Source organism: Myodes glareolus, chromosome 11 (assembly GCF_982192425.1).
Source record: "Myodes glareolus chromosome 11, mMyoGla1.1, whole genome shotgun sequence".
In the NCBI taxonomy this organism is placed as follows: domain Eukaryota; kingdom Metazoa; phylum Chordata; class Mammalia; order Rodentia; family Cricetidae; genus Myodes; species Myodes glareolus.
The window spans coordinates 3,194,685-3,266,773 of record NC_142036.1 but is presented as its reverse complement, the minus strand read 5'-3'; the positions used below and the strand labels follow the sequence as shown (position 1 = coordinate 3,266,773).

At 41.9% G+C, this 72,089-nt stretch overlaps 1 long non-coding RNA gene across 2 annotated transcripts; it reads left to right on the top strand.

Moving 5' to 3' along the window:
• The first annotated feature begins 21,337 nt into the window (after positions 1-21,337).
• Positions 21,338-53,532, top strand: LOC146892532 (uncharacterized). Of its 2 annotated transcripts, none has more exons than XR_015004629.2 (3): positions 21,338-21,476; positions 29,035-29,177; positions 52,728-53,532. It is a non-coding gene; the product is annotated as an uncharacterized LOC146892532 (long non-coding RNA). The 2 variants fall into 2 exon arrangements; XR_015004628.2 differs by lacking the exon at positions 52,728-53,532 and adding an exon at positions 39,617-41,884.
• The last annotated feature ends 18,557 nt before the right edge of the window (positions 53,533-72,089 follow it).

The window sequence follows — 72,089 nt, the reverse complement described above, 5'->3', positions numbered from 1 at the left end:
AGTTCTTATTAGCCACTTAAGACTCTAGACCATCTCTCTCCTTGCAAAGTAGACTGAATTTCTGATTGGAAGGAGAAAGCAAGACAACTTCTTCCTTTTTTTTTTCTTTTTTAGTTTTTTAAAACAGGGCTTCTCTCTTTGAGCCTGTCCTGGAACTAGCTCTTGTAGACCAGGCTGGCCTCGAACTCACAGAGATCCGCCTGCTTCTGCCTCCCCAGTGCTGGAATTAAAGGAGTGTGCCACCACCGCCTGGCTAAGACAACTTCTTAAAAATGAGCCCTAACCTCTTGGGCACAAATTATGTCTGAATATGTTCTAAGAAGGCTGGAAGGGAAAGAACATTAATCCTTAACAAAGGGTTCCGAAGATAGAAGCTCATGTGTACTGTTGTTAAAACCCATGACTCATACATGAGTGTTTTCCTTAGGAGACACACTGGTGCTTGTGTTCATGCGTGGCAGTGGGCAGAGAACGGTCATTATTTGTTGAATGCGAATATTGGACCAAAATGACACAGAGCCAACATTGTAAGGATGGTTAGTATTTGGGGGCTTCCTACACGCCATTGGCTATATCATCTGTAGCCTTCAATGGATTGAAACAATAGTTTATTATCTGTTTCCACAGGTAAGAAAGCATAGGTGGCTGAGTCTGAGGAAGTTGAGCTGTGTGCTGATCTTACCACACTACCGCTGTAAACAAGGTAAGCTCGGGTGAGCAGACGGCGGTTCAGTCTGTCCCCCACTGTGGGTACCTGGCCCTCCTGACATCACAGTATCAGAATCATTTACAAGAGTCTCAGCTTCGTCTCCAGACTTTGGACATTCCTACGAGGCTGCTAGACACAAAGGGGCTTATGGCCACAAGTCAGTACGTCTGTGGAGATCCGTGTGATCCATGCCACAGCTGCTGGGGTAGAGTAGACACAGACTGCAGAGTAGAGTTGGGACACTGTAAGTAACCAGCAGCAACGTGGAAATTTGTCTAAGACAAGTTCACAAGTCTGCAGATTCTGAGCATAAGACAATCAGATGCCCAGTGACCCCATCAAGGGCCTACCTGCTTCCTCTGTCTCCTTGTCATGTATTTCAGATTCCGATGTCCTAAATGGTGACAGACTGGGGAAAATGCGACCTAGTGTTTCCTTAGCATCATGAAGCGGAAGGGCAGGGCAGACATATCCTGAAATATAATGGGATATTCTTTCAGTTCAACGAGTTTTAATTTAACCATGGTTTCACTGTTAGGGATGGGGGAGTGTCTAATTCTGACAAATGAAGTGAGATCTGCTAGGAGTCTGAAGGGGACGGGCTCTGGGGAAGTAACACTGACGTGCACTGCTGACAAAAGCAGCTCAAACAGCGTAGCTGTGGTAGATAGCGACAGTGACATTGGCTGGCAGAGTGACCATGACCTTGGGGCTGACCCCTCCTTCCAAAAGAGGAAAATAAATAAGGAAAGAAGCAAATCAGCTTTTAGAAAGAAACCATAGTATGTTTTAATCCTTTTTTGACAAAGTTTTTAAGCATAGGATGATGTTAGAAGTTTACATACTAGCTTCTGTGCAAATACCCACACATTCCGAGAGATGGTTCCGATAACTCGCAGGAATGATTTGTCTGTGCTTCTGGTCTCTAAGAACAGCCATTTAGCAACCTTAAATATGCTCACTGGGAGACAATGCAAAGTTACAGCCTGTGATACCCGGAGAGAGAATCCCTTTGTCCTACCACAGAACCCTGAAGTCTTCCCAGGAAGTCCCTCAACTCTCCCGTGGCTCAGTTTCCTCTTCTACAGACGCAGCAGGATGACAAGAAGGGCTGTGAGAAGCAGATGAGTTAATGGGAAGGGTTAGCACGGCACTGATCCTGCCTTTCGTGTGTTTGAGAGATAGCTTTCTCCAGGCGGCAACAGGAGGCTCTAGCCACCACTCCATCCCAGTGCACTGACCTTTACACCTTCCTCCACTGCCTCCTTGCTCTCAGGGTCTTTTCCGGGTGATATGCAGGGAGGTCTTGAAGACCTGGACTTTGTTCTCTCCAAATGCGTGGCTTAAAGCCACAGCCCACAGGTTGCTAGCCTGTGACTTCAGAGCTTGGCCTTTCAGATTTCACAGAAAACAAAATGGAAGGCCAGCATGGCCAGCTGTCCAGTGCTTGGTGGGGAACATTCCCTCCTTCCCCACCATTTTCCATAGTTCACCTATCCTCGTATGCAATTGCACGCCTCTCTGGCACACACTACTTGCCAACTCTATCTGCGGTAATTATTCTGCTCTAGTCCACCGCAGCATACCTGCCAACAGTCTGAGTGGCGCAGGTGGTGGACCGTTGTCTGCCCCTGTTTGAGGCACCCTGTGGTGGCTACCTAAAGTGAAGCTCTGACACCATCTACAAAGAGGACAAAGACAGGGCCCAGCACTGCTCAATTTCCCTTCTCTGTCCTCCTTCGTGTATTTGTTTATTGTTTATTCTTTCTCTTTTAAACAGCCCCATCCCCCTTTATCCCCCCAGGGAGGTGAGATAAGGCAGCACTATGAGAGGAGACACTGGAATTGAGGTGCTCTCAGTCCAGCAAGGCACAGGTCTCTCTGCCCAGCACAACCCACCGGCGGCTCCTTCCGACTCAGAAGGAGTACTTTTTCTCCTGACTTTTGTCAACAGAGATATCTTTCAAAAATGTATTCTGAATTCCTTTAGGGAATGTGGCAGATAACAGATAAAAACGATGGTTTTTGCTCTAACATACCATTTTTGCTCATCGATTCCCTTTTCTTTATTTTTCTGAAGAAAAAAAGAAAGAAATACTTTGGGATGGAATTTTCTAAGATTGGACTGAATTTAACCATTATCTAAAAGAAAAAAAAACTTCATTATTTTAAAATTGGTGAGCTACATTCTTTCAATTATTTTTGAATTATGGAAAAAACACAGTTTTCCCACTAGGACAATGGACTCCAGCCATTTGCTGGTCTGACTCAAACACAGCGATCAGCGCCAATCTGAGCACCGTGGTGTTCTGTGGACAGTGAAAAGGGATCCCAATTTGAAGTGGTGGGTCCACAGCTCTCCACATCACGCTTCTGAAATTGCAAGGCTGAGAGGGCAACTATTACATCTTCGTCGCAATGATCTCTAGAGTTCTTCTGCTAAAACTCTCACTTTCAAGCAGACCAATCAAGCCTCAGTGGTCGAAAGGCCAGAGGCTTTCGCGGTCGCTCTGAGTGAAGTGCAGTACCAGGCCCTGGGGGTGCTGTGGGTTTCCAGAGTGTTGTGTGATCACGATCCTTCCTCAAATGTCTCCAGTCTTCTTTATGCACTGTCTTTCTTCCCAAATGTGAGTCTTCTTGTTTTTCCTTCTCTTATTATTAATTTTTTGAAAGCAAAACTTGAAGTTAGGTGGCCTTGGTCATCCTGGTCAGTTGAAGGGCAGGGTCCATGTCTGAGTTCCCTTTCTGCTCCATATGCCTTCTGTCTTACTAAAGGTACTCAGCTATTTATTAGATACTCAGCATTCAAAATGACTGCCACAAAGCCGTGGGGTGTCTTCCTTTATTCTTCCTTTATGGGACTCCTGTAGGAATTGCTTATTTTATGATCTAAAAGTCTTAACTATCCTATGTGCAAAAGCCAAACAATACACAGTTAGGAAATACAGAGATTGGTTGAGAAATTTCTCTGTTTTGCAAATGAAACTGGGACCAAAGAAAAGAAGAGATGACTGATTCATTCATATGTAGTCAACGTGTTTTATGGAATACTGATTATGTACGGTTTATACACAAATCTCTGGAGATGCAGAGCTGAGCACAGCCCTTCTCAAGTGGACTTGTTAGAGACACTCAGACAAATCGTAGTATCCCTCATGGTACACACAACCGAAGCACAGTGAGTCCGAGAAATCAAGAGACCAGGAAGGCAGTCTTAGAAACCACTCTTCACCGTAGCACAGTGTGGACTTTGGAAGGGAAAGCTGTGCGTGTGTGTGTATGTGTGTGTGTGGTGGCAGAAAAACATCTAGAATCCAGCTTTTCACGACCCATGCTTTGAGACAGACCCTTCTCCGTCTTCCTTGGAAGCCTGATAAGAAAACCTTGATTTTAGCTGCTCCATTGTTTGAGTTCGGACATGCTTCCATCTGGCTTCCACTTGAACTTGGGAGTCACTTCCAGATCAGCCCTGTACCAAACTGGATGAACCCCTGCGTGCTTGTGCTGCCGAACCAGCAACACCACCAGCTCTGTGCTGTACTTTGTTTGAAAGATGACTGCTCTTACTACAGTAGTCTAAAACAAAGAAAGTAAATAAAAATACAGTTCTCCTTAGGACATAATACACATTGGAAAGTATTTTTAGTTTATTTGGTTTATTTATTTTTAGTCAGATTAGTTTCTAAAATGATTTGATATGAAATGTAAATATTTACATAAGGCAGTAAGATTAATCAGATACTGCAGTCATCACAAAGTGGGGAAATAGAGGATTACAAACTCCAAGAGTATGATATTGAAAGTGTATGGTCCTCATAGCAATCAAGGCAAAGAAAAGAAGTTTATAAACTGGGGCTATAGATCAGTTAAAGTGCTTGCGTCCCTGGGTTTAACCCCTACCCTCACCCCCCACTGCATACCACCTAAACTGAGTGTGTTGGCTGACACCTGTAATCCCAGCACCAGGTAGGTGACAGCATGTGTGTGTGTGTGTGTGTGTGTGTGTGTGTGTGGGTGTGGGTGTGCGTGCACGTATGTGAGTGTACACGTGTGCTGTGGTGGGGGGTGCACAAAAGGAGAAATTCGAAGTCCTCCTTAGCTACTTAGGGGGTTGAAGGTGAGCGGGGAGTCTAGAGGCCTTGTCCCAGAAAGCGGGGAAGAAGTTTGCAGTGGGAGTTTATCTTCTGTGATTCAATTGATACTTGAAATTTCCCATAGATACTGTGTCTCCAACAGCAATATTATGTTTTTGTAGTCACACAGCTGTAAAATGAGCTCTTTTACTTACTTTAGCTGGTTTATGTGTTAGTCGGAGGCAGCAGAGAAATGAAATATGCCACTCCTACAGCATTGCCTGTGACTTAAATGCAAGCATGGAAGTCTGAGGCTTACAGATCTTGCTACCGTTATCTCAGCCTGCACCCCTCACTGAATGACGCATTCATCAGTTCAGTAAACTTCCAGGGGAAGTGTCCTTCATGCTAGGTGTGTTGCTGGGTGCCAGTGAGCGGTGAAAAGAGAAAGAGGGTTTGATTTTGGACAGCGGTGAAGCCCAGCGTGAGTTCAACTCTGTGTGACAGGGAACTCTCACCTTTCGTGGTTGGCAAATCAAGAGAGAGTAGATCTGGATGAGGATGCTGTAGCAGTTCAGGTAAAGCACGGAGGCGTTGCAATGAGATGGACGATCAAGCATCTGCGGGGGTGATGCAGTCAGGAAGGAAAGGAGCTTTAGTAACTGGCTGACCAAGAAGCAGCAGTGGATGGTGGTGCATGGGTTCCCAGTCCAGCTCCTGGCAGAGGCTGCGAAGCAGCCAGACGTGACTACAGGGAACAGGCGTTGGAGGATTAGCTAGGTAAGAAGATACAAGGCTTGATGATGAATTGACTTCTATGATGGCAATCAAGAAGACTTGAGGTGAGAAGATGCTATGAGGAGGTTAAGGGTGAGCAGTTTGAAGAGGCACGGAATGACAGACAAGGCCTATTCTTTCTGGGGCAAGTAATGCTCGGACTGAAGCAGCACTAGAATGAGAAAGAAAATAAGAAGAAGTGAAGTGGAATCAGGATACAATGCAACCATGTCTGCTGTTTGAGCTCGCATGTATGATGATGTCCCCATCAGGCAAAGCAGGTACCTTCTGTTCCCTCACCCTTCCCCTCCCAACAATGAAAGAAGCTTTGCTTCCTTAATAAACCCACTCTTCTTTATCCTCACCAGTTTGCGGCCGTACTTCATTTCTTTGCTTCGAGTCACTACGAAAACCAATTTTTATTTGTTTACTTCAAGGATGAAAATACCCCTTTGTTTAGGCTGACTGTTAAAATACCACCATTGTTACCTAGCCAGTAGTCAGCAATACAGAGAAGAGAAAAGGGAAACCCAAGCATCCTTCAGCTTGTTGGTGCTTCCAAATATGTGGGTGCCATCCTAAGTGGAAAGTTTCCCTTACAAACTGCTCCATGCCCTGGTTTGGTTTCTGTTCCTGTGAGCTTGGTATGAGGTCTCCCCAAAGGAGCTCTTTGTATTAGCCTACAACCAGGCTATGGGTGTGTGCTTTTGAATGGATTATTTGGAACCCATGGTTGGGTCCAAGACCAAAGTAAAGACAGGGATCAATATCCTGTTACTCGTAGTGTCCTCTAAGGTCTGGAAAGACCACATGCTACTGGAATGTAAGAAGATGTCTCCAAGCTATATAATTCTAGGGTTAAGGAGTTGCAGGGTCATGGGAAGGTTGATCAAGTAGTAAATCGGGAAAGCATTAAGAATTCTCTGACAATCAATGGAAAGTCTCTGGCGCTTTCAATCAAGAGGACCTTAAGGAAGCTACAGTATGCTCCCAACCTATCTAAGGCTCTTCAGAGTTAGGCCCATGGTTACCTAGTGCCATTGTTTCCCTGTGTTACATGTATGTTCTGGTGGAATATAGCCAGGCCTCTCACCTAGGTCAGATTGTGTCAGGGGAGACAGAATGTAAGGTGAGAGAGGAAGGGCCGAGACAGCATGACAAAGGTTGCCTGGCAGGAATGGCTTCTTCTGGCCAGGGCGCCTATGAATCCAGGGAAGTTGTCTATGGGTGGACTTGAACTGTTAGTAGGCTCAGATGCTCATCCCAGGTTTTGGCACCATATATTAGATTGTTTAAAAGGCAGTTGTAGGAAGATGAATGTGGAAGGAGGAAGAGGCTCATTCTGCCTTTAAACAGGACCATGTTTGTTCATGTGAGGGACCACTTTTGTCCCCACCTTTACGGATGGCCAAAATGTCTGCAGAGGAAATTGGGACATGGCCCAATAGGGTCTACTCAAGATTACTACTTCTGTAATCTGCAAGGGGAGCTTGGAAATGTAGTCTTTCATCAGGAAACCATCATAAAGTAGTGTGGTAAAAATATAGATAGTCAGAGTGGGCTACAATGACTTTTACCATTAGTAAAAGTTTATAAAAGTAAAACTTTATAAAAGTCAAAGGGAAACAAAACAAATAGAGAAAAGAAAAAGAAAAAGGAAGGAGGAGGGGGAAGAGAGGAGAAGTAAGGAAAGGAAAACAGAATTAGTAAAGGCCTGGTGAATAGCAAGGAAACTATAGGAGTCCAAAGAGCAGAGGCTTTTGTTACAGTCTTGGGAATGTTTACAAATCTTTCATCTGTAGTTATATGAAAGCCAGAAAAATTATTCATTTTCATGGGCATGACAAAAGGAATTTCCAAGGAAGATGTAGCTAGATCCTACTAGCCTCAACTCTCTATACAAAAAGAGAAGAAAGTATTGAAGTATCCAGGGTATTGTTACATTTTTAAGCAGAGTGCAGGAAACACCTTGATCTCAGGAAAATCTGTAGAGACAGTAAGAAATTGTCCATGAAAGAAGTGGCCTTGGGGCAAAAACTGAACTATGGGTTCTCTGTAGGTAAAGGTGAAGATAAGGATAAGACTATAGAAATTTTAAGAAAAATCAGACTTGAAACTTTTGTCTGGATAGAATGTTTGTAATGGTATTATTGATGTGCCTTCAAAGCTACTTTTATCAAAAGTATAATGACTTTCTGATACTCTTAAGGACCATTGTACCACAGTAGCCTTTCAGGTAACTGATGTTATAAAAAGGTTCACCTTGAAGGGTTCTGTGGAGTGGAATGTAATTCAATAACGAATTATATCACAAGGTCTTTAAGGAGATGATATCAGCATGGCCTGGCACAATCTTGTGGAGTGAGTCTGTGCACTCCGCTAGTGAGAGGTGTGGAGGGACCTGAACCTACATGGACAGCTGTCCAGACAGCTTGGACAAGAAGGCAAATATGTGAGCGGTGCCCTTTGGGGAGCCTCCAGACCAGACTGGTCACTAAGTCAGCATCATTGGGTGACTCTAGTTGTACTCCATGAGACAGCAGTCATTCATCCACTAACTGGCTTCTCTATATTAACATAGATAACTATCCCCCAAAATTGACTTACCAGAACAATCAGCAACAATGCATTACCTTTTCATGCTCTTAGGCTTACAGTGCTTTCTCCCCTAAAACATCCCAACATCTCATTATGAGAGTAAGGCCAAGTTAAATCTGTATGATGTACTTATTTTGGGATTTTTTTCTTTCACATTAGTTAGTTTACAACTAGGGCTGGATGAACACAGACCTCAGCTGATAGTGAGCTTGGCTCGCATGCACAAAGCCCTAGCTTCCGTCCCCAGCACCACATAAGCTGGACATGGTGATGAAAGCCTAAAGTCCCAGAACTTGGGAGGTAGAAGCAGGAGAATCAGAAACATCAAGTCATCTTTGACACACAGTGAGCTTGGGGCCCGTCTGGGCTAGAAATCCTGACAAAAACAAGAAAGAAAAAGAGAAGTCTACACCTCAGGTAATGTACACTGCTTGTTTTTGTTATTCCATGACAAGTTCTCCTCAGCATAGTTAGGAATTGGTCATGACAATGAGAGCCTGCTCTTGATGACCCCATTCTTCAAGTCCCTGAGCTGGGCCATACTAAGGTCTGTCCTCTGTTCTCTGCTTCACTGTTGTCCCTTGACTCTGTGGTTTTTGCTTTTCATGTCCCCTTGAACTCTGGGTCATGCTATACCTTTTGCCTGGGAACATAGTCTGTGGCTCTTTTAGCTTGTTTCTCCTCACCATCTTCACAGAGGTATAGTCTTCCTCTCTGCCAGGAGGCTTTGCTTCAACCTTTTCTCTGCATGCCTACATCTCATGTTCAGAATTATATGAGTTTTTTGAGAGTGACAGAGCTTTTCTCAACTTGGAGAACTGGGGTAGAGAGTGGTTATGGTCACCAAAGCCATAAGTCACCGGTTTCTGAATTCATTGTTTAAAACCAAAGAAAAATAAGGAAACATGGAGGGAACAGTGGAAATAGATTTATTAAGAAAATGAGACAGTGTTGTAGGATATTTGTTTAATGATGCAAAGATATGTTGCATTTTTTCATGTTGCATTTACTTATTCTGTGAAGCTGTGTTACTGTGCCTGCCTAAAACACCTGATTGGTCTAATAAAGAGTTTAATGACCAATAGCTAGGCAAGAGAAGGGATAGGCGGGGCTAGTAGGCAAAGAGAATAAATAGGAAGAGAGAAGAAGGGGAAGACCAAGAATGCCAGGGGCCAGCCACCCAGCCACACAACCAGTCACAATGTAAGAAGGAAAGAAAGATATGTAGAATAGAGAAAGGCAAAAGATGGGATAATTTAAGAAAAGCTGGCTAGAAATAAGACAAGCTAAGGCTGGGCATTCACAAATAAAAATAAGTCTCCATGTACTTATTTGGGAATTGGGTAGCAGGCCAACAAAGACAAAAGAGAAAAAACCAAAAGCAACAACTACAGGAAAGTATGGGAGGAGCTTCAAGGAGAAATACCTCAGTGTAATTGGAGCCTGTGCTTTCATTTTCCAGCCTCCCAGACCCAAATCATTGGCTGACCAATGTTGTAATTAACATAGTTTCTGTGAGATTATTTGGGTCTGGGCAGCTGGGGAAAAAGCGGAGTTTCTGTTTACATTTTGGCACCCAACTTTTGACAATGTACATCCACATAAAGCCTAAGAAAACTTAAAAAAGGGGCTCTAGACTGACAAAAAATTGAAGTCAATTGAAGTTTCTTGGTCGCCGCATATTTTCAGATAAGCTCTGTTTGCTGGAGATGAGCAGAGGGGTGGCTCTTTTAAGAGAAGACTTCCTGATTCAGTGTTAGCAGGAAAACTTGCAGGAGACAGCTTCCTGGCTCATGCTGGTGGCACAAATGGATCTGGGTCTTTCAGGAGGTCCTGCTGTGGAGCACTTGAATGGGGTTTGTGGGCAGTGGGCAGCAAGTTGTTTGGTGGCAGCATGGGCCATCTATTTCCCAAAGCTGGGTTGGTAAACATGGCTCCTAGAACTGGAGGTAAACAGACTTCTGCTATGTTAGAAAGTTGAGCAGTGCGGAACCAACAGCAAGGGGCAACCAGGTCCTCTATGGCTCCCAGGTGGGTGAAAGGTGGCAGATGAGAGACCTTGGCAGTCATTGGCAGGCAGCGGTATTGCAGTGTGATGGGTGAGAAACAGAAGATGGATAGGCGCACCATTCCAAGAGAAGGTTTGGATATAGTTTATTCAGTTGGTTATGGGAGGAAAGGGACGAGGGGGGGAGGGGAGAGAGAGAGAGAGAGAGAGAGAGAGAGAGAGAGAGAGATACAGAGGGAGGGAGAGAAGAGAAGAAGAGCCACAGCAGCAGCCACCTTTTCCAAAGAGAGATAGGGCAGAGAGAGTGCAGGCTGGAAGTTGAAGGAAGATCAAAGGGGGAGTGGGCGGGGCTTGTCTCTTAAGGGGACAGGACAGACCATTACACCATATGCAGCTCTCTGGCATGTGCTGGTGGCTAAAATGTCACAAGCAAGCAGGTTTTTTGTTAATTTGTTGGGTGCCGATTTTAGCACAAATAATAAAATCCCAGAGGCAGATATTGGGGTTCAACCTGAAGATCAGAAAAGCAAAGCAGCCAAGCCACTAGAGAACTCTAACCTCTATGGAATCTTCATACTGAAAGAGAGAGAGTTTCTGTCTTTTCTGGCCTTGTATTCCTTCTTACTGCTGGGACTGAAGTGCTGCCAGGCCTCTATGGCTAGCTAGCGTGGCTGCTGGGGTTAAAGTTTGTGCCACCAGTGCCTGGCCTGTATGTCTGAGTAGTACAGCTGTTTTGCATTCTAATCTTCAGGCAAGCTTTATTTATTAAAATACAAATGAAATATCACTACAAGTTGACATAAAACTATCCAGGAGAATTTGTTTATATTTAAGTACTTTTCTTCAGAAACCATGCGAAGAGGGAAGACAAACAGCCCACACATGGCAGACCTGAGGCTCAGAACCACCCTAACATAACTAGGGATGTTCTCAGGAAATCCTATGCACAGGGCTGAACATCTCACTTGTCCTGCCTGCGACGAAGTGGACAGTCTTGTCTATCTATACAGCTCAAATTTTTTTCCAATCCAGCTTTTGTTGAAAGGCTGCATTCTCTTTTAAAGTAATAGCTTTTGAAGTGAAAGATTGTATAATAATGGGTTAAAAAGTAACCCCTGTATTTTCCACAGTTATAGTTATGTGGTCAGCTTAATGAAATAACTTTGAAAGGAGTGGGTTACAACTCCTCCCACAGAAATTTCCCCATCCCAAAGACAGGAAAAGGCACAGCCAGGCCTTTAAGGACTGTGAGTTCACCAACTACTACCAGCTTGAAGTTACAGTAATGACCTTGTTCTCTTTAGGATGACACAGGCTTACTTTGTCTTGTGTCACATAAAGAGGAGCATCTCTTAAGTGGAGTCAAAGGACAGTTTGGTAGTTAACTTCTACTTTTTCATGCTAATGATTTTAAATATTTCCAATTAAAGAAATTCATCTCAGAACAAGACTAGCCTATAAGGAAGTTCACTGGATAGGTGCTATTTAAAAAACTTTAAAACGAAAATTTGCCTCACCATGGTGTGTCTTCCCTTTAATTTAAATCCCATAAAACTAAACCCAAATAAAACAATGGAGCTTTGTGAAAGAGAAAAAAAAACCCTACCTCTCCTTTTGTGGTCAATGTGGAGGAGTATCCACGTTATTTCTTCTCTCCAGTTAAGTTACAGTTGCTTAGAAAAGGATTGTGGTTTTAGTTTAAGCATGATTTCCAGGGAACTCAGAATGTGTGGTTGGTTTTACAAAGATTATTTTCTTTGCTTCATCACTCCAAAGTTTCCAACAGTAGTCATTAGAGTTTGGTCTCCAGACCACCACGTGCTCTGTGCGTCAGTACAGCTGTGACAAAATACCTGGTACCAACAACTGTTTTGGAGCCATAGTTTCAGGGGTTCAGTCCATGGTTGTTTTGCTCTACTCTTGGGTAGTACATCCGAGAGGGCTAAGTGTGTGATGGGGCTTTCATGGTGGCAGGAAGCAGAGAGAAGAGGTACTGGGAGAGCCAAAATTACATTTTAAGTTTTCATTGCTATGCCTTCGAGACCCATGAAACAGAAATGCCTCTGATCTACAGGCCCCTTGCCCAAGAACAGACAGTTCCTGACTGTTCCTCCTGGAGGTTGTTATCTGTAGGAGATAACAAGTCACGTGTTTTCACCTCCTTAAACAAGGTTTTTTTGATCCCTCTGCACGGGATGTGCTTGATCACATGTGTGCGGGAGGTTCATAGGCAGGAAATATGTCGGGCTGTATACTTGCCACTGATTGGATGTAGCCTGGAGATACATCAAGATGTATTCTTGCCCATAATTGGAGCTGATATGAAATGGGGTTTTCCTTCTTAAGCCACTGAAAACTGTGATTCTGGGCTATTTCTTGGGAACCTGGGTATGGCCCTGGCCATAGCCCACCCACTTGGCTAGTATTTAATTAAAACTTGCTTTAAATTTGGCTTTAAACTATGGTATTGGTCTTATCCTCTATCAGTGGCACAAAGCATTCTCCTTTTTTATTCTATCTGGTGCTGGGTCTGCATGATGATGCCACCCACACTCAAATGGAATGAATGCCCTCAAAGATATACTCAGAGGTGTGTCTCAGTATCCTCAGTGAGTCTCAATTGAGAAAGACTGACAATAAAAATGAGCCATCCTACATTGTTTCAAAAGAGTTGTGTACTTTCTGAAGGGAGTGGAAGCAGTAAACTTCCTCACACTGGTGGAAGATACCTCTAGAGGATGCAATTTGACTTTTCCTGAAAAGCCTGGCTTTCTAGGACTTCACTGAGACATTTCTCACTACCTGCTATTTCCCTGTGGCTGTACTCACAGGTGAAACTGTGATAGTGTTACAACTGCTTCATTTCCACACACATGTCACAGTTTTTTTTCTAATATGGGCTTGCTCAAAGGTTGAGTTTTCATTTTCTCATATTTTTTTTCCTTCCTATCCTAACATGAAGTTTCTAAGCTTGGCACCATTTCATTTTGAATGTGAAGTGAATCCACTTGGCAACTTCTAATGAACATGAATAAACAGAAATTGTTTATTTCCACACCATCCTTCTTGGTTTTCCTTGCTGTCTTATACACCCTGAATTCTTGTATGACAAAGAGTACAAATCACATGGAGGAATATTCAGGTTCAAAGCGAAAACAGTTGCAGAATGGTTCATATGCCAAAGCATCCTGTGTAAATCCTATCCCAGACTCCAGTGATCTTCAACCATTCATGATACAACACCTGGCATGTATGAGATATTAACAACCTCTAATTGTAACCATACATTTCTCTTCTACCTGCCAGTTTCCAGATAACCACACAGTGTTTTAGTATTACTTATGAATGATTGGCCAGTAACTCGAGCTTATTACTAACAAGCTCTTACACTTAAATTAGCCCATAAATCTTATCTATGTTTGGCCACATGGTTTGGTGCCTTTCCTCAGCATAGCATTTTCATCTTACTTCTCTGCATTTGCTGGCAGCTCTTAGACTCTGCTCTTCCTGTTCCCAGAATTCTACTAGTCTGGCTCTCACATTCATTCTCTTCCTGTCCTGTTACGGGCCAATCAGCTTTTTATCAGCAAATAAGGGTAACACATGTTTATAGTATAGAAAAAGATTCCACAGCAACGTATTGATGTGGCGGTACGATGTGGACATTCATCTTGAGTGAGTGTCCTGTATCTCTGTCTTCATGGAGCGCCTTTGGCTGGCTTCATACAGCCACCAAGGCACAGCTCTGAGCTGAGAAATAAGCAGGTAAAGCCTGTGGAGTGACGGGCAGAGCTGCTGTCCTCTTGCCAGTTGTGCTTTCCTAGCCCACTTTGATGAAGGAACACTGTGCAGAACAGAAGTTTCTGTTGTCCCCATTCACCCCAGTACCACTTCAACTGAAAAATCAAAGAAGATTGACATTGCCAAGTCAAGTTTGTACTCAGTGTTTGGAAAGGACATGGTTATAAAATGCTGTGGGATTAATGCACTAGAGAGAGTGGCAAACGACTCTCTTGGGAGGGAGCTACTGCCTCATTTAAGCAGCAGTCCTCCAGTCTGTGGGGATGGGATGCTAATGGATCTCCTCCCAAATCCTCAGATTCCTAAAGTGCATTATCAAACCAGTTCTACCTTTACTCAAGGTAATGTTACCATGTTACAACCAAACTGGATTCCTTAGTTCTAAGGACATGGGTGTTAGGAACATTCTAAAATATTTATCCAGGAATTATAAGGCTCTAGACACACATTCCTTTATACTAAGACACCACTACTTTTTTTAATTATTATAGCTGAACACATATTTGTGGTTTTCCTCTTGCAACTGACAGATTACTTGAACAAAAGACCATTTGGTTAAATGATTGTTTTTAAGTGGAACATATTGTCTTAGAGTGCTAGTGCCCTACATATTCTTCATGGTATTCAGTGGCTCTCCTATAGCTTGATATTGGCATTTTGAGGATTTTTTAAAATTTTAAAACATTGTTGTGAATCAGGCAGTAGAGAAAAAGCATATATACAGAAATATCATATAGAAAAGAGCTCATACAAAGTAATAGAACTGGGGCTGGAGAGATGGCTCCCTGGTTAAGAGCACTGACTGTTCTTCCAGAGGTCCTGAGTTCAATTCCCAGCTCATGGTGGCTCATAACCATCTATAATGGGATCTGGTGCCCTCTTCTGACCAGCAAGCATACAAACAGACAGAATACTGTATACATAATAAACAAATAAATCTTTAAAAGAAAAAACAAAACAAAACAAAGTAATAGAACCAATTTCCAGTCGTGTAAAACCCAAAATGAACAAAAAAATGTACATATATTAAATCTTATTAATATTTGAGTAAATGAAAATTAAAATGGTAAGTTTTACCTGTTAAGCAATATTCCATTGTGGAGAAGTCTTGCTAAATCTATGACTTTTGTTCTTTACTATGTGGCCTTGCCACTGAAATAGGCCATTAGCTAAATTCAGTTGCCCAAGATCATCTCTGTTAGCAACCATGTGAACCGGGCTTACCCCTGAGGACTTGACAAAGTCCTACCTGCACCTACCTGCAGATACCGTGTCCCTTTAAAAGGGGAAACTACACATACCTCTCTCTCTTCTTTCTCTTCCTGTCTCTGCATCCCCACAAGTTTCTTCCTCCCCTCCCCTTCCCTCCCCTCCCCTCCCCTCCCCTCCTCTCTTCTCCTCTCCTCTCCTGCTGCTTCTGTCCCTGGAGGCCCATCTCTTCCCTCCCCTATCCCCTTCTCTCAATAAACTCTCCACTTAAATTTCTCTACATGGCTTGTCTGTCCCTCACCTGCTGTGGGCTCTCACCGGCTGTGGTTTGGACCCACCCACCATCAAAGTCTCTCTCGAGCAGAATCATATCAACTTCTTGCCTTTAAGTTAATAATGTTGACTACCAGGTGAGAGGAGTCAAATTAGGTTGAATATTTTAAAGCATAATTTAAAGTAATCATATCAAATCACTGCCTACTTCATACTTCTATTGAAATAACCGTCCAGAGAAACGAAAGCATTATATTCCTGAAAGACCACAGTATTTCAACTCTTTGCTTGCTAATTACAACATGTTCCTTTTATTATTTATGTAACAAGTATTTATTGAGTACTATGTACTCAACATTGCTCCAGTTTCCCGAGATGCAGGTGGGAAAGCCGAAAACATGCCTGTTCTCATGAAGCACTATGCAATTATGTCCGAACTCCTCTACGTAGGAAAAAAAAAATCTCTATTTCATACATACAGTTCAGACAGTATTTCAAAGGTTGATACTATTTGCTCTATAATTATTATCTTTTTAAAATGTGCCTATTTAAGCCAGGCATGATAGAGCATGCCAGTATTCCCAACACTTGGGAAGTAGAGTCAGGAAGCTCAGGAGTTCCGGTCACCTTCCCTCAGTTACATGATGAATTTGAGTCTAGCCTAAGCTACATTTTCCTTTAAAATTCAAAATAAAAAAATTAAAAATTAATTAAACATTGATATTTAACCCTGAATTCCAACTCCTTATTTCTGTAAGCTTAGAAAAGAAAACCAAACAAACTATTCTTTCATCAGTGGCTCATTTGTGTCTAGTACATCAAGTTTCCTGACTTATCAGTTCTAGTTAGTGTGGACACTAAGGTTCTTTACTGTGTGGAAGGAGAGACTTGACTTCTGACTTGTCTTTTGATGCCCACACTCAGACAGACAGGCAGGCAGGTGGGCGGGCGGGCGGGCACGTGTGCACGTACACACACACACACACACACACACACACATACACACACACACGCAGACACACTAAATAAATAAACATAAAAATTAATAGAATAGGATAAAAGGCAAGACTCTAAACACACCTGTGAGGGATTACCCAGATCACATTGGCCTTCCTACCTGGAAAGGAGTTATTTGGTCAGGCTAACTGTGATGGGAAGACTTACCCTAAATTCTGACAACTATTCCTTGGGTTTGGGTCCAGGACTGCATAAAAAGGCAAAAGTCAGTTGAGCAACAGCATCCGCCTCACTCTGCCTGCTGACTGCAGGTGCCCTGTGAACACCTGCTTCATCCTCCTGTCCTTGGGACTTCTGGTTGTCTATTCAGAACTGTGAGCAAAACTAACCCCTTCCTTCCCAAAGCTGATTTGCCTCATACTTTGTTCCAGGAATGTGTAAAGTAATGTATTTAGGTGTATTTACTTATTTATCCTAACATTTGCTTCCTTACGTGTCTGTCTATGGTGTTTGCATGCCATGTTACCACAATGAGTGTGAAGATCAGAGCACTGTTCTAAGTAGTCACTTTTCTCTTTTCCGTTATGTGTTTTTGTGATTGAACTCAGGACATCGGGCTGGGTGATAAAACATCTTTGCCTGCTAAGTCACCTCCCTGGCTTTAGACAAATTGATTTTTAATAGAAAAATATGCCCCATACATGACCTAAGCATACCAATTGTTTAAGGGGAAGGAACCACTACAACCCTTCTTGTCCTCACCTTGCCAATTGCTGCACCCATTTATGATAAAAGCTCGTTTTCTGTTGCTTCTGTTCTCTCCCCTTCTTCCCTCATCTGCTGCTACTGTTACTCCAGTGCTGTGGTCTGAGTCACCCCACACCCACCACCACAGCTACTGTAACTGCAGTCTTCTGCCAGCAGCCTCACTGCCCGCCAAAATGGTTTCCAAAAAACTAATTCCTATTCTTTGTGACGTTGGCGGCCCTATGTAGATGTTGACTAGACAGCCAACAAGCCATATTCGGGATGGAGGCACTGTCTTGTCTGTGAGGAAGAGAAGTTTAATTCTCACATCCATGAACTTTCTGCAACACAGGGACTTCCTATGTATTCAGTCTGTTTAGCACAGACTCAGAGAGTAGTCTCCCAACTCCACTCCTGCCCTGGCTTTCCTTGCGTTTGCTCTAGTTTGCAGTGCTGAGGATGAGTGTGTGGGCCTTTTATACATTATGTAAGTGTTCTGTCAGCTCACTCCCTATCCCTTTAATGTACCGTAGGTTGCATACGACTATTAATCACTTGGTAATCATTTAGTAGAGATGGAAGCCACACTCACCTTTTATAATTGTATATTGTCACAACTGTCCTATTTTATCAATGATTTTTGCATGCAGATTCAGAAATGAAGCTTTACTATAGTTACATATTTGGTAAAGCCCTCAGCATCTATAGGATGTGGTACGACTGCAGTTTTGGGCAAACACTGGGGATTCGGCATGGATTTCCCACGGATGAAACAGCTCCGCATTTGCTAACCTGAAAAGACAACGTGGACTCCAGAAATTCCCATACGGAGAAACAGTCTGGACCAACTCATAAAGTAGAAGGGTCAGCCTCTCACCGGCAGTTTATCGTAAGCCTTGGAATTGAGAATAATTCTAGCAACTCCACATTCAGGTCTTCATTCTCCAGGTCTAGCCACTGATAGACTCTGATGAAGGCAGCCAGTAGGATCCCTGCTCCACCTTGCCAAAGGCCTCGCCTCACAATATCAGTGCACTGGGGCGTCAGTGTATGAATTGGCACAGACGCAAACCTTCGGTCTGTGATATTTCTCTTTTTCTTTTCTTTCTGTTTGATAGGTTTGTTTTATTTTTGAGACAGGGTTTCCCTCCCTCTCTCCTTCCTTTCCTCCTTCCTTCCTTCCTTCCTTTCTCTTTATTCCTTCCTTTCTTTCTTTTTTCCCTTATATTTATTTATTCATGTCTTTTGTCTGTATATGAATTTGCACCCCAGAAGAGAGCTTTAGATCCCATGGTACTACAGTGGGATCTACTTGTGGAGCACCATGTTAGTGCTGGGAATTGAGCTCAGGATCTCTGAAAGAGAGCCATTTCTCCAACCCAGTCTGTAGTAGTCTAACTCTCTGACTCCACAAAATCCATGTCCTTCTTACATGCCAAACACAGTCATTCTATTACAACAGTTCCCAAAGCCTCCAATGTGACCAGTGTCAGCTCAAATGTCTAATGGGCAGTGTCTTTGAAAGATCACCTTAGTCATATTTGGATGATATTCAAGGCATGTGTATGCCCAGGCAAATTTCTCTCTATGTTCTCAGAAACAAAACATACTGCGTACTTCCCAAACCCGGGACCTTTTCCAGCCACTCCCGCTGGAGCAGAGGGAAAGAAGAGGAGCAGCGGTTCTCAGGTGACTGACGCCATAAACAGTGATATTTAGCTTCGTGTTTAGTCTTCCAGACACCACTGGGCTGCCGGCCTAGTTCACCCTCTCTGAATTGGAGTTATGTGTCTGCAGCTCTCTCAGGTGACTGCCCTGCTCTCCTATAGCCTGAATGATAAGAACATCCCTTGGCAGCAACATTCTCTGTATTAGGGAAGTTGCTGAAGGATTTATCTTGGATTTAATGCTGTCACTTGAAAGCTAGGATAGCTATGGACACTTCCTTGAGTCCTAGTGTGGAGTGACCTTAAGTGAATATTCTGAGACTGGAGGACCTGGGCATACACACAGTCATTTGTCTTAGGTTGTCAAGTGACTATATTAGGAATGATGGTCTGTTAATACTATCATTTTTCACAACAACAAGGAAAGAAAAAACCTTAAAATGTAAATTAGCCACTGAAAATCAATAAGGTATATTAAAACTCACTATATATGCAAATGTTACCAGGTCTTAAGACAAATATATATATATATATATATATATATATATATATATATGTTTCAATAATAGGAACTATCTTCTTTCTCTTGATTTGAAGAGAATCAATAGAATTTAGCTTATAGAATTAAACATATTCAAAAGTTGAATAACCTTAAAATGAAAACAGCAATGTGTCACAATTCCAATAGTCCTGTCATTTTCAGCAACACACTTATTATATTGATAATGTTTCTTCCTCTTTTTTCCCAGTGTTGCTGCTGCCTCACAGACCCCCCACCACCCAGCAGCACCTCACTGTAACCACTGCTAATCTTTAAGAAGGAAGTCTGTCAAACTCCCAAATGGTGGGGTAAAATGTCCTCTCCCTGCCTTCGCCTTTGGCACTTATACAAGGGCAAGGTTTGGAACAACAGAGTCCAGCAGCCTTTGAGGATGAATATTTCCTCCCAGATTTTTGGGAAATTCTGGAGCTTAGTCTCCCATTTGGAGCCACCACGAATCCTCCTCATATGCTTTCTGTGGAAGAAGCAGAGGCCTCTTGAAAAAAGAAAGCTAACTCAGAGTTGTTTGGCCTTTAGCAAATAACCACCTCTTGGTTCATTTCTTCACTTGAAAAATTTTGAAAATCAGAACAAAACGTACACGTACAAAAATGTTTACGTGCAAAATATTTTTGTACAAAAATGTATGTAAACAAATGTTTTCCAGAGTCATGTCCAGAAAAGAATACAGAGCGATATCCCCTGCTCTAATGCTGGAAAGAACCAAGGGAAACAGCAGAAGTGGGCAGTTGGCGCTGTGTGGAAGCGCTTCGCCCTCGCCATCCGCCGAGCCCGAGAAGTAGAGCTTGATGAATAACTAACAGATGATTACATTTATGAGGAAAGAGTACCCAGAGCGGACAGCTACTTCCTATAGCTGACAAGCAATCTTCCGTCGGAGCTTCACCTGACGAGTCATGTTGGGATGTGATCACAAGGGTTGGAAACTGATGAAATTATCCTGTCCAACATCAAACACAAAGTGGTTGTAAATCAGCAGAGGCTGTGGCAGAGGAAGAGCGGCTCATTCTTTATGCTTTGCCAACAGTCTTCAACGCAAGGGACTGTATGGCACATCTTAACAATATCATTAAGTGACCCTGTAAAGAGATTTAATTAAGACAAGGAACACATCAAGTGTGTCCAGGGACCTCCGAATTCTTCAGCTGTCTTGAGGAAGAAATTTTCAAGCAAGTTCTATAATTTAAAAACTTGAATATGCTGAGGCTCTGTCAACAGAGCACAGTGACACGTATAAATAACCAGGACCTGTCTGCTACGGCTCTCCACTTGACCTTGCCAGACAATTGCGCAACGAACTTAGACTATCACAGTGCGTTTTGAGGGTCACTTAGGGAAAGGCCAACCAACAGCAAACGACAAAAGCAAGCCGGGTCTAGCTGAATCTGGTCAGGAGTCCCGTAAAGTCAGAAATTGATCTTGCAAATGCAGTCTATCAAAAGGAGAGGGTGAACTGTGAATGATTTACACATGCGTGCTGCACACTCCCTGATTTACACAGGTCGGAAGGAGCCTGGAGAAGCCATTTTGAAGTTTGCCCTGTGAAAAGAACCATATTTTAAGAGTAAAAAATCACCAGGTTTCATTGAATAGGGAAGGAGCTCTCTAAGGGTCCCATTTCCCCATCACCACGGAAGGGATTTATTTGCTTTGTCCTAGTTGGTTGAGGAGTTCTAGTGTAACTCCTTTAGGGCTCACTGTAGGAACCAGCTACTCGGAGGTTTCCAGGGCCTGAAAATCTGCACAGAATTGTGTTTGGTGGTGGTGGTGTGGGGGGAGGGGAGGACGACGACTAAACAATGGAGAAACTCTTTTTAAATGGTTGTGTTAGGGCGGTAACTGAGCTTACACAGGTTGCCATGCAATTTTATACAAGCCCAAAGCCTTTCTGAGCTACTTGTGGAACCTGTTATGCAAGGGCGTTTGAGCAGTTCCGCCCTGAAAAGGCCTGTGCACATTCAAATGTGCTTTGCTGGGCGCTGCGGCGGCTGTGAAAGTACCCCTGCCTTTTCTTCCCTTCTTAGCTCGCTCCCTTTGGAACCGAAATCTGAAGTTTTGTGAGATCACGTGTTTAACCCACTCATGTGGTCCTAAGGTAATGTCACTCAGCTGGTGGACAGGAACATTTGCTTTACTTTTCAAATTTGCAACTTCTTAAAAAATATCCAACATGCAAGGCAAAAAGAAAAGCTTCAGTGCGCTGTGTGGGAAAACGCAAGGGAATGCTGTCCCAGGGAGCCTGCTCTTTGGAACTTCCTTGTGCTCAGGGCTCTGCAGTGGTCTTTCCTCTCTACCTTTGTTGGGGAAGGTATGTATTGGCTCCCAGCCAGTGTGGGCTAGCGCTCCTCTTGTTACTGCAGAGTCTACCAGCACCTAAGGAGCAATGTCCCAGTTAGATAGTTAAGGGTTAGAATCATGATACACAGTGGATTTTTCTGAGGGACCAATCTGTGGGAAGCTCACGAGGGCTGCAGAAGAGTTTGAAAATATAATGAGAGATGCCAATATCTCTTTGGCTTGTAGTTTTGTTTATCTTAGAAACAACACATAGATCAGACCGATTATCTCCAAATAGCATTCTTGCTGTTATGGCTGCCGTCCTCGGAGTGACTGCATGTCTGTGGTAACAAAGGGACCTTGCACTCTTCATTTTCTAGACTCATGATGTTTCGCTGCCCACTAAAGGACTCTGGATAAATTAACATGGGGTGGGGGGATGCTTTAGGCAACCAAGTAACCTACATTCCTTTTCAGGTTTGCTCTCCAAACCAGAAGGGTGAACTATCTTTTCTCCATATGTAAGAGATGGTCAGAAAAAAAAAAAATGTATGTGAAAAAGGAAGTGAACTCCTTTTATTCTTCTATCCTGTTGAGACAATAATTGTGTAAAACATCTGGAGTAAGTTAAAAGGCCCAAAGACAGCCTTTAATTTACACCCTGCAATGGGTTAAGAGTCCAGTCGGTCGCCTCTGTTTCTATCAGTCACTTTCCCTGCAACAATTGAGCTTAGTTATTTTAAATGGTAAAGTATTTAAATTCTCCTTACTGGCCTCACCAACCAACACTGCAGCTTACCAGCTCCCACTGCCCTCCAGCTATTTTTCAGACTGCTTTGCAAAAGCTGGAGGTGAAGTGGGGATTGGGATGAGGTATAGAGGAAAGTTGATAGAGTCCCTAAAGAAGCCAAATCTTCCCCCCACACCATTCCACGTAGATACACAATTAGACTCTCCTCCCCACTGTGCTGTGTCCAATCTTTCATCTTCTTAGCTTAATAAGAATGAACTATTTCTACTTTCTACAGTTTGCTCCATAATTACACATTCCTTCCTTTAAAATATAACTCACTTTTACCCCCCTCAAAACTGAGCCTACATATTTTTTAAGACTTTATTTAAAGGAAAAAAGAATGTTCAAAATTTTAAGAAGGAAGCAGCTAGGAGTCTAAAGGAGGAGAGCAATCATGTTCCTTATACCAGGGTGAGATCTGCTTACGAAAACCACCTGGAACACTCACAGAGTGTCATAGAAATCTTCTTTTTCACAGACTTGTAGTGTATTAACAAGTAGTGTAGTTAATACTACTACTTGCCTGTATTAACTAAAATTTCAAAATTCCGAGGATCATATCTCTGAACCCAAGTTTTTGTTTTGCCTGGATCCTAGAATAGATCCTTAGCTGGAAACATTGAGTTTTACAAGAGCATAGCTTTGGAGCTGGAAGGACGGCTCAGCAGTCAAGAGCACTGATTGCTCTTCCAGAGGATCTGGGTTCAATTCCAAGCACCTACAGGGCAGCTCACAACTGTCTGTAACTCCAGTTCCAGGGGATCTGATACCAATGCACATAAAATAATTTAAATAAATTATTTTAAAAACACACACAAAAACATAGCTTTTGGCACTAGAAGAAACACAATATTGATTAAAGGCCTAAGAACTCTAAATTTTGAAGCCCTTCAGGAATCCTCAGAATAGATTTAATCTTTGCAGAATAGAGTGAAATTTATCACCAACACCCAGAGTTGATTTTAAAATTTCTCTGGCTTTAGGTAGAGGAATTATAAACTGAAGAGGTAGCATTAGTAGAACAGTCTGAGTAATTTCTAATTAAGAATAACCTTCAATAAACTCAGTTCAGTGGTAGGCCATCCATTTTCATATAAATGTATTTGATTGCTATGGAAAGTCTCAGAATTATCTCAAAACAGTCCCTTTTCTCCAGTATCACTGTAATGATCAGGAACTTGAAATGATAATCAAAATCAAGCACCTTGTGCACAGTTTACACAGTGAGTGCTGGTGGGCAGCCTAGACTCTGTGAACAAAAACTGGCACAGAGTCCCACGCGGTTCTCCCAGGCACCTGTACACGGTTAAAACACTGCCTTTCCCATCTATTTCAGAGATCTTTGAGGGTTAGGCTGCAGAGCCAGGCAGGCACAAAAGAAAATTTATTCAAATGGAGCCTAATTTTAATACAAATTTTGATACTTTGTTCATCATGGAATTTCTGAAGAAATTATACTTTTAAAAACGATCTTTGAGCTAAGTGGTGGTGGCATACACCTTTAACCTTGGCACTCCAGAGGCAGAGGCAGAGCAAATGGATCTGCGTGAATTTGAGGCCAGCCTGGTGTACAGAGAGAGTTCGAGACAGTTAGAGCTGTTACACAGAGAAACCCTGTCTCGAAAAAAAAAAAAAAGGCCTTTGCTCTGGGGAAGTAGTTCAGTCGGTAGAGTGCTTATTTAGTATGCAGGGTGCTACATAAATCAGGTTGGTGGCACTCACCCATAATCTCAGCACTTGGGATGGAGACAGGAAGATCAGCAGTTTAATCATCCTCCTATATATCATGAGAGCATGGCCAGCCTGGGCTATGTGAGACTTTATCTCAAAAAAAAAAAAAACAAAACAAAACAAAAAAAACAAAACAAAACAAAACAAAAAAAACCAAAAAGCTATTTTGATTGCTGAGCTTTGTGTTCAGCATCCTAAATTATGGTGTCCCAGACAAGTACCTTCTTGTCTCCTTCTGTCCCTTGTCCTATGCATGTTACTATGTTACTAAAACAATCTGTAGTTTCTCCCTCAAGAGGAGAAGAGATGGAAACCCACGGGAACTCAGTCCCTTGAGAGAGCACTGGGACCAAGCCAGGTCACAGGTTGGAAAGCAACGAATCTTCTGTCCTCTTTTGTTCATCTTTGTAATATTTAAAGTGTGTGTCCATTGAGACTATTTCGCTCTAGGGTGCCTCACCTCAGGCCAACAGACTTCCACTCCAGAGTGCAGGTGACTGCTGGTACACACACATACACACACACACACACACACACACACACACTCACATACACCTATACACACACACATACTCTCACATTCTCATGCACATACATTCACACACTAACACATACACTCACAGACTCATACGCACATACACTCACACACACTCATACACATATACACATGCACTCACACACACTTCTATTTGGAGAGCATTTTAGGAATACAACACTTGTTCATGTATGTTTGGGTTTTGTTTTAAGAAGCTAGACACATGTTTTATAGGTTTCTTCTTTGCCTGGACAGCTTGGAGAGAAAAGCAGTACAAATGCAGATATTACCAAGAAGAAAACTTGTTAACAATAGAAGGCATTTTAACTCAAAGTAGCAAAGGCATTTTTTTAAGGTAGGATATATTTTTCATACATTTCCTCTTTTGCCTTTCTATCAGCATGTAGCAAAAGCAAAATAAAATATTTTTTCTAAACATTTTTGTTAATATCTTTTTAAAATGTAATAAAATCTGAACATTATATTTTATTGAGCTTTTGTGGTGGTGGGTTTTACAGTAATGGGGATTGAACCCTGGGCCTTGTGCCTGTGAGTCAAACACCATCCCGAGCCACACCTCCAGTTCTTACCAAATTCTTTCATTCAAATATAAATTCAATTGCAGTTAGTGGAACAAGCTTCATGAAGATTGTTCCTGTGCTGCGTAGACCGGCATTTAATGTGTGTTTTTCATGTGCCTGAGTTTGTTGCAAATGATAGGGTCTTCATCACAGAGTAACTGTGGTCAGGACTGTTGGAAAGAAACAGAAGACGTGAATAGGGGAGCTTGTCAGGGACCGGACACCCTGAGTCCGCTAGCACATGTCAGGCAGTGGGCGCTGCTTGCCTCTTATCTTCATCCTGCCTAGGCAGAGTGTTTGCCTTAAAAATCACAACGGTTGCATTTGAAAATGACATTTCAGAAAGAGAAAGAGCTGAAGCTACCTGTGAAAAGGGAAAAAGGCGATCACCATGGTGTTCAGTGAGTTTGAAGTGAAGCTTGTCGTCATGGATTTTTGATATTTTGATAGCTCACATTTTGCCAGGTTTTCATTTTACCTTAGCCAATGCCCAGAACAGAAAATACAACGAGTAGGTAAAAAAATAATCTGTGAGCCATAATAAATGGATTTCTGCCAATGACAGGTCATGATACTGGGAAAAAAATCTGTGATGACCCTCTTTCCTCTACACTCATTTATCTCTTCCTAGTGTCCACTGATAGATTCTTGCTATATGATTTATTGCAGAAAAACACCACCTAGAAATGGGCTTTTGATAAAATTGTTCAAGGATTCCTGAACAATAAATCCTAATCTTAACATGCAATGCTGCAGAATGTTTCACCTTTCTTATGCTATAAATTAAATATGCCAAATGTAATGATAAATCCATACATTCAAGCACTATGTACATAGTTTAGGAAATAAAGTTATAGTGCATATGCCTGCTGTTAATAGCAACTCTAAGTCTGGGAATATTGATGGCAGGGTTTGTGCATTTGCCATCCAAATATTTAGCACTCTGTGTGCTTATGAAATTTCATGGTTTTTTATGCCTGTGAAGACTGGTTCTGCAAAGAGCCTGTGTGGGTTAAACATATTCAGTTTCCAATCACTTGAATCAAGGGGTGAGTCCTGAATACAGACAGCTTGCTTTAGGAGACAGTCGAAAATCTGAGTTCATTCAGAGACCTTGGTTTATAATTAATCATCTACCAAAGGGAGTGATGAGAGTCTCAGCCATCTTACTGTGACCCCACTAGTGACACAGGCTGTGTTTAGGCTTCTCATAATTCCAAAGACAGGTATCGGTGCTCCAATTGGTAGAGCTCAGGGAGCCTCTGCTTTTACACTGTTTGCTAGTTCTGTGTGTAAGACTGAAAAGCCAAGATTATGACTGAGCTCTGTAAGCCTGTAAACCAGTGCATACGTGCATCTAGTCCAAGCTCTTACTCCAGATTTTAATCTAGCTCAGAGCTGCACCACCTTGGTACTACCAACATTCAGTGTTGAAGAATGCTTTTGCAGTGTGCAGATCTCTGGCATCAAAGATAAGTGTTAATAGCCTACTCCCTGCATTTCCACTTGAGTTAACTAAAATGTAATTTTTTTTTAGTTATAAACTGATTGACTCATTAGCTCAGGCTTCTTATTAACTCTCATAATTTATATTAACCCATTATTCATGTCTATTTTAGCCATATGCCTTGATACCTTATTCAGAAAAGCAGTCACATCTTGCTTGCTGACTAGGACTTCCTTCTTCCCAGAATTCTCCTGTTCTCATTGACCCCCCCCCCTACTTCCTGCATGGTTGTCCTGCCTATACTGATTGGCCTGGTTACTGGCTAATCAACATTCATTTAAAATATAATTGTCCTACATCACTTCCCCCTCCTTTTTTCAAAAAAAAAACAAGAACTTTGAATCTAATATCCTTTGTTTAGCTTTTCTCCTGACCCTTAGTCATAACAACTTGTAACCAACATTCTAAACAAAGGAAAATTTACATAGTCCATTTTTTTGGGAATGTGGGCATAGTTTTCTAGGCTACTTCCTGTTGGTTGGGGGTGCTGATAATCTTATGGAGACCTAAAGAAAATTTAGAATTATGATCAAGTCCTGACTGGAGTATCCTGTGAGGCTTGATCATCTCAGGCAACATCTTGAATCTGAGTTCAGGATGTAGAACTCAGACATCAGGGCCATTTGCTCCTATTGTAAATTTCTCAGGTGGTCTTCCTTGTTCAAACCAATTTTGAAGTTGAAGTATTTTCAAAATACCTATCTTGGATTAATTCAGCAGTATTTATAAACAAATATCTTTTATCAGCTATTGCTCCTTCCTCAGCATTCAAACAATTCAAAGAGAACATAATAACATACAATACCCAGACTCTCTATGTATTTTTCATCTTTACATGGCTTTATTTTAACCTCTATTTCTTTTATTTTTAATTTTTGGGTTTTTGAGACAGGGTTTCTCTGTGTATGTTTGGCTATCCTGGAATTCACTCTGTAGACCAGGATGTCCCTGAATCCACAGAGATCTGCCTGCTTCTGCCTCCCAAGTGCTGGGATTAAAGGTGTGTGACACTACACCTAATTACTCTCTTTCTTTTATATTTTAAGGACTTTAACCTTTTTCTTTTCTCTCCCAAGCCTACACACTGTAAACCATTTAGAGGTTTTCTTTGTCTTTGAATCTATCTTTACTGTATATCTCTCTTTTTCTGACCACGTGAGTCTTTAATTTGCTGAGCAAAATGGAGAGGATTAAAGCCGTGGCTTTGATGGATGGATCCACCCCATTCCTTAGCTTTCTGAGATTCCAGCCTCATGGCAGAGGTACCAGCTATAGCCATGTTTATTGCCACAACTTTATGGCATTTCAAGGTCTCTGCCAGCAAGCAAGCTGCATCAGTCTGCTCACAAACCACACTCAAATGCTCTGTAGCAGGACTTCCTACCTGAAAGAGTCAAAGTTTGCCCTAGCAGGACGGCCCAGAAAGCTGACATTCTATAATGGAATGGCTTTTTCCTGCTACAACTGAAAACCAAAAAGCATGTGGTCAGTTTTTCATCAACACCATTTAAGTGTTTTGTGGCAGGACCTCCTAAAAGAGCTGCATGGTTTTACAGCTAAAACTGAGTCAGGAAGCCTCTCTTAAATAAGAGTGTTTTATGTGAATGCAGTTGTCCACATGGGCACCATTTATTGTCTGAAGTTTTCTGTCCTGTCTGGTTCCCACAGTCGTTAAGTCCCAAAGAAATCACACAGAGGTCTACATTAGTTATAAACTGATCGACCCATTAGCTCAGTGTTCTTATTAACTCTTATAATTTAGATTAGCCCATTATTCATGTCTATTTTAGCCACATGACTCTGTACCTTATTTGGTGAGGCAGTCACATCTTGCTTCTTCTGTCGCTGGGTCAGGACTCTAACTAAAATTTTTTAAAATGTGTCCTGCAAGGCAGAACCATCCCTACTTGAAGACAGAGTAAGCAGAGTTTGGGAGAATATGTCTGTTACCCCAGCACTGGAGAGGGCAGTGCTGGGGAGGATCTTTAGTTTTAGGCCACTTTAGGCTACAAAACAAAAACCTGCATCAAATCCACTTCAGAAAGACAACATAACAAAACCACAACAATGACACCAGCAAAGCCAAAAGGCAAGCAAGCAGAGGTTGTAGATTATTGGAGGACTCATGCTTAGCATTGCTGAGGCCTTGGGTTCAGTTCCCAGCACTCCCACTAAAAAGTTAATGAATAACCGTGACATTGAAGGAAGCTAAAGTACTTTCATTTTCAGAGAAATTGAAAAGGCAAATAATGAGCTGGAAAACAAAAGATCCTGAGTTTGGGAAACTGACAGCTGAAGTTGTAGAACAACGTCCCTGCTTGTCACTCACAGAACAAAGAGGAAGACCCATGAAATGGTGGCTTGCCTGGCAGGTAAGGAATCTTGCGTTAAATACCACACTTGTGTAGTCATTTACATTGAACCTGGCATAATTATGATATGGATACAGAAATCGTGTGTTTTTGAAAAGGGCATTCACCCTGGAAAGAAACAAATGGAAATGAGAAAGAACATAAGGCAACTTTTTTTTCTCCAACAAATTGAAAGTAGAGAAATTCATTATTTCATGAGGAGTTTCTTTGTGTCCTCGGATATTTATTGAAGGTCAAAGACAGGGCTGCCTAATGGGTTATGATTATGTGAAATGAAGTGAGAAGCAGTGTTGTATAACACGAGTTCTTCCTCCGGTGACAGTGTATTATGTTCACTAAATGCCTTGCGTTGGTCTCCAACAGTATCCATGCCTCAAAGCAGGAAAATAATATGTTATTCCAGAAATACATAGAGATTGGGGGTGTGACTTGCTCAGAGCCAGGGCTCTTGTCTCAGGACCCAGAAAAATTCCCCACTGTGTTTCATCTGACATGAATAACCGCTTACTTAAAAATATCATATTGCTTCTTTCATATCACTTTTTCTTTCTCAGTTCTTGAAAACAGATATATTTTAGTGATAAAAATTTTATGAGGATTTACATCAGATCTCCCATATTTTCTAGCTTAAAATATCTTTTTAATAACAGAGGGGGGTTGAAGCCTTTAAGATGAAAATAATTTGGTGTTATTAATCAATAACACTTTGGAAAGGAACTTGTATTTTATCTGCCACACTGACATCTACATAGACTTTAAAAATAAATAGAAGAGTACTGGGGAGATAGCCCAGTGGATAACGTCAATTGTCAGAACCTACCAAAAAAAATCCTGGTGTGGTAGCTACAAGTTCTGGGAATTCAGAGGCAGCCATCCCTGGGACTTGCTGTCTAGTCAGTCTGGCCTAGGTAGGTAAGCTTAGGGCCAGAGAAAGCAACTCTCTTGAAAACAAGTTGGATAGTTTTCCTGAGGATTAACACTGAAGCCTCCACATGTTCACACAGGCATAGACATCTGCACACATGTGAGACAGCACACACATAAATATGTACATATCCAAATGATGTAGGAGAGTCTTCTATCTATCTGTTGCTTTCATTGGTTAATTAATAAAGAAAACTGCCTGGCCTGATAGATCAGAACATAGGTAGGCAGGGAAGACAGAACTGAATTCTGGGAGGAAGAAAGCAGGGTCAAGAGCTTCTGCCCGCCAGGAAGCTGCCAGGTCAGACATGCTGAATCTTTCCCAGTAAGCCACGACCTTGTGGTGAGATACAGATTATTAAAAATGGGTTGAATCAATATGTGAGAGTTAGCCAGTAAGAGGCTGGAGGTAATGGGCCAGGCAGTGTTTAAAAGAATACAGTTTCAATGTAATTATTTCGGGTGTAAGTTAGCCAGGAGCCCGGCAGGCGGTGGGAAGCAGCCCGCCATTCCTTTAACACCCAAACAAATAAATAAACAGAAACAGAACAAATGTGGACATACTATTTATATAAGAAGAGTTTATTGGCTGGAGACACTTTACAAACATTCTACTTGATTCACACATTGGGAACATAAGGTTTTCTTGAAGGGTGTTTCCTATGTCAACGTATTTAACACTCATAATCCTGTGGCGTATGTTTCCAGTTTCTGTCCCTAGATCTTGGGATTCTTTTCCTGTGATTCCTCCCACTTCCTCACAGCTAGCAGATTGTTCCTCTGTCAGAGGACTGCCCTTTCAGCTGGTGTAGCTGGGAATCGCAGTTTCCTAAAAAATTATGTCTAGTAAGGATGGACCAGTGTGGAAAACTGACATACTCTTGTTACTGCCCTGATTCCCTGTGGTAAGAACGAGGTAAATCTCACTGACTTCACTTCTACCCCACTCCTCTGTAGAGTTGAGCTTAGCTCACTTGGATGATAGTAACTCACACTTCACCTGGTGTGGCTTCCTTCACTTCTGTGCCCCATTCCTGGAGACACTCCTTTCATAAGAAGGTCACCTTGGAGGTTGTGCCTGGATGATGCTGCCTAAAGCAGATGTCTTGTAGACAATCACATTTTTATTTATTCATTCAACAGTGTTTCTTAAGTGTCCCTGGAATTCCAGGCTCTAGGAATATTGTGAAGAGAAATAAAGAAGAATCCCTGCCCTTGGAAGCACATGGTCTAAGGGACACACTTGTTCACTATTCTGACTATTCAATACAGAGCCGACCAAAATCTGTGCTTATCCTATGTTTGTACATATCATATATTAATGCATGCAGATACACAGAATAACATCTAGCATCTAATTTTGGCCTGCAGATGCCTTCACATCCTGCCTTTCTGACTTGCCTCTTAGCATCTTCCTACTCAGTAAGTCTCCATTTTAGCCAGCATTCTATTGCTGTGGAGAGACATCATGACCATGACAACGCTTATAAAAGAAAGCTAGAATTGGGGCCTGCTTTGAGTTTCAGAAGTTTAATTCGTTATCATCATGGTGGGAAGCATGGCAGCATTCAGGCAGTAATAGTGCGAGAGAAGCAGCTAAACATTCTACATCTGAGTCTGTAGTCGACAAGAAGAGAGAAAGCCACTGAGCTTGACTTGGGCTTATGCAACCTCAAAGTCAACCTCTAGTGACAGATGTCATACTCCAACAAGACCCCACTCTTCATTCCTGTCAAGTCACACCACTCCTTAGCAACCAACCATTCAAATAGAAGAGCCTACGAGGAACCCCAGACTCCCTCAGCCATCCTGTCTTGTCTCTACTCCCTCGCTCATGTCAAGTTCTACCAGCAGCTCGCTAACCCACATTCTTTTGAGTTTTTATCTGTCCATGAAAGTCTCTCCCTGCAAATATTTCATTAGCTGATCCTTGTAGTTCGGTGCTCAGCACTTGCTCATTCTCTCCTGATACCTTCCCTGGTCTCCTCACATAGCACTTTTCCATTTTCTTCATAAACACTACCTCTTGTTTCCTTTTTTTTTTTTTGCCTGTGTCTCTTTAAAATGTTTGTCCTATGTGAATAGTACCTTGAGAAGTCATAAATGTCAACTCCATCAAGCATCTAAAATGTACTTGGATCACAGGAGACACTCAAATATTGGTAGAATGCCAAGGAAAATGAGCACATGTTAATGCTCAGATTCAGATGTGGGCACTATGAGAAAGGTAGGACATTGTCATGGAAAACAGTGCAGAGAGATCCAGAAGGTGGCTGGTGGTGATCTCATGAAGAAAGTAACATTATTAGGCTGTCACAAATGCTTTTAGGAACAACAACTACATAGCACCACAGGAGAAGGGGCTGGGAGAAAGGAGCTTGCGGAGCCGGGAAGGGGGAAGACCAGAAACGCTAAAAGTCCTGTCCTGTAGGATAGAGTTAGCAATTCAGTCTGTGCACTGACTGTGGCTTGATACTGGGAAGCACTGGGGCTCACCTTTGTGGTGGGGACTCCGGCTTGACACTGGGAAGCACTGGGGCTCACCTTTGTGGTGGGGACTCCGGCTTGACACTGGGAAGCACTGGGGCTCACCTTTGTGGTGGGGACTCCGGCTTGACACTGGGAAGCACTGGGGCTCACCTTTGTGGTGGGGACTCTGGCTTGACACTAGGAAGCACTGGGGCTCACCTTTATGGTGGGGACTCCAGCTTGACACTGGGAAGCACTGGGGCTCACTTTTATGGTGGGGACTCCGGCTTGACACTGGGAAGCACTGGGGCTCACCTTTATGGTGGGGATTCTGGCTTGACACTGGGAAGCACTGGGGCTCACCTTTATGGTGGGGACTTGGAGGTGCTACTATTGCTCAGTGTCTTGAGAACATGTCACCATATATATGTGAGCCTGGGAAAGATCAAAATTTTAAAAACTGGGTATGATATCTTCCATCTGTAATCCTAGCACTTGGGAGGTAGAGACAAGAAGATCAGAAGTTCTCAGTCACTCTTAGTTATATGGCACCTCTGATGTAGCCTAGGCTATAGCAGATTCTGTCTCAAACAACCCAACAGTTTTTGAAAATTTCAAACTGCAGTTTGGAAGCTGGAGAGAAGGACCAGAGGTTAAGAGTACATACTGCTCTCTCAGGGGGCATGAGTTCCATCCCCAGAATCTAGGTTGGGTGATTCACAGACACCTGCAACTCCAACTCCAGGGAGACTCTAAATCTCTTTGTTCTTTGAACACCTGCAATCATGTGCACACACCCATACCCCTCAGCACACACATATACATATTTAAAAATGATAAATCCTTTTTGAAAAAGTATATGTTCCACTGGATGCTTGTTGATTTTGTACCATTGCAAGTGGAAAAAGCGTAGAAAGACTGGGAGGACCTGCAGTCGCAACAGACATGGGTGCTATTGAATCTTTGACGTTTATGGAAATACCAGACCCTGTGCTGGTCTCAGAGAAAGACAGAAGTTTTTACACATGCCCACAATGTTTGGGTACCTTTCCTTTTCCAAATAGAATCTATGTCTCTTGTTTTTAAATGTGAGCTCTGAGATTCCTTAGCCAGGAGATGAATTAGGCAAAATGAATAAGCCCATTTGAATTTCTGGACTCAGATTTGAAGAAATTGTTAACTTCTCTTAGATGTCTCAAGCCCTAGCCTCTATAGTGTAAGAAAGACTAGTAGAACCCATAGAAAGTCCCAGAATGCCTGCCACCCTACTCCCCCAAGGAGGTATCTGCTCTTTATCACATGCTCCAGGGAGGAGTTCTCCTCACCCGAAAGGTATGTTTGGGAGCAAAGCAGTTCATTTACATTATAGTCAGCCACTAGATCTCAGGGCACTTCGTTATGTAGCAATTCATAAGCAGCAGAACTTTCATGTCATTTCCTGTATAGATTACCATGTCCCTTATTTTCATGGACTATAGAACTACTTCCTTGATGCCTACCAGTCTCCTTGCTTCCTGCTGTATCTTCAAACTGATCACCCAGCTTCCTCGGTTCAGTCTAGAACTAAGCACCCAGTGTAGACCACAGTATATAGCGTAGAGGAGTAATCTAGAACTAAGCGCCCAGTGTAGACCACAGTATAGAGTACAGAGGAGCAATCTAGAACTAAGTGCCCAGTGTAGACCACGGTATATAGTGTAGAGGAGTAATCTAGGACTAAGCGCCCAGTGTAGACCACGGTATATAGTGTAGGAGAAGTATACAGTGCATAGGAGTCTGTGTCATAGTAGTAGCTGCTTTCTAGATTGATATTTGAGTACATCTGGCTTAAAAGAAAATGCTCATAATTCTAGGAATTCTGTCAACACCAAGGAACAGATATTTTTTTCAAAATTATTTTCCTGTTACTAGATTTTAATTAGGAGACTTAGCAATTTTTTACCTTCATTTTCTGAAACTTCAAAGACTGGTTACATGATTACTGCAGAATCATCATATGACTATGAAGTTGGTACTTCATAAATACCAAATTATTATCCTAGTTATAAATTAGCCATTTTCTTTAAGCATGTACTATACATGCTTATTCTATTTTAATACATAAAATTCTATAATTATAAACAGTATCTGATATAAAAATTAGAAAACAAACATCTGAACTTAAGAAAAGACTTTCAGAAAATGTTGAAAATTAAAGAGTCACATATATTTTCTTTTGGGGGGGTCTGGTCTGGTTCTCTGAGAATTAGCAGAAATTGTTTTAAATGGTCAGGACAATTCTTTGATGTTATGCAAATGCTCACTTTTTGAAGAAAGTTCACTGTCTGCTTGTGTATGGAAGAGTCTTTTCATTTTTATAGGCCACAATATTGGGGTAAACTTCAAAGAAAAAGAATGTTTCCCACTAACTTCCCAGCTCTCATTAGGCTGAGGGCATTCAGAACAACGTGAATGTTCTTCACTTGCCATGTGACTGAGCTGGTTCCTGAGAGGAAGCTACAAATCTGCGCCGAGGTAAAGGAAGAAAAGGAGTCTAGTCACCTAACAAGCTTGCTGCTTTTGGATCCTGGTGGCCAAAACTAAATGTGACATTGAAGAAGAGATCAGAAGAGACATTGAATGTCTGTGCATGTCAATTAAGTCAAAACAAACCATTTCCAAGAAAGTGGGGAAGAGTAAAGTGCTGGGGTTTGGGGGCAGTGAGTGGCGAAGGAAGTTCTGTGCTGGCAAGATGGGGAGTTGGTAAGATGGCAAACAAAGGAAGTAGGTTGTTTGGGGGTAGCAAGTCCTTGAGCAGCAAAGCATTTGGCAATAAGTAGTTCTGGCTCAGTGAAAGCATCCAGTCCTGATGTCCTGCAAATAGCCTCATTCTCCATTAAAACACACATCCAGGTAGGGGAAATGCAAATGCCCTGTTTAATGGTTTACCCAAGGTAATAAATATCACAGTAAGTACCAGAGAAAGACTTCGAAACAGTGATTTACACCATTAAAGCTAGTGTTTGTGTGCGTGTGTTTTGTTAATTCTACTGATAAAGAAAATAACAACCACCCAAAGACAGGTATGTTCTGATCACTAGATTTTGTGACTATGTTTACATAGCGAAGGGGACATTGTAGACTTGGGGAGACAAATGTTTCTGTGAGATGTGACTATCATGGATATCTGAGCAGGTTCAAGGTGACACAACCCTTATGAGGAAAGAAAAAGAGTCGGCAGCAGAGTTGGAAAAGATAGTACAAAGGGCATAAGAAACTCAACACTGCTACACTAGCTTTTAAGATAGCAGCCAGAGCCTGAGTCTATAAACACAGACTTCTAGATGTGAGGGAGGCCAGGATGGATTCTACATTTGATACTCTGGATGCAGTAGGGCCATGGTGGCCCTTTGCATTCTGGATTCTAAAACTTTAACATCGTAAATGTGTCTTATTTTAAGCTGGGGCTCTTTATAGTTTTTTTTTTGTTGCTGTTTTTGTTTTATTTTTTCATTTATTGCTTAAAAATTTTTAAATGACCATGAAATTTCCATAAAATAGGTATATATAAATAAAACTAAATGCTCCTCGAATGAAGAATGGATAAAGAAGATGTGGTACATTTACACAATGGAGTACTACACTGTGGAAAAAAATAGTGACATCTTGAAATTTGCAGGCCAAAGGATGTATCTAGAAAACATCATATTGACTGAAGTAACTCAGACCCAGAAAGAGAAATATAATATGTACTCACTCATAAGTAGCTTTTAGACATAAAAGAAAAAACTGCCTACAATTCACAAAGAGAACCTAGACAACAGAGGACCCTAAGAGAGAAATACATGGATCTAATCTACTTGGGAAGTAGAAAAAGACAAGATCTCCTGAGTAAATTGGGAGCATGGGGTGCATGGGAGAGGGCAGAAGAGGAGCAGGAGGTAAGGAGGGGAATAGAGAAAAATATATAGCTTAATAAAAACAATAAAAAATTAAAATAAATAAATAAAAACTTTTACCATAATAATGAACATAATTTATAATAATTCTTTGGTAATTTTCAAATTTATTACAGACAAAAGTAAATCTACATGCTAATGACATGGTTATGTTTGTTTATTTTTACATAAAAATTTAAATCTTGATAGAATATTGACTTCTGTAGGACATATAGAATTTTAAATGTTTATTCATAGTTGGTCAATATTTTGATTTTATGATCTAATTGTCAATACTGAGAATGTTGTTTTGCATGAATAATTAAGACAAAACGGCAGACTATGTTTAAGTTTATTTCAGAGTCCAAACCAAATGGAATAATTTTTAAAAGCTAAGCTCAAGTTAGTGACTCAAAACTTGCAATTTCTAAAATAAAAACTTGAACACAACATTATCCCAAGATAAACTAATATAATATATGATAAGGTGTGACAGGGACCATACGAAAAGGCTTTGTTTCTACACTTAAATCACTGTGTTTCAGAGCAGAAAACCTGTAGCATATTAAAGTTCTTCTGTTCTTAACACAGCATAGTACTGAATCTCAGCAGAGGTGTTTTAGGCATTGTTCCTGTGTGTTGTATGCCACGAAGACATGCACCGTGGGAACACTTGTGTTGTATGGCCACAGCCAGCTGCAGTGAAATTGTGTGCTTCAACACGAATGATCTGAAAATTAATACCTGGAATCATTACATGTAGTGATATTTTGTTTATGTTTTAACAAAGCTTGCCCGAAGATCAGAGTGCAGAGCTAAGCCACTAGAAGCCAGGGAGTAGTGGCGCCTTTTTTCTCAGGACTCGGGGTACAGGTACAGAGGCAGAGGGATCTCAGTGAGTTCAAGATCACCCTGCGCTACATGAGATTGAATCTGTCTAAAAGAGAAACAGAGTTCATACAAAGGTGATCCCAGCAATTGAAATCCCATGCCATTAATCCCAGAGCTATGGAGGCGGAGCCAGGAGTGTCTGGGCAGAGAGACGAATACAAGGTGGAAGGAGACTGGAGCTCAGGTCAACTGAGGTTTGGTGGAGGCAGATGCAGTCTGGGGGGGCAGGATCGCCCTTATGTCTGAGCACTGGCAGAGGTAAAAGGTCTGTCTCGTGGCTGGCTGCTCTGCTTCTCTGATCCTTCAGTTTTCACACCTAATATCGGACTCCAGGTTTTATTTATTAATACCAATTAGAATTCATACTACAATTACATGAATTCAAATTAGTTTTTGGTCATTGCACGTTCAGAACGTTTTTAGTCGCACCAGATTCCCAGCACCCCCCATATTCAGCGACAGGACTTCATGTCCTATTGTATCCCCCAGTCTTAGAAGCTGGGCTGAAAGAGCTCAGCGGTGGCTCGATACAACAGCACTCGAGACCACTCCCGCAGAGGCACAGTGCAGCTGCAAGGGTTTCTCTGAGTAGCCTTGACTGCACTGGAACCTGCTCTGTACACCACACTGGTCTCAAACTCACGGAGATCCACCTGCCTCTACCTCCTGGGGGCTGGGATTAAAGGTGTGTGCCACTACCACCCAGCTCCAGATTCAATTAACTAGACTTCAGAAATAGGTTTATAAAAGTTTCACTTGCTAAAGGCCACTAGAAGCTGTAAATCCAAACAAGAGGCAAGCATCAGCACACACCTGCAAACCCAGCACTTGGAAGGCCATGAACTGGACAGCTGTGAGTGTGGGACCAGCCTGTGCCACACAGAAAGACTTCATCTCAGGGGACCTATTGCTGCAGGTGATAGTTGCGGTCCTGTGGGCTGAGGGGACCTATTGCGTAGGGTATTAGTTGCTTTCATGTCACTGTGACAAAAACAGACCCCCAACATAAATCTTTTCAAAGGAAGAAATGTTCATTTTAGATCATGATTTCAGAGATTCTAGTCCATTGTGGCAGAGAAGATGTGTTGGATAGTCTGGTATATCATAGCTTTATCAACAGGTTAGACCATCGATTACATCAGAGAGAGCTCTTGTGGTCTAACTATCTCTGCAAACACCCTCACAAACACAATCAAAGCTGTTCTTTATCAGATTCCTTGGCATTTCTGAATCCAAAGACAACTCAAATTCACCCTCATGTCAGTGAAGCTGAGTGTGTAGAACAAACAGAGCATAGTCCCACAGGAAAGTGGTCCAGAAGTGGGTGAATGAGAAAGGCTTGTGGTCTTATGCCAACTGCATCATGAAACCCAGGTTTCAGTCTTTTAATTGTGTTTACCACTCTATGGCCATATGAGCCAGGAAGTCAAACATAGCTCCGCAAAACATTGGATCCTATAGGAAAGGAGAGAGAAAGGCAAAGTGGCAAGCCCAGGCAAACACCATCGTGAAAAGTTTCTCCAAGGTTACAAGCCATGGAGTGCAGGGATGTGTAGGAATGCACAGGATAGGACAGAACACTGGAAATAAATTAATATTTTTTTCCTTAAAAGAAAAAAAAAGATGAACTAAGTTCCTAGGGAATAGTTTAGGAGCACCCCCATCCTTTTCTATACCTCCAGTTAGATTATTTTTCCACTCATCTTGTGCTGGGATTTTAGTCTCTTGTATCTGCATGTTTATCATTGGTCTTAATTCGCAGCTGTGTGAATGAGGTTGTTTCACTTTTTCACACACTTTGTAGATGCTGAGGAACAGAATATTTACTAGGCGATTTATGCAGAGCATTACAGTGAGTACCTGAGCTTGACTCAAACTCAGCCATGCTCCACAATACACATTTACTACAGACGCAGGAAGTGTGGCCTATCTGTATCGGGAGTGGGGACGCCTCTGGCACTGTGCCTTTGAGTTGTAACTGATGCTGGTTCTGGAGACGCTAATACCGTGATACACTACTATGGGTGCAGCAAATGCACTCACACCAGCTGCCCAATCCATCCAAAACTTGCAAACATATTTACTTCCACCTGTTTTTAAACTTGTAGTTTGGAATAGATACCTCTACAATGACATTGCACTAGTTAGGGTTTTTATTACTGTGATAAAAACATTGACCAAAGCAACTTTTTAAGGAAAAGGTTTATTTCCTCTTATACGTTGTAATCTATCATTTAGGAAAATCAGGGCAGGAACTCAAGACTGGATCCTAGACACAAGAACCAAAGCAGAAGCCATGGAGGAGTGCTGCCTACTGATTTTCTCAGCTGTGTGTAAGAGGCCATGATTTTGTGCAGCTTTGGAACTGGATACATTCATAAAATACCATCACTACCACCTACAGCACTACTCCCAAGCACAGAGATCCTTCAAGCTTCCAGGACAGCTCACAACAGCTCACAGTCTCCACACGTGTGCTTTGATGTAGAATATTATGTTAAGATGTGTTGCACTTCTTTATGCTGTGAAGCATTTGTTTAATGATGCAAAGATGCATTTCATTCTTTTATGTTGCACTTGTTTAACTGTGAAACTGTGTTACTTTGCCTGTCTAAAGCACCTGATTGGTCTAATAAAGAGCTAAATGGCCAATAGGAAGGCAGGAGCAAGGATAGGTGGGGCTGGCAAACAGAGAGAGTAAATAGGAGGAAAAGTTGAGAGGAGGGAAGAACAAGAACAAGTAGAAAAGGACACTAAGGACCAGTTACAAAGCCACCCAGCCACACAGTCATATAGCCAAACAGCCACACAGCCACACATCCATACATCCACACAGCCACACAGCCACACAGCCACACAGTCACTCAGCCACACAGTCACACAGTCACACAGTCACTCAGTCACACAGTCACACAGTCACACAGCCACACAGTCACACAGTCACACAGCCACACAGCCACACAGTCACACAGTCACACAGTCACACAGTCACACAGTCACACAGCCACACAGCCACACAGCCACACAGTCACACAGTCACACAGTCACACAGCCACACAGCCACACATCCATACATCCACACAGCCACACAGCCACACAGCCACACATCCATACATCCACACCACCACACAGTCACACAGCCACACATCCATACATCCACACAGCCACACAGCCACACAGCCACACAGCCACACAGCCACACAGCCACACAGTCACTCAGCCACACAGTCACACAGTCACACAGTCACTCAGTCACACAGTCACACAGTCACTCAGTCACACAGTCACACAGTCACACAGCCACACAGTCACACAGTCACACAGTCACACAGCCACACAGCCACACAGCCACACAGCCACACAGTCACTCAGCCACACATCCAGCCACAAAGAGTGAAAGTAAGGTTTACAGAAGTAAGAAAAAGGTAAAAACCCAGAGGCAAAAGGTAGAAGGGATAATTTAAGAAAAAGCTAGCTAGAAATAATCCAAACTAAGGGTATAAGAAAGAATCAGTTTCCATGTGTTATTTATTTGGGAGCTGAGTAGCAGCCCCCCCCAAAAGAGTACAGAGTAAAAACCACCAACAACAGTGCTTAGACCATTGACTCAGACTACCCTGCGTAAGAGGCATCATGAAGCTTCTATAGCTTGTGGATAGCTGGCATGGAAGTCCTGATTCAATGTGTCTGGAACACCCCTCCCACTCTGTCCTGTGTGTGGTTCTCTACTGAGTTCTCTCCACTAATTCCTGTGGTCAGTCTGATCAGCTCTCACGCCATCTAGCCTGGTACCTCTAGTCATCTCCAGACTTCAGTCTCAGGAGAAGAGTTATAAAACATATCTGTGCATGGAACTATGCTGGCCCTTCTGTTCTATTGAGCTCTGGTGCCAAGTACTCAAGGGCCAGTGACAGTCTGAGGTGGGTTGGGAGCATCCATGACTCCACAAATGTTAGCATTGCCCATCTATTCCTTAATAAAGAGAAATTGTTCCTACACTATTCTGTCTATGTAACCCTGCCCATCTGCCATTCAAATGGCTGTGTCAATTCCTTTCATAAAGAAATTCTTGGGCTTCTTCTGGTCATTGGTCAGGTGTCCTTACTGTCCCATCTTAATACCCGAATATTGTCACACAATTTCAGAAACGGCTAAATAGAATTCTCAACTCTAGAAGAGATCAAAACTTTGCTGCAAGGAGCTTGTCATTCTCAAGAAAGCCTGGGAGTCCTGATGGATTTAAAAAGAGCTATTCATATACATCTCCAACAGCAGCTGCCTCTCGGGTTGGTGTGACAGGCAGAAGCAGGGCAAATGTCAAACTACCAATGATAGTGACAATTCAGTGGGGCCTCCATTCAGCAACTACTTAAAATTCTTTTGCATAATTACGCACATCTCTCTTTAAAAATATGTACATATTAGTTTTAGCACAAGTAATGATAGCTTTTCTGACATAGGATGTCTTTGGTTTTTCTCAATAAATTGCTATTTTTTATTTTTTTATTATGGGTTTTGGAATGAAGATTGATTTTTGAACCATTTTGGAGTATAATAGCTGACTTCTATGCTACTGTGCCACTACACAGCTCCCATTTTGATAATTAAATATAAACACGCTCCCTCCAAAGAACACAGTCACTTAAAATCCAGCTTCATTAATAATCGATTTACATTACAGAATCTCTGCTCATGGAAACGACAGCCTCCTGAGGCTGTCATGACACTGTCAGTCTTGGAAAGCAGGTAAGAATTACTTTCTGAGCTCAAGAGTCACAAATAGCAATGGTTTCCTTGGAGACTCAGCTGCAAAGCTGCTCACTGTGCCCGCAGGACTGGCCTCCCCAAACGCAGGGTAGTTTGTCTCTAGAGATGAATTGCTGGGCTTCTTAGACTGAGAAACACTAAGCCTGGTCCTAATGCGGACACTGTAGGTGATTGCCGTCAGAGGACTGCGGCAAAGGGCACCTGCTCTCAGCAGGGGGGAGGTGCCTGCTGTGCAGGCTGTGGGTTAAATGGCAGGCAGAGCCAGAACCATGGGCAGCTTGGGTTGTAGCATTATGCAGAGAGTAGGAAGCCTGTTCATGAGTGTCACCTTAGACGAAAAGTCTGATACATTTCTTGACAAACAACTGCCAAGTCATTAGGCAGAAGGATGCTCTGGAAAAGGACACAAGAACAATACCAGTGCCCCCCACCCAAAGGGACATCTAATCATTCTGTTCTTTGCTGCTGTGGAACAATCTTTTTGCACACTACGAAGATGTGCTGCTCTCATTGGCTTAATAAAAAGCTAAATGGCCAATAGCTCTGCAGGAAGTGGTTAGGGAGGACTTGCAGACAGAGAGAGAGCTCTCTGCAATGAAGGGCAGAATCTTCAGGAGATGCAGAGAGAAGCAAGATGAACTTGTGCTGAAAAAAAGTACTGCCATGTGGCAGAATGTAGATAATAAATACAGGTTAAGTTGTAAAGAGCTAGTTAGTAACAAGCCTAAGCTACTGAGCAAGTATTTATAATTAATAATAAGTCTCTGTGTGGTTATGTGGGAGCTGATGAGACAGAAAATTCTGCCTACACTTTGCTTCTTACTCTACTGTTTTACTTGTGGAACTAAGCAAGCTTTTAATAATTTGAGTATTCTAAACACTGTCTCTGGGTGTGGTACCTGTAACTGGAATGGCATGTCCTCCCACTTCACCCATATTCTATAGAGTATCCTTGGAAGGGACGGTATAGATCTGAAGGAGACTCTGGTGCAAGGTGTTAGCTAGTCCCTGTTGTCTGTGCCCTAGGAGAGTGGTCAGATGCCAGAGTTCAAGAGGAGATCGAAACTTGAAACTGTCCAGATGCTAAGAGACAAGGAATTTTATAACTTCTGCATAAAATGAGTGCATATAAAAATATACTTCTAGAGAAGATAGTAACTTCAAAATTTTGTCTTTTAATGTCAAACTCTTCACACTATGTGGAATAACATTACTGAATGAGGGCAGGGTCATAAAACATCTAGCAACATTTTGTGAATGTGAAACCACAAAAATTTAAATAAAAATCAAAAGTAAATCTAAAGATGTTCTGGCCATGCTGACTGTGTTGCATGATCTGACTTCATTGCAGCCTTGGTTCTGAACACACAGCATGTGTGCCTTGCATTGACCATCACACCAGAAAACTCTAATGGCCAGTATCCAAAACACCTCTGCTCAGATGCAAGTTGACTGAATATAATCAGTTGCAATGTTTTTACTATCATATAAGGTTGCCCGTCCTTATAGAAGCATAACAGTTTAATTGTGGAAAATAGACATTTCTAATTTTCCTACCATCATTTCTTAGCATGTCAGTATCAGGTTGTTTCTTTGGATTGTATTGTGCTAAAATATTCAGCTTTAAAGCCTGCTGTTTGAGTTGCTGATTTGTTTTAAAAATTTCCTTAATGACCTTCAGTTTGGTATTAGAACAAAATTTTCAACAACTTCTGAAGTGGTGCTAACCATACTTCTGCCATTTTGTACTATGTATCCATGCTAAGTCATGGACTCAACATTGGCAATAAAAAAAACCAAAATATTGATCAACTGTGAAAAATTTTATACTCTGTGTCCTACAGTATCAACTATTCAGTCAAGATTTTATTTTTATATTAAAATAAACAAGTATATCTACCTCATTAGAAAGTAGATTTGCTTTAATCTCTAATAAATGGGAACATACGCATATTAATCATTTAAAAATATACGTGATGTGCTGCGAATATGTTTGGTTAATGAATAAAGAAGCTACTTGGGCCCATCACAGGGCAGGATAGAGTAAGGTGGGAATTCTAAGTAGAGATAGAGGAGAAAGTAGGAGGAGTCAGGGAAATGCCATGTAGCCTTCAGAGGAGACAAATGCTGGAAAGTTGCTGCGTGCCATGACCTCATGGTGATGCACAGATTAATAGAAATGGTTAGTTTAAGATAAAAGAGCTAACCAAAAAGAAATGTGAGCTAATAGGCCAAAGAGTGTTGTAATAATATCATTTCTATGTGATTATTTTTGTTCTAGGTAGCCAGGAAACAAACAAGCAGTCTCCATCAACATATAAGTCCTTTTAATTCATTGTCAATAAATTATTTTATATGCCTGTCGACCCAAAGTCATATAAAAATTCCCCAGTGAGAAGGTTTAGGAGTGGATGAGGCCTAAGAAGCCTGACAAACGGCCCCTGATGAGGCAGAACAGCTACAGGATCAGCAGCTGCTTTCCCGTTAAAGTTAATGGTTAACTTAGCCTGTTTCATGCAAGTCCTGAGTAACAGAAGGTGAAAAGGTGAGATCTGAATGCCTTGCGTCTGTACAAACCACCCTCTGAGCCATTTGTGGCATCCAGAAGTAACTGTCAGGCGTGACTTATGCCAGGAAGACCCATCTTCTTCCACCAACTGTAGAAGCTCAGTCATGGAGCGACTTTTTTTTCTTTATTATATTTTTCCTTGGAATATGTTCATTTTCTTAGGAAAGATGATTCTGATGTATTTATGATATCTACTCCTTGGAATAGACATATATCAGCAATTCACCATACAAATCTCTGTCTTCACAATTTCTTCACGTTGGGGTTTGTCTAAGCTTGCTTTTGTATTGCTGTGATAAAACATAGACCGAAAGCAACTTGGGGAAGAAAGGGTAATCAGGATGATTACAGTGCAACATGCAGGGCAGTCAGGACAGGAAGTCCTGGAAGCAGGAGCTGAAGCAGAGTCCATGGAGGAGGATTGCTTTCTGTCTTGCTCCCCATTGACTTGCTCAGTCTGCTTTCTTACACAGTTCAGGACCACCAGAGGGTAGCACCACCCACAGTGAATTGGGCCCTCCCTACCACATCAACCATCAACCTAAATGCCTATCTTATGGAGACATTTTCTCAACGGAGATTCCCGTTTTCCAAATGTTGCTTGCTAGTGTCCAGCTGAACAAAAATAATCAGAACAGTGTTTATGAAGAGCTCTTTGCTCTGGGCATGGTAGTTAAGAGCATGAGTCTTAACAGCAGGCAAGTATCTGCTACAAAGCATAACATCAGTTTGAAAGACTCCCGTGGGCGTCTTCCTTCGGGAGAGACCCTGTGCCCAAAGATCAGTCGAAAACACGCAGCCGGATGCAAACAGCAAGAGGTTTACTGGATACGCAGGTACCTGGGGAGCCAAAGTCTCTCGAAGGACTTGCGCGCCCAGGTTGGGGGTGAGGGGTTCTTATAGGAGAGCAAAAGCGCGGGTACAGAAGCAAAAAAAAAAAAGCGTGGTTACAGGGATTCATTCCATTGGTCAATTTAAATAAGGCTAAGCTGAGTGGCACATTCTCGACCTTTCATCTAAATACCAAGGAGGGGGGTTGTCCAGGGGCTTCCTGTCCTGGCTGGAGACCCACCTAGATACCAAGGAGGGGTTGGTGCTACCTGTTTTTCTTATCTCTTCCTGCCTTCCTAGCTGGAGACCCGATGGCAGACTGTAAATATCCTGACTCACATCCTGTCACAGGACAAAAGGCTCCCTTCCCCTCCCTTACAGCAAGGGGCCTGAATTGTTTATTTCTAAGGCCCTGCATTCCAGCATCAAGAGTGGTATATATATATTTTTTTCCTTTACAAGTTTTGTGTCTAGAGATGATTCTGTTAGACTCATAGGTCTTACTTTAAAGACTTTTAATAGGAACTGATTAAAAATAATACTGGAGAATAAAGATCTTAGTATGCATATTGTATATAACAATAGTCATTCATTGCAAGGCCAGCAGAATTTTACATAGTAGATTGACTGTATTTAATATTTATACATACATCAAGCCAGGCATGGTGATGCATGCCTTTAATACCAGCACTTGGAAACCATAGGCAGGTGGATCTCTGTGAGTTTGAGCTCAGCCTGGTCTACATAGTGAGTTTCAGGATAGCCAGGTCTACAACAGTGAGACCCTGTCTCACACAACAACAACAACAAAAGATTATATATACATTTAATTAATTATTCCTAGGTTTTCAAAAATGTTTTATGGACAACATATTAATTCATATAATTTATTTTTAATAATAAATTTCTACTAAGTTGAACGATTTTGAATTTATTTAACTTTCAAAGTTGTAACTATTGGTGCTAGAGAGACGACTCAGTGTTTCAGAGCACATGTGGCTCTTGCCAAGGGCCTTGGTTCGGTTCCCAGCACCCACCTGTTGACTCACAACCACCCTTAACTTCAGCTTCAGGAAATCGAAGGAATTCTCTTGAGCTCTATGGGCCTCATGCACACATATAATGTCCATATGTACATGTGAGCAAAAGACTCACAAACATGAAATAAAAATTTTTAAAAATTTGTAAATATCTTCTTTAAAGAGCCCTGCACAGTCAATCCATTCTATGGCTTAGCTTGCCAAGTATGCCAATATGTAATTTACTGGATGCCAAGAAGATTCAATGATCCTAGCAGTTCACATTCTCAATTATTGTACTTGTGAAGACAATACTTACTGAGTGCTATAGAACAGGAACAATATGTTAGGACTTCTGGATCTTTCTTAATACAGTTTTTATACTATCATTCTCCTCATCATGGCAGAATTATTTTTAGATAAACATATTTTCCACTTGAAGAGTTTATATTAGAGCCTGAGGAAAATTTAAATCACATCACCTGGTTGTTTAGACTATTGTAGTATGCTGGAGTATGTTAATTTCCCAAAAATATGCATTTTGTCTTTTGCGTATTTATGTATTTCCTACTTGATTCAGAGCCATATTCTCCAAGACTTGGCAAGTGTATTACTGACTTTTCTATTGCTGTGATAAGACACCATGACCAAGGCAACTTACAGAAGAGGGACTTATTTTGTCTTATAGTTCCAGAGGGCTAGAGTCCATGATGGCAAAGTGAATGCCTGATGGCAAGAACAGTAAACTGATGGAGCCTAGTAGACTTAAATGGCAAGCAGGAAGCAGAGAGTGAACTGAAAATGGTACAAATTTTTAAACTCAAAGCCTGCCCCAGGGATACTTTCTTCAAGGAGGCAACATTTCCTAAGCCTCTTCCAAATACCACCCCCAGCTGAGAGCCAAGTGTGCAAATGCCTAAGACTACAAGGGATGAAGGGTGCCTCAGTCAAATGACCACACAGTGGTCGACAATCTCATGATATTCCTAGTCTCTTAAAGCTTAATATATCCAGTGTCAGTGATTATCTTTTCAAATCAGCTTTCCCTCTTACCTTATTCATGTGGGCTTTTTTTTTCTGTCTCTTTATTTATTTTCAAGACAGTTTCACTGTGTAGCTCTGGATGTCCTGGAATCCACTGTGTAGACCAGGCTGACCTGGAACTCACAGTGATCTGCTTGGCTCTGTCTCCCAAGTACTACGCTCATCTTCTCGCATTTGTTTAGCTAATTAAAAAGAATCCTAATATATCCTAGAATTTGAGCTGCAAACTAGAAAGATCAAGGCAAATTCAGTGCTAGCCTTGCTTTGGGGGCAAACTATGTTAGTGGATGGAGGAGAGCACAGCACTCTGCCACAGGGAGCATGTGCCGGGTCAAGGCAAGGAGAGGGATGGGAAAAAACATTTCTTCACGTCTCCCTAAATGATCCGCAAAGTCTTTTAGTGATCTTGGCTTGAGCTCCCCCCCGTGCAAGTTTTCTCATGCACTGAGTTGTCTCAGTTGGTCTTGAACCTACAATCCTTCTGCCTCAGCCTCCCAAAGAGTTAGGATCACATACCCTAAACACTGGGTTCAGCTTGAGTTTCACTTTTGAATCACACATTAGGAGTTTAGGATACGTCCTGAGTCTAAGCTTAAAGGGGTAAGATTCATAGGCTAAAAGAGTGTGTTCTTAGACGGTTGGAGTTTCCTCATCAGAGAGCAGGCGTCAGCATCTGCGAAGCACTCGATCAGATCAGCGTGCTACCTATGTTTGCTATTTAGAAAATTCTCACTGAATAATCCACTTAACATTTGCTTAACCACCAGTGGTTTGAATGAGAATGCTCTTCCACCCACAAGTAGGCTCATATATTTGAATATTTAACTCTCAGTTGGTGGGCTGTTAGGAAGGTGTGTGCTCCTGTTGAAGGTGAGTCACTGGGGTCCTCTCTAGGCTCTGTCTCGCCCCTCTCTGCTGTGTGCTTGGGCATCAGATGTAAGTGCATCAACTTCTTCAGAACTATGTTTGACTGCTGCTTGCTCCCTGCCAGGACGGTCATAGACTCACCCTCTGAAACTGTTCACAAGCCCCCGTTTAAAAGCTTTCTTTCCTAAGTTTCTTTGGTCAGGTGTCTCTTCAAAGCAATAGAACAGTAACCAAAACAATAGGAGACACTATTGTTTCTTTTTCTGTTTTTGTTTGTTTGTTTGTTTTATGTTATCAATAGAGAAACCAAAGTTTAAGGAAGCCAGAGTACTCTTGCAAAAACCACACAACTGGAAGTCACCAAGACAATATTCCAACCCAGGTGTGCTTTGCTCCTGTTTTCCCCCAAAGCAATGCCTCATTAGGCCCTGGTAGAAGCTGAGTGCCTACCGTCACCACTACCTCTATCTACTGCAGCCTCTAGCCGTGCTGTCTTCACAAGACTGTACAATGATATCTTCTGCAAGAACCCTGACTGCTCTGTATCCATAGAATATAACACCCTATTGAAGTGTCACTCAATTTGACTAGCACCTTGAAGCACGAATAATAAAAACCCAGAGATAGAAATTGGGGTTCAACCTGAAGGTCAGAAAAGCAAAACAGCCAGCCACTGGCTTTTACCTCTACTTCAGTCCTAAACGGCCATTCTGCCTCCAGGAATCTCAGCATGAGACTGTCTCTGTGAGCTGTCTGTTTTATATTCCTCTCTTGGGCTGGGATTAAAGGCATGCACCAGGGGGCTCGAGAGGTGGCTTAGTGGTTAAGAGCATTGGCTGCTCTTCTAGAGGATTTGGGTTCAATTTCCAGCAACCACATGGCAGCTGACAATGGTCTGTAGCTCTAGCACCAGGGAATCTGATTCAGACATACTTGCAGGCAAAACACCAATGTATATAAAGTAAAATTAACTATTTTTTTTTAAAAGGTGTGCACCACTACCACCTTATTTCTATGGCAAACTAGTGTGGTTTATTAGGATTAAACATGTGTGTGTCACCACTGCCTGGTCTGTAAGGCTGACCAATGCAACTGTTTTACTCTCTGGACTTCAGGAAAGCTTTACTTATTAAAATACAAATGAAATATCATCGCAGCACCTGAACATAGTAAGTCAAGAAAAAGGAAGTGGAGTCTTTACCCTCTAGGCTCAGAAGCAAGTGCTTTACTTTTCTTAGGAACACCTGCAAAGAACTGGTCTAAAGAAGGACCCTTGTACAATGGGCTTCTCTGTAGTAAACAATGACCTGCCACTTAGATAGCATGCTCTAGTTACAAAGCTTGTACCCGTGAACCATCCTTACTACTGAGGACACTTCTGAGGCACAGAATAGGCTTCGTCATCACTAATTTAGAAGAACATCTGAGGGGGCTGGAGAGATGGCTCAGCAGTTGAGAGCACTGGGTGCTCTTCCAAAGGACCCAGGTTCAATTCCCAGCACCTCCATGGCAGTTCACAGATGTCTGTAACTCAGTTCCAGGGGACCTGACACCCTCCTACAAACATTCACGCAGGTAAAACACAAATAGGCATAAAAAAAGGACACCTGAAGATCTGAAATGGGAACAATGACTACATTCCTGGGTATCTGAATCATGAGGTAATGGTCAGGACCCAGAGCGTGAAACATTATACAAGAATACTCATGCTCAGTGAGGTTGGAGGACTGGCCCAAGCACACCGAGTGCAAGTGCCCAGGCCCCTGCAGTCAGCTCCTCCAGGGTTACTGCTCATTTAATCTATGAAGATGGAGAACAATCTCATTTGTGCTTTCTCTGAAAGCAAGGAGCTCATCGGACCGTCCATCTCTACCCACACCTACACTGTGTAAAAATATGTCACTGTGATTGGTTTAATAAAAGCTAAATGGTCAATAGCTGGGCAGGAGGTATAGTGGGGACTTCTGGACAGAGAGAGCTCTGGGAAGAAAAAAGAAAGAATCGCCAGCCAGACGCTGAGAAAGCAAGACATGCAGGAGGAGAGGTAAAAGCCACAAGTTACGTAGTTATCTGGTAACCAAGAAAAAAATCTGGCTAGTCGATCCCTCATCTCCACCCTCAGTACCTGGCAAGGCAAGTAAGAAGCTTTGTGATGTGGGATTCCCCTCTGCATGCTGTGAATATGTTTTATTACCATTGGTTAATCAAGGAGCTGTTTTGGCCTACAGCAGGCCAGAGTATAGCAAGGCAGGAACTCCAAGCAAAGATAGAGGAAAGAAGACAGAGTCAGGGAGACGCCATGTAGCTGCGGAAGGAAAAGGACACACTGGAACCTTATGGGTAGGCACAGACTCGTGGCGATACACAGATTAATAGAATGGGCTAATTTAAGATGTAAGAGTTAGTTAATAAGAAGCCTGACAGAGAAACTCTGTCTTGAAAAACAAACAAAAAAAAAAAAAAAAAAAAAAAAAAGGAGAAGAAGAACCCTGAGCATTAGCTTATTAAGGCCAAACAGTGTTGTAATTAATACAGTTTCTGTGTGATTATTTGCATCTGGGAAGCCGGAAAACAGACGTGTAGTCTGTTTATAGCTTTGTCCTTGGTTCTCAAAGCGTCCAGATTGGCAATTAAAATCCCCAAAACCTAGGACTTTCTGCTTTTTTTCACAGTGCATCCTCAGCTCTTCTTACCTCCTGTAGAATTCCTACGTTCTGTAGGTACTGGACAGGCACCCATCAGAAGCCAAGGCATGTTTCACAGAGTGGTAGAAATGACATGCTGGGATGCAAACCTTCTCCAGCCGCAAGGCAGGCTCGTGAGCACCAGGAGCCTATGTGGTCTATGTTCCTCAATTCAGCCTGACATGCATACACTTAATGTCTTCTATAGCCTAGAAGTCATATGTTCCCATGTTAAAAATGTATCTGAATTTCAATGAAAGCTTAAAATATATATCCTGAAAACTGAAGTTGGATATTGCCTACATGAAAAGGAAAAAGAAAGGAAATGTTAAAGGAAGTCACTTGGGGATTCATTTCCCCTTTCTCTCCCCAGTACAAACAGATTTTTTTTCACATGGAAAGCTCCCATCAGAAACACCCCAGCTACTTTCACATTATCCTCTTAGTGGTTCGCAAAATGTAGATCCTGGGGCAGCGCCATCAGCATCAGTTAGCTGGCCATTTGACTCAAGAGCTCGCCCTCTATAACCCAAGAAGAAAGTCTGCAGGTGGGGCCCAGACATCTGCAGTTTAACAGCCCTCCGGATGATTCTAATTCAGCTTTAAGGTCAGGAACCATTGCCCTGTCTGAAAGCAACAGTGTGCCCTTGGATATATTACCTGGCCCACCAGTGGTCTGAAACAATATACATGCTTGTCTAGGTCCCTAGGCCAAAAAGGGGATGGTTGAGGAATGGCAACCATTCAACTAACCGTGCCTTAAAACTAAATTCAAAGTACTACATTAACAGCAAGGATTATGTCTTCTGAATGAAACACTGGGGAACTGTAGGAACTTTCAGTCACATAAATGTCAGGTAATAGCAATAAAGGCAGCGGTGTTTAATCCATTCTTACTGATTTCCCAACTTTTTTACTAAGCAAACACCATGCTTTCATTTTGTTTCCTTTGTTGCTTAGTTTCCCTCCTCTATTCTTCAACAGCTTCATACAACATTACTTGGCTAAAAATCTGTCTGGCACTTTCATCAAATGGAACGATATGCCCTTAGTGAGGACAGGGTGGGAAATTCCAAAAACTTTCTCAGATCTCAAGTTAAAGCCCGCGATGGACTCATTTTCTCTGAGGATTGTCAAGGAATCTCTACATGTTAGTCCATTCATTACAAGTTATTTCAATGCTATCTAAACAGCTAATGCTCTATCTAGCTATGAAGGAAATAAAATCCCCAAATCTGATAAAAATTAATCAAAACAGAGGTGTGTGACTCATTCAAAAGACAAAGTATACCTATTAAAAATGTTCCAAGAGAAGACACGCGGATGGAGCTGCTGGAGGCCACTCTAACTTGTGTTATGATCATTTAAAAGGGATTTTAAATGACTATTTACATCACTGTTCAATCAAAGGCACCTTCTCTGACAGCCTTGCATTAGACAGAATATTTATCCTGTGCCTGAAGCGTAGAGCACCTCCTGGCTTCCCAGTCAGCCCATGCTGCATTGTGTTTGACCTTTCCATTATTGACAAGTCTATAATCATATTTTGTCACTCTTTTTTCTTACAGACTTTTTGGGGGAAAGATGCAGGATGTGAGCCGTAAGCCATAGGTCCTACATGAAGTGTTGCAGAGGTGTGGACAGATGTTGGCTGTGGATCTCTGGGTAGCATCATTTGGTTTTCAGTAAAGTAAAGTTGGGTTTGTTTATATTTAACCTGCATTTGAAATGTGTAAGTTCCAAGTGCTGAGGTTATACACTCGATGTGGCTAGTTTTTGAACAAGAGCTTCACAACTGTTTTCCTTTGCATAACTGTTTTCCTACTCTCTGATCATAAAGCTGTAGTCAAATACAGGACAGAGGGACTGTTAAAAAGCTGGCATGTCCCTGGGAAGAGTGAGCTGCTCAGGCAGTCTTGGCTAATGTGTCAGAGGAGGGGGAAGGCTTCCACTCAGTACCTTCTGTTCTTGAAGCCAGCCATGCCACCATTATCTCCAGCAAATCAAACTATTTGCACAGCCTCCCTGTTCTGCTAATGGCTTCCTGTCAGCCATTTTTCATGCTCATTTCTGACTCATCATAGATGTCTTTTTTATAAAACCAGTCCTGTTATATTTGGTTTGAAAACAGTAAAATTAATTGTTTTTCTTTGAAGAAAACCATGTCCTAAATGTGTGTATTCTGGGAAGTGTTTGCTAGATGGAGCAGAACTAACTCAACCTAGGCTTCTCTTTCCTGTCTCTCCTATTACTGACTCTTCAGAGCCAGAAGTATCCAGCTAGTGACACTGAACTCTGTAATAGAAATGTCAAGATCACACTTCCTACTGTTGATGGTGTTTAGTTACCAAGTAAAAGACGTCTTCATGTGAATATTTTGGTGAAAACTCTTCTTACATCTCCTCCTCTTTCTTGTTTATAATCTATCAAAACTAGCATGACCTTCCATATTTAAAAGTATATGGTGGAGCTGTGTTTGGTGCCCCATACTTGTAAATCTAGCGTTTGGGAGATGGAGGCAGGAGGGATTAGAGTTTAAGACTAATCTTAGTTAAACAGTAAATTTAAGGCCAATCCGGGCTATGCTAGATCCTGCCTATAAGCAAACAAACACAAAAAAAAGGTAAAAATAAATAGGTTATAGATGGGTATAGAAGCTGTAGTTATAATTTGTTAGACATTCCCTTCTGGTTTGTGGAGCTTCTTACTAGTCAGCACTGACCACCTGTCCAGAGCAAGAATTTTATCCACAAGTGTGCACAATGCAACCCCACTCACTGGAGACTAGGTTAGAGGAACTGTACATTAGTGCCTTGGAGCACCTGTTTGGGTTAACTCAAGAAATACAGCTATGGAAAAATGAACATTTATTTTGAATACCCTGACGCGGGAAGACCGAGCGTCTTGTTAATTTAATCTCCTCTCCTACCAGGAGAGTAGAAATGGATGCTGTCATCCCTGTAATCAGTCGCACGGTGCACAAGGGCACTGGTCTCTTGTGCCTCATCTGAGAGCTAATCTTTCATTTCATAGCAGATCTTTCCATATCAAACAACACAAATGACTTAATTTGCATGACAGGATTTGTAACGGGGCAAATCTAGTGTCAAAGTCGATTAAAGATTACACCAGAGAACGATCATAATCAGTTCTCTAATGAGGCTAAATAGTGCATGGAAAGTCTCCCTTTTGCCATTCCCGTCAGGTTTAAAAGGGAATGCGACTCCTTTCATCGATGAGCCAATCCTTCGGTTTGCACATTGCACCCTATGTAGAGCTAAAGTCATGTCAGTCTGGTTTCAGAGGGAGAGAAAGGGAAATAATAAAGCAAACATCACTTCACAAATGACATTGCTTGGTATAAGCCAACGTTTGAAGCCCTTAATTCTTCTAATCTGCGGAATAGTCAATGCTAATGGGTCTTTGCCATTGTGAAAGCTGAAGCATAGAAAGAAAACCTCTAATGAGCTGCCTGGGCCGTGTGCTTACAGATACCTGTCAAATGTCTGTCATCTTAGCTGTCGCTGAGGCATTAGAAAGAAAGTAAGAAGGAAGGAACGACAGTATTTGTACAAGCATTTTCATGCTAAAATGGCACAATTTTCTTCCTGTCATAATTTCATTGTATCTGAAAGTCAGGAAAGCTTAACCCTTTCTGTAGCATGTCCTGGGTAGTTGTATGATGCCATACCGGAGCAACCAGTTTAAAAACAGCCCTGTAATTTTGTAAACAGGGTTTCCTATTAAATTTGCTTTTGAAAGTGAAATTACCTATTTTTTTCTTCAAAAAGACGACAACAACAAGCTATTGAATCACTTGCTTCAAATCAGTTGCACCCAGGGAAGTTGGGAGTTTATTAAATGCAAAGACTCTGCAGGTGTGTGAGGTTGGCATTTGAATAAATTCTTTACGAGTTCTTAATTTAATATTTCTTTGTATTTTTGTGTCCCTAATACAGATTCCAGCACAATAAGGTCAACAAACTCCCCTAGCCTCACCTTCTTTATTCAAATACAGGGAATGTAAGTGTATCTTATTACCCTAGCAAGTTCTGCTACCAGAAAACTATGTTCTCTTTATTTTCTTGGGTTTATTAAAAACACAGCTTTAAAGTGCAATGCGAGTTGAATCCTGGAAAAACTTAACAGTCCCTGTCCAGGTGTGGCTTGTTTTTCCAAAGGCAAAGAACAAATGACCGTGAGGATATCTGCACTCCTGCACCCAGAGAGGACAGAGGCCAAGGTTGAGGGCAAACAGTCTTAGGCTGTAAAGGAGACCAGCCTCTAACCCTTTAGATTCTGCATTGTATTCCAGTAATCACGGAAGGGGACCGGTCTCTGATCCTTTCTGTTTGCCACACCCCCAACCTCAACAAAGCAAGATGTAAAGAAAAGGGAAGGAAGTGCTTTCTAAGGAGGGAGGAGCCTCTTCCAACGTTCAGGGGGGCCAAGTTCAGGAAGGCACTTCTGTCTTCCCAGGGTTTTCTGACTCTTCAGACTAGAAAGACTTCTCTGGTTTCTCCTCTCTGTATTTACAAAACAAACAAACAAACAAACAAAAAACTGAAGTTAAATTATTTTTAAAAAATATATTGGGATAATCCTCCAAGCTTACAGTGAAACATAATAATAGAGTAAGTTTGTGAATATGATACAGCCACATGTGAGTTTTGCACGTGACACAAACTTGTCGCTTCACTTCCCCCACAGAGGCAGGCTGGAGTACATTACAATGGTCACATTACTGTTACCTGAATCCCAACTACCTCAGCACAAAATCACTTTATCTTCTGAGAGACTCCAGGCTTGAAGATGGTCACTTTGCTCTGCTCCCAGGGAGCGGTCCCTAAGAAGTGCTGCTACACACAGGACCTTCCATCTGGGGAAGGCAGTAGAGACTTGCGGGTTGTCTCAAGCGTTACCAAGACCTCATCTCCTTTGACTCATTTGCTGGCCCTCTCCATTGTGACCCAACAAGAATAGCTTTAATGAGCTCATTGGGCTGCATTGTTCCCCCCAACTCTGGTGACTTGAAAGAGGAAGTATTAAATGTTTGTGCTGCAGGTAAAACACCAAGGCCCTAATTTGTTCTCTCTCCCCTGTTTCCTTTTCCCAGAGTGATAAGTCAAAACAAACTCAAGGAGAGGGAAAATTTTAGTCAAGTGGCATTAAAATTTCAAATTAGATAAACCAAGCCAAAAGCATTAGAATAAGGATGCCTCCAGCATTCACTGCCTCCCCGTGGCCCAAACCAGTCCTCAGTTAGTTCTCAAGGTTGGGTTTACAGAAGAGAAATGAAGCCAACTTTAACAGCAAAGAATTGTCCTAACAGTCTTTGGTCGGGACTCTCAGCTATTTTGAAAAGAAACATTCATTTCACCAGAACAAAAAGCATTCTCCTTGGAACTCTTGTGATTTCTTAACCAGAAAAGCTTGTGGGTTAAAAATGAGCAGCAGAGCCAACCTCTATGGCTGTGGGATCTTTACTTATTCAATTAATATTTACCGAGGTGCCTTAGTTTGCCAAGTCCTATTTCAATATAGGATTATGTTCTGTGACAAAACCCACCTCTATGACAGGATCCTCAGAGGTGTCAAGCTTGCTTCTTTAAGGATCTTTGTCTCTCTGCAAAACATATTTTGCCTATAAAGTCCCATTTACCTACCATGTTCAATAAAAGTAAGTGTCTGTTAAGATGGGCATGGTGACTCAGACCTATAAACCTAGAATTCGGGAGGAAGAGATGAGGGAAGTAGATTGCCAGGAGTCTGAGTCTAGCCTGAGCGATGCAGCCCACTGGTGGCCATTCAGGGATGTATAGTGAGACCCTATCTAGGGGATGAGGTAAGAGGGAAAGAAAAAAATCTATTAAAGAGATCTGATATCTGTAATAGGCCCAACACAGCTGTTTTATGCATTTTCTTGTTTTTTTAAAAAAAAAGGAAAATTAGAAAGCCTAGTAGCTATCCATGTTGGTTCCATCCCACAATGCCTAGGAAAGCCCACCTACTTCATTTAGACATTTACTCATATAATATGATAAATCATTCTCTGCTTACATCCCAACCTCTATTTATCAGGAGGCCTACTTTTCTGCATAACCATTGTCACAGCTCCAGAGTCTTTATTCCATACGGAAAACAGGACCCCCCAACCGTCAGTGTTCAGACTTAAATAACATACACTAACCATACATGTACAATGTTGAGGCGGAATAGAATCATCTGGCTCCACTATGAATGAAAAAACTATGAGCCATCTTCCTGCAGCCCTTGTGAGCAGAGACATTGCATGTGTATTTCAGAGTCACTTTTTCTGGCTCTCCTAAACCCTCCCCTCCACCGGGAATACTGCCTCTGTGACCCAGTTGCTACACTTCTGATCAACCGCACCGCAGAGGCTGTCACAAGTCGGCTTCCTTCCCAGGAGTTGAACACACAATAGAGAAAGGGCCCTGACTGGGAGGTTCAGCTGCCATTAACCCCTACCAGCTGTGCCTGTGGGGAGCCTTCTGGCCTGAATGTCCTTTCTCTGCGGCCGCCTTCATGCCGCTAATCTAAGCATTGTTGGGGAGGAATGCTGACAGGAGAAAAGAGATTTTTCTTGTGTCCATGCAAGTGTGTGTACCCATGTGTAAGCGAAGGAAGAGTGAAGGCTAATTTCTGTAGTTGGCGTGAATGGAGGGACTGGGGAAAAACCTAGTTAAAATGTGTTTACTTGCTTAAAAGGCTCAGCCAATTTAAAGAATTTCAGTAGTGTGTTCTACTTTTTTGAGGGGGGAGGAGGGACAGAGGAGAAACTAGTTACTATTATAACTTTCTTTAAATCCGCTGAGATGTTTGGGCATGTTTAAGACTTTTAAAACTCACTGCCAACAGACCCAAAAAAAATTGAATTGAAATTCGTAAAAATACTGGCATAAAGTTACAGAATTACTCAGTTCTAATGGACCTGAAAAAAATTAAAGAAAAGGAACTGGTTATACGGGCCACACTTCCCTCTGAAAAACTCCTCATTAAATGCTTAGACAAAGTGGGGGTTTTATTTTTTTCTCTTAGAATTGAAATGCAAAGTTTAATTTTATCAACCACCTTTAACGACTTTAAAGAAAAAGTTATGTTTAAAAGAAGGGGAAAGAAACCAACCAAATTTTGTTTTCAGTGAATCAGAATATTTCAATAAAAGAATTTGATTTTTCTTTTGAAGGAATTCAGACAAGATCTGAAGTGGTTATTTTGTGGACTTAGGAAGTCAGGTGAGAGATAGTGACCACCAGAATGCTAATTAAAATTACATGGCCAAACAGGAATTCTACTGACTTTCAATGTTAGAGGATTTCATTTGCTTTTCCAAAGGTGCTGCCCTTGAAAAAAAAAAAGAACAAAACAAAACCCCTTCAGTTTGGCCGCTTGCATTATCATCTGAGACAACAGTTGGTCTGTTTCCAATCAAATTAAGAACAGTTCATGTAGAAATGTCTCTCTGGACAATTGAATGTACCGTAGTAGGGCAACTGTCTGAGACAATGAAGTGCGCCTTGGCAGCTGTCCCCTTGTCTAGACGGCTGTCACCACCCGTCCTTCTGGCAGTCATCACCACGGAACATGGCCCTTACTCGCTCTATCCAGAAACTTCAGTCAGATCCTCACTTTCACTACTTCAACAACAAGACTGTGACAAAGTAGACTTAACTTAATGAAATCAGTTTTCTGAGTTTGCCTGTCTGGGTGGATTGACAACAGTATTGGGGGCATTCTTCTCCCGCTTTAGACTACGGCCGTGGTTCTCATTTGATAAGGGGCAATGAGCTGATGAAATCAACAAGAAAGTCATCTTCCCTTCCTATGCCTGTCCCCTAGCCACTAGGACTGTGACTTATACGATACTGTATTTTATTATTTTGATACTAATATCATGCTGTGTGTTAAACATATGTATGCGTGTATGGGATAAAACATAATCTTGGGGTAGATGTACCTCAGGGGTAGAACATACTTGCCTGATATGAGGTTCAATCCCCACACCACAGAAACAACAAATAGAGAACACACAAGGGTAATATATGTGTTAACGGGCTTGGACTTGGAAGTCATCTGTAAGATAACAGCGTCTGGCCAGTATGCTGGTTTCAAAAGGAGGGTGTGGAAGACCCAATGAACACAGGAACGGGGAAGTTCTGGATAAAGAAGGGAATATAACATTTAAGTTTGTCCACCACAGCTTCCTGGGGTTGTGCAGGGTGCCATTCCACCAAGAGATTGTCCCTCTCTATCTGCACATGGTTAGAACCAGCACCAGCCTCACAGAGTTCTTGGTTCCTTCCCCTTTGTGAGGAAGTAAAGACCATTGGGTGAGGGAAGTCCAGGCCCCAGAACATCCTCTTTAGCCCAAAAACAACTCCTGCCCAGCACTTCAAGCTCAGGTGGGTGGTGGTCAGTCAGCATACCCTGTGCTAATTCTCATGGGGACATTAGCCTTGACTCTTCAGCTATCCTGAAGTGGGCTTCGGGGTAGAAGTCATCTGGAACTGTAGATCCACCTGTACAGCAGTTAATTCTGTCTGGAAAGTATTGCTGACTGGACAAACTGGGTTTGAAGAACAATCCGAATCAGAAACCCCAGAGTGAACCCCTGCTAGCTGAACATCGCAAACACACAAAACCGAGGGAAGAAAGCCTGATGAAACGGAAAGTAAAAGCCATCCCTCCACCATCTCCCATGAGGTCAGCATCGCTTTGTAATTATGGTCTACATGAAGACCATAAAAGGTGTTTAAGCAGAAACACAATGGCACAGGCACAGGGCCATCTTGCGCCTTACAAATGGCCAGGAACACTTCACATGAGAAATAGTTCTCTTTGAAAATGATACAAAATAAAAGCTTGAGGAGTACTTATTTTCCTTATTAAATGTTTTTATATTTATAATAATATCATTTTATAAAAACATATTAAAGATATTTATACTTAATAAATAATATTAGTTATTTATTAAAATATAATTAAAATTATTTATAAAATTATAAAATTTAAAATAAAATTATTATTATTAGAGAGGGGAGAGAAACGTATGTGTGCCTTGCTCTGTGTGTGTGTGTATGTGTGTTTGTGTGTGTGTGTAGAAAATGCTGTGGAGTTGTTTTTTTCCATTTATCTTCATAACGGCTCCAGGAATCAAACTTAGGTTACTGAGTTTGCAAAGCTAGGACCTTTACTAGCTGAGCCATCTCACTAACATTGTTTCCGTTAGTAAATTTTATTTATTCAGAAAAATATATGTAGTCTTTAGGGGTGACAAGATGGCTAGGCAGACAAAGGTGCTTGCAGTCAAGGCTGAAGACGTAAGTTCAATACCTAGGACCCATGTGGTAGGAGAGAACTACTCATGTGAGTTGTCCAGATTTCGATATTTCTGCTGTGGAGCATTTGCAAGAGGGCTCACACATGCACACGAGTACAAATGTAGTTTACTTATTTGATTTATACGTATAAATTGTGACATTCAGCCCACAAGGATGTCTTACAAGTCTGTGGTATAATTTGTTAAAATACACAAACTTAACACAAAAGTCCATGCAGATTTCCTCTGGAAACATCAGAACACCTCACTGGCTTGCGAGAAGCTGCGGAGGTCAGATGAGACCACAATGCTAACACCCCACTTCCCTACATATAGTTATAGTTATTGTGATGTATATTAGTTTATATATATATAAAACTATATAGATAGTTATTGTGATGTATATATATATATATATATATATATATATTATATGACGGTGCAGAGCCTGGGAGACTGGTTACATGCACTTTGTAGGACTGTCTGTGAGGATGTCTCTAGAGACAAAGGGACTGATAGGCTATTAGATGGTGTGCCTGGTTGCAGAAAGGAGGTCACTGGGGATGAGATTTGAAGGGTGCATCTTGCCTTGTCCCCTTGCTGTCACTCCTTCCCAGTTCCTTCTGTCATGAGGCAAATAAGCTGTGCCCTACCCTACCATTCTACCATGATGCTCCACTTGATAAGATCAGTGGAGCAAGTCAGCCATGGTCAGTACCTCTGAAGCCGTGAGCCAGAATAAATCTTGCCTCCATCTAAATTGTTCTCTTAGGTTACTTCTGGCACAGCAAAAAGCCTGAGGAAGACTCCTGGTGCGATCTCTTTATTTATATTACAACTTGGAGTGTATCATTTTAGGAAACGCATGTCCACTGTCTGAAATCATGCTAAGAATCATTGTGCACTTGGCACTTCTTAAAGACAGTCTTCTTAGCAGCCTCCTCTAGATTTGACTCCTCTTGACTGGTTAGGTACGTCCTTCTCCTTTGGAGACACACAAAGATGTGTAAATACACACACATTTTGAATCTACTAAATGCACAAAATGGTTAAGAGAAGTAGATAGTGACAAGAACTTTTCCAGAGGCTTAGTGGTGAAGGTTGTATTTTAAAATATTGAAATATTACAAATGCGATCATATTTTTCTAACACAGGTTTAGTTGTAGCCCCTGGATCTCGTTGGTCTAAATGTTTTGGGTAGGAGTCAGGGCCACTGATACTATTTAGACTTTAAAAAAGGTGGCAGGGGTAAAGAGTAATGTCTGCTCTTTCAGAAGACCTGGGTTCAATTCCCAACACCCATGTGGTGCCTCACAACCACCTATAACTACAGTTGTAAGGGATTTGACATCCTCTGTGGACACCAGGTACAAAAGTAGTGCATATACATGTAGGCTAAACACCCATACACAAAACATAATAATTATAATAATAGTGAAATAAGTGAATACATACAAAACCAAACCCTCATATTTGAGATTATGTCTGCCTCATCTCTTAGGAGGCAGCAGCTGCCAGATCATGAACTTGAGGCCAGATTAGCCTATGCAGTGAGGACTGTCTCTAAATAACATACTCGAGAAGAAGTATCTTCATATATTGCAAAAAACAGACATGAAAAGCAGAGTACAAATGAGATAGGAAGCAGAGAAAAGACCATGAAAAAGAAAGGAGAGAAACACTCTGTTGGCAGCTTGCTTCTGAGATAGTAGAAATCATATGTGGAAATGTACTAGGTTTCTGTCTCTGATGAGCTAAAAAAATATAGCTACCAATCCTCCGTTACAGGTCAAATGTTAGAACAGACAGTAAGGGAAATGCAGTTTTTTAGAAACTGTTATGTAGGCAGGCTACCATAGAACTCACTATGTAGACTAGATGAAACGTCAACTTGCAATCTTCCTGCCCTGGTCTCCATAAGGTAGGACTGACCAGTACCTGCCTCCGTGCACAGCCTACTGTGGCTGGGGAAGGGCGATTTATACAGCAGTCTTTCTCTCTACAGCTGTTAGCAGGGAAGTGGGGCAGTGTGGTCTGCAGGGCAATCCCTCCTAGACCTATCTTCATCATTTGAAAGATGCCTGGCTGGCTCCCTTGTTCCAGAACACCAAGCATGGAAAGCTGGGTGGTAAAAAGAAAGAATTAGAATTTTAATTCTTTTCTCAAAACGCTCTGACTTGCATTTCTCAGTGGTGAACATATATAATCCACCAAAGTCAAATAAGTATTCAACTACCTGCTTTCCAGCAAATATTGACACAATTGCTACAATTTGAGAAATCAAGAGTCTGCTTCTGAAAAACATTGAGGAACAAATTCAAAAGTGAAGTGACCAAGCTGGGCAGTGATGGCACACACATTTAATCTTAGCAGAGACAGAGGAAGACGTATCTCTGTGAGTTCAAGCCAGACTGGTCTACAAAGCAAGCTCCAGGACAGCCTCAAAAAAAAAAAAAAATAAGAAAACTGAAGTGACCAGCCTTTCTATTTTCCTTGGGAGCCCTTTGAGGACAATCTTGTCACCGGAAGCTGAGCAGGCGGAGCATGTACACCCAAGCTTTCATCAGACATCTCACACTCGCTCTTGCAAAGTGTGACCCAAAGGTGACCCACTCAATGCATTCCGCCTCTGTGACCTGGAAGAGCTTAGTATTTCTTAAAGAAAATATTCTGTGTCACCTGATGCAGCTAGGCACCTAAGCGTACATGAAAAGGGCGTTCTAAGGTGCGCAATGTACAGAATCCTCATGTGGTTTTTACTGAGCAGATGGACTGCAGAGTGTTTTATATATGTATATACACCATCCACATAGGGAAGAGTCTGTGTTTTCTCAAAATGGCATGTAAACTCCCAAATATGCTTTTGTGCACAAAGAACCAATGAATGCATAATTAAATCAAGTAAATGTTTTATAAATTCTCTTAGAAAACAGAGATGGCATACGTCAACTAAGCAGCAGTGCTTTTTATGATATGTCACCAACTGGCAGCAAAAACTTGACCGAAAATTATACTCCCATTGCTCAATGTAGAATTTTTTTTTTTTTAATGTACAATTCTTGGGCACTGTCCGCGGTGATTAGGTTGTTCGCTAGCTTGATTTGTCTCTTCAGAGGCGTGTTCTAGGTGAATTTGTCCTGTAGCAATTGCTAAGGTAGAACTTTCAAAAACAGTACCCTTTTCCAAATATCTTTTTTTCCATCTTTCTCTGTGGCTACACACACGGAGAAGGACACTTTAAAAAGCAATCTAAAAGTCTACTCAGTCACCGCAGTTGTCTCTGGTGATGTTGGACAGTTTCTGCTATTAGAACACTCTTGCACATTATCCAGCTGTGCATTTCATAATAAACAGTTTCTACCTACCTCTCTGTACCTTTCATATTGTCCATCCACACTGGATAACTGCAAAGAAGGAGACATTTTTTTTTTTTTTAAAGAAAAGGCTGACTATCAGTTTTGAAAAGGAAGATTCTTAAACTGTCTGCTTCAAAAAGGACTATAAACCTTTGGGAGACTAGTACCTTTTAGAAACCACCAAGTCAGGAGAAGAAAACCCTCCAAGTCTGAAATGCGCACGCACCGCCGGCTGGCACTGTTGTGACAGGCGCAGCATCGGCGTCGGTCAATTATCTTCACAAATGCCTCTTGTGCTAATGAGCGCTCGCGAGAATCAGCAGACTTTTCTGGCAGGAAGAAAAGATCAGTTTCATTGCTTGCAGAACTAATTCAGGGCACAAAAGTGAAGGCTCCGCCATCGCTGTCTCTTTTACTGCTCCCTTTGTGAAGGCTTTTGATGTGCACTGAAGAGCTGGGCCTGTTTGCGACCCTCCATCTCCAGTTCATTGCCTGTCATTAACATACATATCCATATGAAAAGTTCGCTAAGTCACGAACAGCTGTCCAGAAAGGAGTTTGAGAAGGAAGGGAGAAAAGAGGACCTATGCCTTCTCAAAATGCTGACAATACTATTTAGCCCCTTTTTGGCAATGATATACCTAACCTTTTAAAGCCTCCTTTCACTCCAAAAGGAACGAGTCATACATAATACAACATTCAAACACATAGTGGTTTCATTTCGAAGCAGTCATTTGCTGTATTGAGAGGAGAAACGTCTATAGTACCAGATGCAAAGAAAGTCCATCATTCCTGAAACATACATGTGGGGTGGACACACACACTCGCTGACATGCACACACTCTTCACATTGCTGTTGCAGAACAGCAAACAAGCTTGGATCTTCACTTAAGCCAGAGGAAAAGCCCCTGCAGCAGATGCTCTCCTGTGGCCTCATGCCCATTCCTTCCCTCGGTCTGTGGGCCTAACAGTTGTCTATGGCCAATCTGTTACCAGTGGATTCCATGATAGCAAAAGAAAACGAATACCATCCAAATGGCACCATCAAACTTCTTTTTAAGGTTAGTAATTTCTCTCTGGGTACCCTGATGAAAATTCCTATTAGGAATTTTATAAAAAGGCATTCTAGAAATGTGTAGTCATGCTTTGAAATGGAGAGTCTGTTGTTATACATTTTCAAGCCCATGAGCGTTTTAAGACCAGCTGTCTTAAATAAATGACACTCATTCTTGGTCAACTTTTTCTAAAGACAAGAAGGAAATAGTTATTTTCCTTAAGAAGAGGTCCTGAGGGCAGTGTGGGAAGAAATAGATTTTAAATTAATGATGAAAAAGAGAGCTTCCTTCTTACTTTGTCTGGGGTTTAGTTTTATTAAGCTCCAAAAGAAAGCAGGGAACAGATACATACATCCTTTTCCTCCAAATCCAGGCAGTTCATGACCCTGAGGGCATCTCCACTGCACCCAACGGTTCTCTCATCTTAAGCTTGAAATTTAGGGCCGGCAAATCTGTCAATTAGAAGGTGTACCTCCTTTACATCGAGGGCATTTCTTTCTCTCTCTCTTTTTTAATCTCTCACTTCCTTTCTTCCCCTCCCTTCCATTCTTTCTAAATCAGAGTCACATTGCAAAGAAGAACCAAGAGCCCTCGAGTCTGTGAAGATTTTAGTCCTGTAAGGCCCCTCCCACCAGGCCAAAACAGCTTGTGCTGTATAAAACCACGACTTTAATCCCACTTGTTGCTCTCCCCGCCCCCCCCCCCCCCCCACTTTGGAGTCTCTTTACAGCCGCATCTCCAGGTCTGTCGCTGAAAATCTTTAACCCTGCCTATTTTGATCTGAAAATTAAATCTTATTTATTATGCATCCTGTTTGTTGTCCTTCGAGAACCCCAGTATTCATTTCAAGGGGTCCAGAATGACTTCTTAAACACATTTCTCTCTTTGCTGCAATTAAACAAAGTGGAGCTGTGATTAGCCCTCCGTAGGGGGGAAAGAAAAAGACACCGTTGAATCAAAATGCGGGGACCTGGCGGGGCATTATTGCCTCACAATGCCGGAGTTTATTGCTGGAACCTGCTTAGCCCCCAGCTCTGCACTCCATGGGAACTTCAGTCAGGTGGAAAGTGATTTTCTTGTCTGCAGCTTGAAGTATCGTTAAGACCCGCTAAAGGCCCTAAAGCTGTTCCTAGTAACTGAGACATTTAGGATAATCTTTATGGAGTTTTTGCAGGAACGTCTGCTTTTTGTTGCTCTTAGGAGGGAGTTAATCATAAGCTTTCACTGACTTCTTCTCCTTTTCCTTCTTCTTCTTTAAATCTAAGTTAAAAAAAAAAAAAGCGCCTGTTTAAGTAAGTACCACCTCCCTCCAGCTCTTGGGAATCCACTCAAGAGGGCTCTGCTTGGCTCTGTGTTCATGACACATAATGAAAACAATTTTACGCTGTGGAGGGAAGGATTGGGCAATTACTGATGTAACAGCCACCTGCAGTACCAAACCCTGGCTGTAGCATGGTGTGGTTCATGAATATTTTATGGTGTGATGTTATTTTGAATGGTGGGGCAGGTGAAGGGGCCGAGGGTGTAATAAACGACTCTGCTGGAGGCTGTGTCCCTACTCTGTTTCCCTGCAGGGCCCACAGTGGAACACCAAGAAGCATCCTGACCTTGCCTGGATGGAGGCAAGGGCCACTGAGGCTGAGGCAAGATGCTCTGACAAGTCACGGTGGGCACTCTTTACAACCCTTGTCTGCCGATTTTACACGCGCTGTCCAGTGTGAAAAGCCACAGCGTCAATCTTGTCGATTTAATTTGATAAATTAAGTGTGGATAAGAATTAAATGAGAATTTCGTAATGGAGAAAACTTGTCTTTGCTCTTTAATCCAGTTGTAAGAGAGAAACCCTATAAAATATAAAGCAGAGGGGGGGGCACTATAACAGCATTACACACAGATAGATGCTGAGTTAGAATGCTCCTTACTTTCTGGTGTTTGTGTGTAGAATACACTCATCCTGCATACAAGCGTGTCCGGAGCATGCACATGTGAACGGAGGGAAATGGACGGCAACACAGTTTTGCAGGGGGAGGCACCTACAAAGTCGCTCCTGAGTAGGTGGGCTAGTCAGTGTATCATTTCATTTTTCCACTGTATTTTCCAAACATGAAATATTAAGATTTAAACGGAGTCTCATAACTTAAAGAATACACCATTTTTACCACCTCAAACTTGGTGAGTCCTCCTTCCTGGTATATTTAATATATCAGACTCAAAATTCATGCTGTGTATAACCAAAATGGATGGGATACACATGAAATTCTGCATGATAGACCTTCCTATAGATGGGAAAGTCTGAAGAAACATTAGGAATCCAGACAATTGATGGAAATTCAAAACAATTCTTTGTAAGACTGTTAAGAATTTGTTCTAAACTCTCTGTCTCTCTGTCTCTGTCTCTCTCTGTCTCTCTCTGTCTCTCTCTGTCTCTCTCTCTGTGTGTGTGTGTGTTGAGAATGAAGAAGTGTGTTTTTGAAAGAGTATCTGAACAGGTTGTATATTAGGGTTCAAGCTGAATGGTTTTCTGGAGATAAAAGATACAGAATCTATGGCTATAGAGAATAGAAATTCTGAACAGACACAGGAGGCAAAAGTAGCTTGCTTGACAATCTGAGAAAATGGGGGGCAACAGAAGGATCACTAGAGTGACAATCTGAAGATTCCAGAAGGTACTTTTTAGCATATTGTAAGTGAGTTTCATAGGTGTGCTCGTAGCAAACATTAATTTAGTACTTGTACCAGAATGGAATAATGTGATGACATATTAAGTCTTCCACTTTCTTGGTCCCCTTGTGTTCCACTAGTGAAGACATATCCCCCAAGTCATTGGCAATCTCATTTGCACTTCAAAAATTATAAAACCAGAATGACAAAGATGATGAATGTTGCACAATGTGGAGGGAGTCCCTTCATCAGAGGGCAGTACATTGCTGAAATTCTCATTCTGTTTAGTGTTGGCATTGCTCCTTGAAGTAGCCACTGGAAATTACCTCAGCTTGCTCAAATATGTCATTTCTTCTCTATGTATCAACAATGAGGGAAGCTTTTTAAAATATTGGGACTTTTCATTAAGCAAGAGGAAATGATGACATCAGACTGATAAATCATGCCATTGAAATCCACATCTCTCCAAGAACTGACTGAATTCAAGAGGAACACACTGAGATACCAGTGTTAATATACCAATATTAACAGAAATTGACATATATTCAAGAAACCCCAAAATATTTAATTTTAACTGACTATTTATATTTTTTCTGCTTCATAATATGTTAAAGGTGCTCCGATTAGCAATTTTATAAAAATCAAATTATTAACATGTAGTAAATTTCAGATTCTTGTAATTAGACTTTTAGCTTAGGAGATGTTAAACTCGGTATGTAAACGACATTACTGAAAAGCCTGTCTCTGGGAGGAAATTGCTGTGTGACAATTCTATAGAACATTTAAGAAAGGTAATTACACTGTTCCAGTAGTTAAAGATGCAGGTGTTGAATAAAGTCACTGCTTTTGATTTTGCAGAAAACTCCAAGGATTAAAAAAAAAACCAACAAGAGGCCCCGCTGAGCTGACTTCAGGGCAAAGGCTCCAGCCGGGCACCTGTTGTGTCGGTGCTTCTCTCCACACAGCACAGCGATGACCAGAAAGGAGCCAGTACCGTGACATTGCTACTTGCAAATCAGATGTTGAGAAAAAGCACCAACAACCAAACCTAGTGCCGTTGAGACAAAACACGGGCCTTGTCAAAACAGACTGTGGGGAGGGAAGTGGGGCTGGGAGGAAACTGTATGGGCCATCTCAGTTTGACAGAAATACTTAGAAATACTTAGCTCAGTTATTACTTAAGTCCAAGGAATACTGTAGAAGAAAGAATTACAGATTTAATTTTAAAAATAAATATCTCTTTTAATTCTTTGATATTTTCAGTTTTTATTTGGTACCCATGCATGCGTATGCTCATGTATTTAGAGACCAGAGGTTGACAGGTTCCGACTTACTTTTCCTTTTTTTCTTTATTTATGTTGTTTTCTTGTTGTTTTGAATCACGGTCTTAATAAATATCTCTGACTGTCCTGAACTTGCTATGTAGAGCAGGCTGACCTTGAACTCACAGAGATTCTGCCTCTGTTTCTCTTGTGCTGGGATTAAGGGCATGCCCAGCTTCCAGGTTATGTTCCGAGGCAGGGTCTCTCACCGAACCTAGAGTTCACTGAGTGGAAGGCCAGGAAGCCCAGTGAGGCTGTTGCCTCTGTATCTTCAGCCCTGGAATTACAGGCTAGTGCCACCATACCTGGAATTTTATATGGGTCCAGGGATGCAAACTCACGCTTGGATGTCAGATTATCTCCATAGCCTTTATTGATTTTCTACCATAAGAAATGTGGAAGCCTGACATACTGATGCACACTCCTTTAATTCCAGCAATAGAGAAGCAGAGTAGGCAGATCTTGGTGAGTCTGAAGCCAGCCTGTTTTTCATAGAGGACAGCTAGAGCCACATAGACCCTGTCTCAAAATAAGTAAATGACCAAATAAATAAATGATGTGTTGAGCCTCTTAAATGACTTTTTTTTGAAGGAGTAATACTTTCTATGATTTGTAGCAAGTGTTTGAAAGAGCATGCGTGCCTCTGCATATATAAACACACACACAACACTCAGCATCCTCCTATGTAAACACGCACACAACGGCCAGCAGCTACAGGTACAGGCTCTCTCCATCTCTGCATGTGAGCTTCTCAGAAAGCCTTAGCAGATGCTTTGTACTGACTGAGGAGCAGAGTGGACAGGAAATGGATCAGAACAAGTTAAACCTGCAGAAGCACCGAGAAGAACACAGTTGCTGTGCTTTTCATTCCCCATGGGTCTTTCCTGAGGTTTGGAGCAGAAGCAGCAGCAGCAGGTGCCAGAATGTATCTCTCTCTTCAAAGTCCGAACTCTTCCCACACCTTAGAAAAGGAAGAAACAAGCTGTGGGAATGTAGACAGAATGGTGACCTCACCTCCTCATGAATGGAAATCCCATCTGAGAAACTCACGGGCAGAAGTCTGAGGCTGCTTCCCTGGAGCTTCACAAGGGAAAGTGGCTTTCATCTCAAAGAGAAGGCATGTTGGTTATGATTTCTCCTTTGATGTCCAACTTCCCCCAAACAAGACTTTGGGAATTAGCATGTAGGTGTCATAGAGTTTCTATTAACCTGTGTAAACCAATTGAGCCCCTGGAGTCACTCTCAACCTTTTTAGGGCACAGCAGCTGCACCAGACTATGTGAAAAACATTTTTAGCACAACATTGAAATTCTGAAATATGATACAGTTTTGTTAGGAATACAAATCCTATTTTATTAAACTCGTCTTACCCCACCTTTACTCTTACTTGATACACCAGAGCCACATCAGTTGTTTCTGCTCCTCAGACATGTGAAACTGCCCTGCCTTTAGGTCCCTTAGAGGGCGTCCTCTCCCCAGGCTCCTCTGACCAGTATTACCACTCCCCTCTGCTGAAGACTGAGGTCGCCTGACATGGAGGCTCCTCAGCTGCCCCAGCTTCTTCCTTCCTTCCTTTCTTCCTTCCTTTCTTCCTTCCTTTCTTCCTTCCTTCCTTCCTTCCTTCTTTCCTTCCTTCCTTCCTTCCTTCCTTCCTTCCTTCCTTCCTTCCTTTTCTTTCTTTCATAATAATAAAATTACTACTTGAAATCATTTTTCTTTTTACAGTTTGTCTTCCCTTGTCAACCCATAGGTACTTAAAAATGTTTGCTAAGTACATGGTGGTGAATTACTAGGCCCAGTGAAGTCACAAACAATCCCGGGCTTTAAACTTTACAGCTCATGAGATGCACTCACTTGCTTCATTCTGCTCCTGTGGGCTCTGTGAGGAGGAGCACAGGATAAGTGTGACCCCCAGGAGCACAGGAGCTCCACAACGTCGATGATGCTTGGTCTTGGAATGCTGGAACTGCTGTTCGAGGCTCTGCCCTATCGTCTCTGCTGAAAAGATTGACTCAGAAAGAAAGGAACAGTAGAATAAATTTTATCCCTGTTGTGAGTAAATCAAGTGCAAAATCTACTATAATTTCCACTGAAAAATAATACAACTATATTTTTAGATAGATAAACAGATTTGCCTTTCTATCTAAACCTGTTAAACTGACTTCACAGATGCGCTCCCGCATCAGCTACATGTGCATGTGCTCGTGAGTGATATGGTGATCTCAGCTGAATTAGGCGGAATATTTTTTACATAGATACCATAGCAGTGTTGTGGTAAAGTGGACCATCAGCTATAAATTCCTTCATTCCTGGCGTTATAAAACAGCCAGATTTAGGTTCTAAGATTTCACGGAGATTATGCTCACAATAAGCAGTGAGGTGGGGCATTCTATAGTTTGGTTGGGAATGCAAATCCTATTTTATTGGATTCCTGTAATAAATCCTGTAGTTGAAAGGATTGCCATCATTTAACTCTCTCATTTCGTACCTGATGTCGCCAAAGTGATAGAGGAACTTACTGAGATGGTCAGGCAGAGGGTTTCAGAGCTAGAGAAATGGCACAGCAGCTAAGAGCTCTGTCTGCTTTTCCAGAGGTCCTAGTTTAGTTCCCAGCATCCATGTTAGGCATCTCCAGTTCTGGGGTCAACAGATCTGATGTCTTTGGCCTCCAAGGGCACCTGTACTCAATATGTATATAACCATATGCAAAAACACACACACATACACATAATTGGACAAAAGATGCAAGAAATATAAAGGTTAAGCTGTCTGTTGTCAGAGTCTTCCAGAATACATGTGACCAGACCAATACATCAGTTGGAGAAAACAACAGCATTTATTGCGTTTCCACTTGTTTAGGGTCTAGTAGGCAGAAAGGAAGTTGGAATCGTGCTATCGCTTACAATACATCTACAATGAAAGCTTAGATTATGTCCAGAGGAGCTGTTGCTTACATGGTTTGGGACAAATCAGTTCATGGGCCAGGCAGCTGTTTTACACTGGCCTGCACCTCCAACTCCCAAATCTGTTAGCTCCACTTTGCTTATTGCAAAAATTATGTGCAAAGAATCATAGCATAATGTTAAGAACAAAGGTTTAACAATCAAAATAAACCAAATGACACCTGATTCTCAGTCAACATTTACGTATTTATATACTAGGCATGTGAATGAACTTATATTTCAAGTCTGATAC